General features: G+C 38.3%; 1 protein-coding gene across 4 annotated transcripts; it reads right to left on the reverse strand.

Annotated features, from left to right (window-relative positions):
- Positions 1–3,123: 3,123 nt before the first annotated feature.
- ABCA6 (ATP binding cassette subfamily A member 6) lies at positions 3,124–58,056 on the reverse strand. 4 transcript variants are annotated; one of them, XM_037127949.2, is made up of 40 exons: positions 57,868–58,056; positions 57,448–57,508; positions 56,707–56,807; positions 54,198–54,393; positions 52,800–52,961; positions 51,790–51,893; positions 51,209–51,435; positions 46,854–46,995; positions 45,774–45,959; positions 42,434–42,581; positions 41,272–41,437; positions 36,952–37,010; positions 35,812–35,922; positions 35,229–35,404; positions 34,881–35,000; positions 34,483–34,621; positions 33,824–33,914; positions 32,853–32,992; positions 31,560–31,676; positions 30,130–30,298; positions 29,572–29,738; positions 27,312–27,445; positions 25,927–26,064; positions 23,472–23,579; positions 22,368–22,541; positions 22,019–22,132; positions 17,435–17,554; positions 15,875–15,949; positions 14,306–14,397; positions 13,502–13,622; positions 12,782–12,899; positions 11,433–11,524; positions 11,007–11,185; positions 10,543–10,618; positions 10,369–10,463; positions 9,305–9,424; positions 8,970–9,110; positions 6,806–6,885; positions 4,964–5,019; positions 3,124–4,870 (listed from the first exon to the last, which is right to left on the reverse strand). In XM_037127949.2, exons 3-40 carry the CDS (start codon positions 56,800–56,802, stop codon positions 4,769–4,771), a joined length of 4,851 nt encoding a protein of 1,616 aa, XP_036983844.2. In that variant the 5' UTR covers positions 56,803–56,807; positions 57,448–57,508; positions 57,868–58,056; the 3' UTR covers positions 3,124–4,768. The 4 variants fall into 4 exon arrangements, with proteins under 4 accessions (XP_036983844.2, XP_036983845.2, XP_053511951.1 ...); XM_037127950.2 differs by lacking the exon at positions 57,448–57,508; XM_053655976.1 differs by lacking the exons at positions 57,448–57,508; positions 57,868–58,056 and adding an exon at positions 57,356–57,440.
- Positions 58,057–58,756: the final 700 nt, after the last annotated feature.

Consider the following 58,756-nt stretch of genomic DNA (forward strand, 5'->3'; position numbering starts at 1 on the left):
AGTAAAATGTGGGTTTTCTCTTTTAGAAATAACTCTGAGAGAGTTATCCTTCAAGAACAAGGAAATTGAACCAAAAGACACTAGTCAGATGTCAGAAACTAAGGTAAACTTAATGGATATTGACCAGGCAAAATAATGATGACAATGACTAACTTGTGTATGGGGGGATGTTAAACATAATGTGGGAACTCAAGGATCAAACAGCAGTTATATGGGAGAATAAAGAGGCATGATCAGAGCTTCGTTCCCTAGAAATCTTCAGGTTCAGGGAACCTGAATGACTGGATGAGGACAGAAATATTGATGAACTGTAAAAGTTCACTGTCCATTATGGTAGCCACAAGTCCCAGGCGGGTATTTAAATTTAAATTTATTAGAAACCAACAATATTTACAACTCAGTTCCTTCCCCTCTGACATGTAAACAGCTTAGAAGTCATCCTTCCCTTCCTAACAACAAGAAAAAGGTAAACTCACTGAAAATCAGTGATGCTTCTTAGACCCCCCAGAGACTGAGATTTCAGGGTAAAGCACAGCCCAGAAACCTGGACTCATGAGGGTCCAAAGGCGTTGAGAGACCTAGTGGTTTTGTAATTCAAACATGGCCTGCTTTTGCTCAGGTCCTCACTCAATCTGTATTTCTTTCTTGTAGTCTTATATACACGAGCTAGCAATGTTCCCAGATGTGGAGCATGCATTCCCCAACATCAGAATAAACTAACCAAAGGCTGAGCTTCTTGTTTGGTCCTAGGGGTGGGTAGCAACAGAAGTTTGTATTTGGTGGCTTATGGAATATCCCAGGAGGCTTCTGCCCAGGTTTTTCCTAAGAATCTTACCATTGGGACAGGTCTTAAGGGCTTTGCTGGATTTATTGATCAGCTTCAGTTGGTTATGTGAGCCACCACTGCATTCAAATCAGTCCTAGTCTGCTCTTCAGTTTCCAGTGTTACCATAATGTCATCAATATGGTGTCTTATCATCACAGCAGAGACCCACATCAGATCCAGATCCCTTCTGACAGAACTATGACAGTTTGCTGTCACAGCGCAGCAAACACAAATTGGGATCTTTCCTAATTGCAAGTGAACTACGGTTGACCATGAACGGAGTAGACCGTGTTTGAAAAAACAATAACTGAATAGCGGTTTACTTCAGCCTGTGGGGGTTTTTGGTAGTGGGCGGTTAGGCGGAGGGATACAGTTAAAGCCACGTCCAGGACTGCTGAGGCTATGGGTGGTCCAACTTTATTTAAGACTAACAGTCTATTGTTAGTCTCCATAAGCTATAAGTCTTCTTCTTTGGCCGCAAATGGTCACTGTACAGAGAATTCATTGGTATCGACACTCAGCATGCCAGCTTTTGATGTGTCCTTAAAGTGGTAATCTTTTTGCCTGCTAGGTACAATAAGTCCTCGATATAGTAAGTTGTCAATAGGTTCTGAGACTTTAAGTGAAATGACCATGATGACACCTATCTTACATAGGCTAATTGATATAAACAAGAGTTGAGTTCCTACAGCGTTTGATCAACTTTATAAGAAAAAACGATATTGCACAAAACTATGTTAATTGAGGACCTGCTATATTCTATGTGGTTTTAAATTAACTGCTTGCATGCCCCTGGGCAGTTCTGTTGGTTCCCATTTAGCAGGACAAATTAAGACCGGCTCAAAGGAAGATGTTATACCTCCTGCTTCCAATATTAGGTAGGGGAAGCAATCTCTAGTTGGACATAATATCCATCCCAAATAGACATGCAGGTAAAGGAGAGCTGACCACCTCATATAAAGTGCGTTCAAAAATCCCATTTTTCATCTAAACCACCACCTTAATCCCATCAACCTTTGTGTATCTGTGTCCTCCCAGTCTGGACCCAGCTGCCACCAAGACTTTGCCAACAGGGTTCACATACAGTGCACTGGGCTCCTGAGTCAAGCAGACCTGGCAAATCCTCACCCCCTGGCACTGAACTGGCCACTTTACAATATGGCCTTAGTTTATTATATAATAAAGGATATGATAAAGAGTTCAGAGGAATAATTAGATGAAGAGATACATAGGATGGGTTCCAAACACAAGAGCTTTTAGAGGGTTCAAACACAAGAGCTTTTGTCCCTGCTGAGTTAGGGGCAACCAACCTCCCAGCAGGTGAATGTGTTCACCAGCCCAGAAGTTCTCTCAACCTAGTACCCTGGGATAATAAAACCCTGGGATTTTTATGGAGGCTGCATCAGGTGGGCATGATGGGTTATTAACCCCACTTTCAAACCCTCTCCCACCTCCAGAGAATGGGAGGTCAGGGTAAAGTACCAAGTTTCTAATCATGGCTTGGTTCTCTGATGACCAGCCCTGACTCAGGAGCCCACCATAGTTTTCTCATTAGAGCAAAAGATGTCCCTATCACCCAGGAAATTCCAAGAGATTTAGGAGCTCTATGGTCAGAAGCTTCTATTGCTCAGAGAATTACAAGGGTTTTAGGAGCAGTGTGTAAGGAACTGGGGATAGATAGATAGATAATACTTGTATATTCTTTTTCATGAAATTCTTTTACATAAGTGAGCACAGAGAACCAAAGCCAAGAGCAGCTTCCCTGCAAGCAGAAGTCAACAGAACCATTAATTGGTAGGAACAAACACTCAAATGCAATTTTGATAAATTGCTGGAGGCTGAGTGTGGACACTCAGTATTAAGGGGCCAGGAGCAGGTGGGTATACCTGGAGAAGGGTAAAGACTATAGGCTGGGAAGGTTACACCAGCCAATAGAGATCAGGTACCAAAAGAGGGGACAAGGGAAGAACTATTCTGACCTCTCTCTTCTTCTACCCTTACATTTCTTGTTGCTACTTCCTGTTGGACTGGGCGGTCCCAACTGGAAGCCATCCATCAAAGCAGAAATTGGTGATGCAGTTCCCAGTGGTCAGCCTTGTATAGAGGACTATTAAGAAAAATAGAGAACAAAACTAGCACAGTATCTGTTGTCTACAGTCGAGTTAGAGGTGGTATAACTCTTTCTTCTTTTTGTTTTTAAATTCCTTTCTTTTGTTGTATTCTGACCTCTTCTTGTATCCACTCATCTCCTCTTAGGATGTAATCCTAATAAAAACCCAAGTTAATAGCTTCAAAAACAACCATATAGTATAGTTTTAGCAAACTATTCCAAGTTTAATATTTCAAAACAGTCATACTATATCTGGCATTGGTTATCCAGTACTTTGTAAGTTATTTCTATAACAGTTAATAAAATTTATAATTTATAAAGCATACAAGCAAAAATTTTACTGTATTGTCATGTGAAATGGTTATATACATTGTGATCTTATACATTTGAGCAAGACAGGTTAATTTATTGAGTTTTAGAAATAATTTAAATAAATTCAACTCTCACTATAATATAAATTTACTTTTATAGGACACTCAAGGCTCCTAAATAAACAATAAACTATAGCTCATTTATCATAGATTTAGGAATATAATGCTCCAGACATTATATGATACATGTAGAAATATACAAATGAAACAATTATATTAAAAGCTTGTAAAATAGATAAGAAAAAGATTAAAGCACAAAAAATTAAAAAATACAAGTAATTAACACAAAATAAAATGCAAACATATGAAGCTTCCACCTCGCCATAAGTTAAAAAGTTGAGACAATTTCAATGTTATATTAGCAAATATGCATATGTTCCTAATTAGGAAATATACACTATAATGATTCCAACAGATAAAGAATGCACTAAAGAAAGGAGAAAATCATTGGGTTTTTTGGTATGAAGAAATTGTAGTGATCCTCTTATCCAACTTTCTATGGTTTTCCCCATTATACAGATTTTCTTCAGTGGGCATAACAATTTTTTTTTAAGTTATGTAACATATCACCAGAAAAAGCAGCAGAAATACCGCTTCATTAAAAAAATTTTTTTCTAGTGGTATTCAAAATGAACATGCTATTGTTGAAGGAAAAAATAATATGTAAACCTGACATGATTTTTTCTTAAAAATTGAGTAATACAAAAGATATGCATATGTGGGTATACACACAAGTGCGTGTATTTATATAGGATAAGGTTATTTTAAAATAGCAGTAAATACACAGAAAACTACTGATGAGGTAAAGAAGGAAATCAGCCCTCCCCAAATCATAAGAATTTAATATATTATTCCAAAAATGTTAAATCTGAATAAATGCTGCTGCAATTCTCATTATTTTTGAAGAGTATAGTTGAACAGCTTTTCCACTACTTTTTTGTTCATTTAGGAGCTAAGGGTCTCCTGACCCTGTGAGCTTCAAAGCAAAAAGTTTTTTGCTTTATTTTTCTGGAAAGGTTTCAGGAGAAGGCTCTTGGGTCATATCTGGGTATTAAAACAAACTCAGAAACTTGATATCATCACAATCTGGCATGTAGCAATTTCAGCACCTCTGGCTACTGACTACATCCCTCACATATTTCAACAAGAGAAGTTTCAGTAAATGTCATTATTTCAAGAGTCATGCTTCAAAAAATTCCAAGTTTGTGGTTTTCTTTCCTTCACACCCAGCGCCTGGCTCTTCAGAGAACCTCATTCACACTTTGTGTGGCTTTTATCACAGATTTTCTACCATCCCTAAGTTTGAGAGGAAGAATAATTTTTAAATGTATTCCTTTATTAACTAAATATACAAAACACATCTAGTATCGATGTTAACAACTTCTAAAATTATACAACTAGCAAATTTTTACATAACATAAGATTATAGGGCATGGACCAGGAATGAGCCGGCCTCAGGTTTTATGGATCATCTGAATGAGAGAGGAGTTTCCACTGCATGGTCATGCCCGCCTCTTCATTACATTGGCCCAAATCCTGCTCCTCAAAAAGCTCTAAAATTGCCTAAAGAAGAAAGAAACAAGGAGGGAAAAGAATGATCAAGCTGTCGAATGAACAAACAGGAACAGCGATACAGAACCGCCAGCGCTGACTCACCTTTTCCAGCGTGCACTGAGAGAGGCTGTACTCCTCCAGGTCAAAATTATGTTTCACTGGGGGAAAAAAGAAACTGGGAGTAGATGCTTATAGTTTATTTCTGATCATTTTATTACAGTCATGTAAGATAAAAATACAAATCGTTCATATAAATGGAATATAAAGCCGAATAAAGCAATGCTTGGTGAAAGAATGGAATAAGGAGAACTCGGAGAGGATATAAATACACAATGAATTGATCTTGATATTAAAATTTTCTCACATTGCTTTCGATAATATGTGTTTTGTTACTTAGTCTGTGTGTCTTGGGGATATATATAAGTTCCTCGGGGAACTGCATAATTGACTGATATATTCTCACATATGAGGAAGATTTCAACCCCCTTCTATATTGCCTTTAAAAGGATCTAATACTTCTGTGGAATTTTTCTTCAACCAGTTCATATGCTGTACCAGCTCTGTGATGGGTGTCCCCACCAGCAACTCTGTATGAGAGGGGTCACCAGATTTACATACTCATGTGTTCACCATGCACCATTTGTACATTGAGAATCTTGTGTGTGTGGGAGCCACCCTTAGGTGCCTGGGACAGAGGTGTAAATAAAACAGGCAAAAACAAAAACTCCTGCGTTTGTGTAGCTTGCATGCTAGTAAGAGGACTATGGGCACTAAATAAATAAGCAGCATACAATAAATATATTAATTTCTACATATAATAAGGTAAATAATTGCTACTGTGGAGAAAAAAGTAAATCAAGTAAGGGAAATGGGAAGTGGTGTTCACTCTTTTTGACAGGATGGTTAGGAAAGGCTCCAGCAATAATTGGGCAGAAACCTGAAAGAAGTGAAGAAGCAGCCTGGATATTTAGGAAGTAGAACTCCAGAAAGGATTAGCAGTGAAGGACCAGGTGGGTCTCGTAGCCTTTAGGAAGAACTAGGAACTCAGGGTATCTAGAGTGGGAGGAGCAAACCAGAGATTAATATTATGTCAAGCACTGCCTATGAGCTGGGCACTGTTCTAGGCCCTTTACCAATAAGCTCATTTAATCCTCTTGACACCCCTGCCAAGAGGGCAGCCATGTTCTCTCTCATTTTAGAGATGGGCCATCCAGACGTGCGGACACTATGCATCTTTGTTCTGTGGCTCCTAGTGAGTAAGCAGCAGAGCTGGGATGGGAACCCAGAGATCGCGGCGCCAGAGATGGAGCTCTTCGCCACTATGCTGTGCTCAGAAATTCCACCACGATGGTTTGCTTTCAGGAATGATCCAGCAGAAAGTGGAAAAACAATGATGAAGAGAGAAAACACACAATTTCAAGTGGCAAGAGAAGTTCTGCACCTTGCAGGGGATGGCCTAAGCTGGAGACAGACCATTCATCTCCAGTGGGAGACAGAACAGGTAGCACAGACACAGGGAACTTTTCTGTTGCCTTTATTTTATTGACGAACTATAAAGTGAGCACATCAACTTAGGGAGCAAAGCAGGAGGGATGAAGCAGTAACTCCGGACATTTGGTGTGAATGGATTTGCACACGGAAGCAAAGCAGCCTGGACTAAAGGGCTTTCTGAGGTTAATGCCAGGAAGTCACATTAAAACCAATCGAGCACGACTGTGTGTCTTCCGCAGCTTCCATCTGTGCTGGAAATAAACCTCTTTCCAGAGAGACTTGGATTAACCAAAATCGGGGTAAATCTCACCATCATGTACTATTAGCATTCTTAAAATCATGCCCTACAAAACCTATTTTTAAAAGTGCATGACATAATCGTCTCCTATTAAAGTATTATCTAGGTTTGAATGAATTTTTCAAAAGTTTTATTTTAAAAATGGTCATTCTTACCTGCTTCTAATTTGTGAAAGGCCTGAGACAGAGGGTGAACGTCCGCCACGGGCAGTTTATAGGTCAAGAGGGAGGAATACCTGGGAATGGGAAAATGTCATATTTGACCTTGAGTTTCAAGAAGGCATTTGAAATGACCATTCAAATAAATCTTGATATTTTCAGCAATTTCCTTTTTGAAATAAAAATAATGCAAGTTAATGAAGCTCACATATGAAATAGATAGAATAATTTACCAATGGCTGTTTCTTAAAATGGGTTTGGTAGCTGGCCCTTGGAGATAGTTCTCCCAGAAAAGATCCCGCATAATTATACTCATGCTCAGTTTACAAAAACCTTTTTCTTACTGAACACAGATATTCTGAACTAATTCAGAATTAGTTACTTCAAATTAGGCTGGAATTCGTCTCAACTGAGTACTTTATCCTTATCACCAGAAAGCTGAAGAAAGAGAGGTATGAGGCTGGGAAAGAGGGACAGAAGAGGGAGGGAGTCCAAAGGCTTTAACAATGTCCTTGACCTCTGAGGAGAGAAGAGCCAGGACTGATTTCGGGCACCACGGGTCTACCTGTGACTTCCAGCTGTGAGCCCCAAGCCCCACTCTGAGTTCCCTCTGAAACAGAAGTCCACTGCTCTCCAGTAGCCTGACAGCTGCCCAGACTTCCAGGACTGAGCTTCTTCCTCCCAGGCGCTGCTCTTCCAGCCTTACTACTCGTGATCTTCCCAACTATATCAAAACCGTTTCTCAGATTTGTGAAACCAGAGGTCTAAGAATAGGACTGTTATGTGCCCTGGCATGTGCCTCAGATAATATATTTACTGTGCTCAAATGGCAATAGCAGTTATGTTCTGCCTCTTTGGAGTGCTTATCTCTGCAAGGACTTTCAAATTCAGTTTCTGCTCCACCCGCTTGTCCCCTCATTAATAACACACACACACTCACACTCACACATACCCTTTTCTAGTCTCCACTTTGAGGCATGGAAAGTCCATTGTGGGGGCAACTTTGCCCACAAAGTCCCTTGTCCACCATGGATGAAAGTGAAACTACCAAGACATAATCTGCTCGGGGAGGAAAGGTGGCCGATCCCTCAAAGGAGAAGGGCCAAGAGCCCCTTCCTCAAGGGGCTTTTATTGGGTTCATTTGCACAAGAATACAGGTAAGGATCGAACAATAGATAGCATTCAAAGAACTATGAGGGCTTATTCTCAGTCGGGGTCAGATAGCTAAAGAGCCATAAAACTTTGAGGAACCAACTTCTAACTTGGACCCTTATCATTTAAATGAGAGCATTCTAAACAAAGCAGGTTTCACAGGATTTTTACATATTCTTTCTTAGGCCTGATCACCTGGGGAACCCACCCTTTCCAGCACAGGGTTGCACCGCCTTCCCCATCATAGGTTTTTAGGCTTAAGTGGATTAGAGCCAGGGAGCCCTACTCCCAGATGGAAATGGGGACTCAGGCTATGTCAAAATAGCCAGGGGGTGAGGGTCCATCACTCCCTCTTTGTTGCAGCACCCCCCCAGTCCTTCCATCACGGCCTCCCGAGTGATCGTGTCTGGCTTAGGTTGCCCCTCCTCTGAGGGGTCATACTCATCATAGACTCACTGACCAAGCACTGGGGGCAGGGGACAAGCTTTGTCTCCTTAGTGGCTTGCATTCTGGAGGTCACTCACTCAGCCTTAGCCATGGGGCATAGTTACAACTCCTGAAACCAGGCAGAGAGTTTCCCAACATTCCTTGATTCTCTCAGTTGCTATTTGTTCTCTGTGAAGGGGATTCTCCCCAAATAGTCATGTCTTTTAAATTATAAGTATTTACAGGGAGGCCTGAGAAGGGCACCACGGGCCTGACAGCAGTCCTGTGTGGGTTTGAGCCCTCAGGAATTTCTTTCCCCCAACTTTTCCAAGCCCCCTCCAGAGAAGGGGTTCACCCTTAGATGGCAGAGAAGACCCAGAAAGCTGTGTTCCCAGCCTTCCTTGGGGGACACAGCTTCCTAAGTAACTCCCGAATCTCACAATCTGAAAGACTCGACAAGTCAGTTTTTGATTGAGGTCTCTAACTTTCACTATGAAATAAAATCACCCAGAGTTCCACCAAACAAAACAGGAACCATCAAGTGGGTAAAGCCAACAGCTTTCTCCCAAATCAAAGTTCTCACCTTTCCTGCCGTGCCGCCTGTGGGAAAAGCTTCAGAATCTCGGTGTGGACCAAAGTCTCCTGAGAAGTGTCCTTCAATTTTAGTTCTAGAATGTAATCCTTGCAAAGTTTGCTTTTCAGGTGTTGGATGGAGCCAACGCATCTAAGGGCCAAAAGGAAAATACGCTGGAATAAATACTGCCCCTGAATTTTTTGCATTAGTCTTAAATTTCAAAGGTCAGCGGAAGGGCACCACTGAGGGAGCTGAAAAGAACTTTGTCTTCTCATGGGGAATGTGCCCTTTCCACAGAAAATATCATTTTGGGGGTCAAGTGAAAGCTATGAGAAGACACCCACCTCAGCCTTCCGGACACCAGGATAGCAATGCGGTCACAGATGGCCTCGACCTCAGCCAGGTAATGAGTGGTCAGGAGGGCCCCCTTCTCTGTGTTTTTAACGGCTGCCTGGATCATCTGCCTGAAGTAACCCCCAAAATCAACACCATTAACACAAAGAGCATGGGGGGAAGAAGAGATGAGGGGGAAATTTTATAGGCAAAATACAGTTTATGAATTACATGTAGATCTGAATTTAAAAAAACAAACAGGGAAATGGGACTACTGACTACGGTTTTTATAACATAAAGAAAAGTTTTAAATATTTTTAGGGGTGATAATGGTATTCTGGTTAAGTTTAAAAAACTCTGTATCTTCTGTAGAAACTAACTGAAATATTTATGAATAAAGGACATGCCACCTAGTATTTGCTTCAAAATAATTGGTCAGTTTATTTAGAATAAACTGACCTTAGAAAAAGTGGAAGGAGGTAAAAATGAAGAAACATTGACCTTCTGTGGGTAACTGTTGAAACTGGGTGATGGATACAAGGGGCTCATAAATGATTCTCTTTGCATGTGTATAAACTTTCCGTGATGAAGTTCTTTTTAAAAGTCGAGCAGTCACAAATATGAAACTGGACTGGAAAATTTTATTAGTCCAAATTGAAAATCTTAGATAGGAAACTAAAAAGAATTTAAAAGTTAAGAAAAGTTAAATACATTTGACAGATTAGATAAAAGGAGGAAAGAGAAATGGGGACATTATGTCACTAACAATAATTTCTAAGGAAACAGTTACAGACATCTCAATAATTAAAAGACAAGATTAAAATACACTGCAAATTGCAATACCTAAAACTCCAATAAAATCCTTAGAGTTTTTGTTTTGATTTTTTAAAAATGTAAATACCACATGAATATGATACAACACTAGAGAATCTGTTTGTTAAATATTTGTTATCCTCATAATGTGGATTATCTTCACCAAATTGGGAACCAGTGGATTTGATTTTCTAAGGTCAGTTTAAAAATGCATCCTTTACATAAGATTTATTCTTCTGGCCCTGAGGGGGATAATTCTCACCACATTTGCTGCTGTCCTATAGGATCCATGCCTGTACATGGTTCATCCAGAAGCAGGATAGGAGAATTTCCCAGGATGCTCAGCACAAAACCCAACTGAAATGCAGAGAAACACCCCTAGTTGCTGCTGCTACCACCATGTCCTGCCCTTAGAACATCATCACACCTTACATACCTTTCTAGTGGCTCCTGCCGTTAATTTCTGCACTGGGACATTCAGCAGTTTGTACAGTTTGAATGTACCCACCAATCTGATGGTAAACAGGAAGAGAATGTCAGATAGAGAGAGGATTCAAGGAAAATGCCATCATGCAGAGGAAGAAAGCTAGGTGCTACTATTCTCAAAACACTAACTCCAAGGACCAAGGGAAAAATCACAGTTTATTGTGGGACATGGAAGATTTTTCATCTCATGAAAAGTTTTAAAGAGTAGTTGAATTCTGTGTTTGGAACTGAAATGGGTGATGATGCATTCACTTGTCAAACACAGCTCTTGCCCTTCTTCCCTGCTTTACCACTGATGCTCTCTGAAAAAGTGGAGGTGTCAGTTCTACTCTGCATTCTTTACTAGTGAATCCATCATCAATTCATAGATTCCCTGCCTCTCAATACAAAGAAACCACAGGACTCTCTCTGTACCTTGTGATGGCAACTGCGGCGTCCACCTTTCTGAGCCCTTTCACCCCAGCAAACACCTCCAGGTGTTGCCTCACGGTCAGGTTGGGCCACAGCACATTCTCCTGAGGGCAGTACCCCAGGAACTTGACTGTGCTGTCTCCCTGATGTCTCCCAACTGAACTGAATCCTCTCAGTTCCACCTAAGAAACAAAACTGGTTTTAGAAACATGTGTAGCCTTTTCTCTGATCGTGTAATAACTCAAGAAACTGGCATATAGCTAAAATATATCTACATTTCTTTGAGCATCAGAGAAATATAGAAATTACTTCGTGTACTTATTATTAAAACTTTTTAAATGACTAAAAGCATGGCCATACAAAAATATAATGTATATTTATCATAAAATTTCTCTTCGGGGATTGGGAACTGTTCTTCATTTTTAATACCTTGCCAGCTGTTGGGTCCATGACCCCAGACACCATTCTAACAGTCGAGCTTTTGCCAGCGCCATTGGGTCCTAGCAACCCCAATATTTCACCTGAAAGAGAATCACTAATGATCAGTACCGGAAGTGAGATACTGATTAACATAAAACTGTTTTTTCTTTAATCACCTTATTTTTTATTTTACTGTATTTTTCCCCATTACCATTTTGTCTCCTTATACCCCTACCCTCTGCAAGGGGGTGGAGGTATTGAGCAAAAAGGAAAGAGGACTCATGGACATGGACTTCAATAACCTTATTTAATAACCCCTCAGTATCATTTTGAAATTATAACACATATGCAACCCATCAAAACATTTCCTTTTACTCCTATAATTATAGAAAGTATTGGTGAAAAGCTTGTAAATTTGATTTTTCTTTCTTTCTCTCTCTTCCCCTTCCTTCCTTCCTTCCTTCCTTCCTTCCTTCCTTCCTTCCTTCCTTCCTTCCTTCCTTCCTTCCTTCCTTCCTTCCTTTATTTTTTTATTGAAAAATGGGCCCCAATTGTTTTTGTAGCAGATGGCTGATGGGTAAGTGACCCCTAAACTTGGGAAGTCAGGGGCATCGTCTCCATCCCCAATTCCACTACCTGCATTCAAGCTATCTTTCATCTGAACTCATATAAAAGTCTCTTGACTTGTCCACAACCCAAATTTATAAACAAGCAATAGCCAGTGTGTGTTTTTTTTCTTCAAAACATAAATTAAATTGTGCCAAAACACTGTCTTAAAACCCTCTGGCAGCATTCCAGTAACTTCATACAATATTTGAACTCAGCCATATTTCACAAACCTGCAACCCCCCCCCCCCCCATGCAGCCTCTGGCCTCTCTGGGTGTGCCTCAACACCTCCCAAGGCATCCCCGGGTCTGAGTCACCCCCCTGCTGTTTCCTCCACCCGGGGCAATCTTATCTCTTCAAGTTCCATAGCAGACACCTTCTCGGGCGGCTTAAACTTTACTGGTGAAGGAAGGTCTTCCCTGACCCTAAGTGAAGGCAGCCCAAGGTCACACATATGGTTTCGCACATTTGAATGCTCTATATAGAACTTTCCTATGTAATCTTTGAGACTTTTCTTGATAAGTTATCTGTTTATTGACCCCTCTTAGGGTGTAAAATCCATGCAGACAGGAACTTGCTTATTTAGTTCATAATTATATTTTCAGAACCCAAAACAGTCCCCGGGACACTCAAAAAATGTGTGTTAAATGAATGAATGAGTGCTTCAGCAGGAATAGTGGAGCCTATGACACAGGTGTTCAGTGTGCATTTCTAAAAAGAATAATGAATAAAAAAAGTGGCTCTTCCAAACCTTTTTTAACACAGAAGGAGATATTTCTTACTGCTACTTTCTTCTTCCTCTTAGAAAAGCAATTTTTCTTCTGGCCTGCATATTTTTTGTGTAGACAGCTAGCAATTATGACGGGTTTCTGGAATAGATGACAATTGATTTTCCTCTTAAACTTCAGAGACTTTATGTTCCTAGGTTCTCCCTATTGGAATCCTTCATGCCCTATATCATGAACCAGATTGTCTTTTGAGTTGAGGGTAATCCTGTTGCTCACTTCAAGTGTAACATACACTTACTAATGTTTCTTGCTCCTAAACAAGTGGAGCAAAACAGCTCACTTTTAGGGAACCTGGCTCATTGCCCTCCCAGAACAGAAGTGTCTCACTCATGGGAATATTACAACATGTAAGTCAAAGAAAAGAATAACCCTTAAAATTTTAATCGCTGTTTAGGATTATGTAACAGATTTCACTCACATAAATTCCACAACTCATGAAATTTCTGGTTTTGAAATTATAGCTCTAATGATCAAAGTCCATTTTTTTTTCTCAAACGGGGAAGAGAGATATTATGCCTTGTGTCCTTCTTAGAGTTTCCAGGACACCCCAAAGAAGTGCCTGCATATTAAAGAATTATGGAAATGCACCAAAGGCTAAATTTTCAAAATGCAAATCACCACATCAACTATTGATAGTGCTTGGGTAGTTCCACTAACATGCACTTTGCCCCTTGCTTTCCTACCTCCTCCAAGTCTGAAGTGGTCATGGCGGTCGCTGTGCTTCTTCTTTCTGCTTGAACATCTTCATCTTCATCAACAGGTTCCTCTGCAGATGGTTGGGCCTCTCTTCTCTGGGGGGAAATTCTGTGGAGGACATGGAAATGTATACCATGGGATCTTTCCCTTGTCAAAGGCAGATCAAAAATCAGCCCCCTGGTGATTTTACCATTGCCCCTTTTAGTCAGCTGCTGCTGCTGGTGGCCCCATCAACACTGCTTCTGTGTCTGCCCCAAATTCCCACCCTGGTAGCCAGAATCCCGTTTGCAGCATGGTTCCGACGCTTTTAGTTAGTATCCTTGACATTTCCCAATCTGCTGGCAAGTGCCACCACTTCTTTAAAAATCAGGTCACCTACATGTCCTCTGTTTACTCTGAGCCCATCTAATTGACCCAAGGACTGTCTTAGTATCTCTTATCTTTCACCCTTTCTGGAGTCTTCCCGCTGGTGAAGCTCTCGCAACTAGGTTGATCAACCAATTCCGCCCCATCTCTTCTGTTCATGGATGTAACCATCCTGGATTGCAGAATGGCACACTGGAGCACTCATCGAATCTTTGAGGCACTGAAAGTTTCCCTCTGCTGGTTAGTGTCAGAACTCTGCCTGGGAGCCCTGTCCCTGGGCAGGAAGCCAGCAACCCACTGACTGTCATGAAAATCAGCGTGCTGTTCACATGGCAAAGGAAAATCTGCATCATCAGGCTGATAGTACAGCCACTACTAGGAATACTCAAATGTGATATTAAGTAGGAAATGAAGCTTTACCCGACCTGAAAACAGGATCCGTTTGCATTGTTTTCTGCCCATACTTTTTTTCCAGGCTTCTTAGAACAAAAATGAATAGCAAAGCCTGAAGGTAAGGCTAGGAGCAAAGAGAAAGAGTTCTATTTAGGTATTTCACTCACAAATATTATTTAAACATTTGACTTAAATTGGTGGCCTTTTGTGTTCAGGTAAAATAAACGTGGGTCATCTTACAAATCAGGGGAGATGGCCAGCTACACAGCAACAATCTGGCTCAGTGGGGCCTGACCCCTTTCTTCTCCCAACCTGCATTCAGTCTGCCAGCAAATTCTGTTTTGCCTTCAGAGTTACCCAGAACCCAACTACTTCTCGCCCGTATTTGTGCTGCCCCACCCAGGCCCAGGTCATTGTCATTTCTCATTATTACAAAAAGAAGAAATATAATGCTATCACAACACCTTTCTCCCTGGTCTCCCTCTGCTCCCCTTGCTCCATCTATTCTCAACATAGCCACTAGAGCTCCTCTTAACACATGTCCTGACACAGCATTTTGCTGAAAACTCACCAATGACTCCTTGGTTACTCAAAGCCAAGTCAAAAATCCTCAGAGTGACCAGGAATACTCTGTGTCACCCCTGCTATCTACCTGCATGTCACCCTATTACTTCTGACCTTCTCCGGGACCACTTTCCTCTTTGGTCACTCTGCCACAACCAGACAGGTCTCCTGCTTGACCCTGGAACAAGCAGGGGTGACTCTTGTCCCCTCTTATTGGAATGTTCTTCCCCAAGCCATCTCTACAGCTTGCTTCCTGCCTTCCCCTGATCTTTATTTCTCAGCCATCTGACATGGTATACAGTATCTATTTAGTTTATTATTTGTCTTCTTTTACCAAAAAATACACTCCAGGAGGGGAGGGACTTCTCTCCGTATTTGCTCCTGTGCCTAAAGAAGTATTATGGATGCATTGTATTCAAAGACAGCAGCTTCCTTCAGTCTAAATACATCAACATTGTCATTTTTTCCCTTTCATTTTAATTATTTACCTTTTGCTTTGTTACCTCTAATTCAAAGAATTTAAGTTATGCTTCATCTGTATGTGTTTAAATCTCTACCTGAGGATATGTTTTTATTGATTTTAGAGAGAGAGGAAGGGAGAGAGAAACATTGATCATTTGCCTCCCATATATGTTACAACTAAGGATTGAGCCCTCAACCTAGGGATGTGTCCTGACTGGGAACTGAACCCACAGCCTTTTGCTGTACAGGATGTTGCTCCTGCCAGCTGAACCACCCAGGTGGGGCATATTTGATCTTTATTTTTGACAAGCTCTCTCAAATTTGGAGGGGACTGTATACAGAATAAATAAACATGAAATATAATTTCACATTGAATTCTGGATTTATACCATCCATTCATGCATATAAAAAGTAACTCTAGGGTTGAGAATCATGTTGGAACATAATTGCTTATTCTAAGACTAAAACACCTTTAAAGGTGGCACACTTCTGGCAAGACCAAATAGTTGTTACACTAAATGATAACTCCCCCCCTGCCTCAAAAAATAGATGGTGAGTTAGAAAAAGCTTCTTACTATTAGGCATACTAGTAAATCAACTCCGCTCAGAATGTAATGTTGGTCTTCACTTCTTTCATGATCGAAGATTCTCTGCAAAGGCAAAAAATAAATGGCTAAATAAAAAGTCATCAGCTTTACGATCTCTATTTAAATAATATGGAATTCCACATATTGAATATTTTCCTTAAGCTTCCCGAGTCCCCTATGTGTACTGGTGACAAGCAATTCCCTTCTAAGACATGAGGGGACCCCCTACTCAACTCTGAATGTCTCTCTATGTTTATCTTTTCCAATCCCTCTTTTTTCTTTAATATTTTAGTTTAATGTTTGCTGAAAAGCAACTGAAAGCACAAGAGAGAGAGGACTTCACCATGATAAATTGTAGGCATCAGCAGTGTTTTTCCTACAGAGCGATCGCCAGCCTTTTCAGGGTCCTTCCCTGCCCCAGTGATGACCATTTCCACCACAATAATTAGTCCCATTGCGTGATTCTTTCTTCATCAATTAATGCATTCAACAAGTAACTCACTACTCCTAAATAATGTGTAACAGGTCTAGGGTAATGTATTTCACTTTGTAGGTATACTTCTATTTTAGGAGAACCATGCTTTACAAAGGAATAAATTTTCAATTCAGAATTTCAGACATTGCTCAGTCAACAGAAGTGTGTTTTTACAGATAGAAGGCTTTTCCAGACTCCCAAGAACACAAACTTGGGGAAGCCCTCTCTCCTCTGTTTAAAAAGCTGCTTCATGCAACATGATGCAGGACCCACAAAAGTATGTTCTTGACTTCGCCCTTCTGCTCATTTCATTGTACATTTCTTTCCATTTGAATCACATTCAGTGTATTTAACACTTCCTGGTCTTTCCTTCTTCAATGCCTTTGCTTCCCTCTACAGAACGTTCTCACCTACTGCCCCACTCTCCTACCGATTCTTATTCTTCAGGACTGTGTTCAAACATTGCTTCTCATTACACTCTCCAGAGCATATCAGCTGCATCTGAAACTCTGCCCTTCTCCTTCACAACCTTTTAGTGCTTTGCACTGACTACTTTGAGGTTGATCTTCGTCTCCACTAAGCTCCTTGAAAGGCAGGTCTGTGCTATCTTGTCCGTCAGATGTTCCCAATTACTAGCACAGTGTCTAACACAGAATAGGGTTTAACATATATTTTGAATGAATGAATCATATTGTACCTGAGTGTATTCCTCACAATGGATCATGAATAGCCATTAAACGAGGCAACATTTTTCCATCTGCCCTTAGTTTTGAATAAGCTAATTAAGTTGTACAGGGTACACATGGCAAAGCTCTTTTTAGTAGCTTTATCGAGGCTAAATTTTTACACCATAAAATTCACTTATTTTAAGTGTGCAATTGAAAGATTACTTGTGAGAGCAACACCACAATTTCATGTAAGAACATTTTCAACATATGCATTTCCTATTACTCCCCATTCCCACCCCAGCTCCAGAAAACCGGTGGCCTACTTTCTGTCTTTGTAGATTTGGGCAAAGCATTTTAATAGGTTGCATATTCAAAATTAGTGACACAGTTGATAACATTTCTTACCTCTGTTACAAAGACTAAAAATCCATCCAGCACGAATTGGGGAATAAATATCATACCCCAGACTGTAGCAGGTAAGTATAAGTCTCTGAACATAAGGCTTTCTACCAAGACAACTGAGCTCTGCAAGGCAAGTTGAAATATATTGCATGTCAAACATATTGAGTCCATTGATATTTGAGAAAACATCTAGGATGTAGGTGTTCTTGTCCCATGTAACAGAATTTTCCTGCATGCAGATAAACCCCTTTCAGAAGGAAAAGGGAAAGGAAAAGCTTTGGATAATGAGAATACTGGGATCAGTACAAATAATGCCCCTTTTTATTACAAAATTATTTATTAAAAATCATAATCATGTCATTCTGTAACATAACAATATCACACTCAAGCACACCATATGACATTTTAGGTGAAATGTTCAAATTAAAACTACAAATTTTTACACCCATATTATTACCCTACCAACCACACTCAAGCAGGTGTTACTTCTGCTGGACCCTGAATATATTTGACCTTATAAAAAAATCCATACTGCCTCTCACCTAGACTGAAGTTTTCTAATTGCCACACCTGCTCCATTAAGTGTCTGTTCCAAATAAATGATTTTTCTGAGATTGTGCATTTTGATTGTAATGAACTGATTTTCTTTTAGATTAACAGTAAATATTGGGGTAGAGTTGAAAATAATTTAATTTCCGGTTTTAAGGATCAGTTTATCCATCAATAAGTATGTTTTGAGCACTTTATTAAACCATTGCTGGCTCTTATTCATATATTAATGACACTAAAACTAGTAAATTTTAAAACTAGTAAGTTACTCAGTTCATCGATTATTACACAAATGCCAGGCATTAAGAATTTAACATGCACTGTGCACTTTAATCCTCACAACTCTGTCACATAACTGTGCACAGTATTCCTCACTTTATATATGGGAAATCTAGGGTCCAGAGGCATTAAATAACAGCCTCAGGACAACACAGTTAGTGAGTGACAGAGCTGGAATTCAGAACTCTGGGCGAGTGTGATTGCTAAGTCTGTATGGTAGAAAACTATACTATTTTGAGGAATTGTTACATAAAAGGGAATGTTGCCTCTAGAGGAATTTAAAGTTTTGGGGGGATGTGACATATGAAAGACAACTGGGAAAAAAGCAAATAACTTATCATCAAGTATTCAGTAAGAGCACAATAGGCATTTTAGATGGCAAGTACAAAAGACTTTTCTCCTTTCACCACCTCCACAATCTCTCTGAAAAGATATCACACACCTGTCCATGCTAACATATTTCTCTTCTCTTAGTTTCCATGACATCAGACTTTTATATTTTTTTCCTGGCTCCTCGTGTTTGATAACTGAGTCCTTTAGTCCACCCGGCTGACTCACTTATTCTACTAGGCGTCCAAGTTTATACTTTTTTGACCCTTTCTCCTCTTCCTTCTTACCCACTGGAACAAGAGAAGATGCTGAAACACATCACAGGAAACACTCCATGGACCAGCGTGCTAAGATGTGTTCCTACACCTCTACCACTAGGCTGAAATACAACTGGCAGGATGCTTCCTTATTAGACAAGGGCCTAAAATGCCCATGAAGTGCCACACCCTTGGGGGTGCAGGAATCCACTGGACTTTAGAAACAAATGAACTGCTGACTGTGGCTTCACTCAATGATGGGGAAGCATTGCCTATACTGTCCTTCCAGTTATACCTAAGATCACAAAATGACAACTTCACTGACCATCAGCAAGTGATGCATTTTTACATATGATCTTGTGAGTGATAAAAAATCACCTCAGTTCTTAGATTGGCATGATTAAAATTTACACTAACTGCATGATGAAAGATCAATGATCATGGTACCTACCTATCCTCAATACATATTTTGAATGGAATTACAAATTCTTTTTAGCAGGCTTAAAGATGTTGCAGACTGCTTGAGTCTCCGTGAGGATGTATAATTTACCCTACTAAAGTCCAGAGGTGGATCAACACAACTTTACATCACATTGTGGACCATGCTACAATCTTCTATTTTTTGAGGTGAGGAATGACATAAGGTCTGAGGCCTGTTTAGTTCCTGAGTCTGTCACTAGTTTCTGTGTGGCCTTAAATAAGTTACTTAATTATTTTCACTCTAAAAAATGAGGGGAATTATCATAGGTAATCTTGAATTTTTTTCAAATCTGACATCCTAGTATTCCATAAAAATGCAGTTTCTTTTCAATGGTGTAAACATGACAAGTACACTAAAATAGATAAGTATCAAAAAGTAAAAATCAGAAATTATAAACATGTATTATACTGTCTATAACACTGATGCAATTTTTAAATTTTTGAACAAAAAACCTTATTTTAAAAAATTTACTTTGCCCCCGCGATACCACCTTACTTTAATACATAATTCAAAAATAGTGGCAGCAAAGGAAAAATGCTATTCAATCACAGATGGTATCTATATCTGTGATTCAATTGGAAAAACACTGCTTTTGATTTGAAAAACACAGTGTCTCAGAGTTGCATGTTTGATTATCTGATGTGGTCCTTTATTTGCTATGTTTTTTTCCACCACAGTGAGAACATCCTAATTATCCTATTTGTCCACAAACCTAATGGGAAATATGTTCTGCTTTATCATGACTTTCCCAGAAATAACAAAGTCCTATTTCTTCATTTGCTCATGTATGCTCTTACAACTGAGGAACTGTGCAAGAGGAACTCATTATATAATAATACAGGTTCCATTCTGCCGTCTACCATATACTGAGGTAAATTTGCCCTTGTTAGACTTCCACCCTTTATTATATATATAAAGTATTAGGGGAAATGAATGGTCTCTACTCTTTAAGCCAAGAGATGAAAGCTATTGTTCTTGAAGACTGTGGTGTTTCAAGTTCTGGAAGGTAAGTCATGTTCTGTAGAACTGATGCACTCTGAATCCCTAGAACCTCGGCATTTTTTCCAAATCCCAAACCTCACTCCAGAGCCTGCATCCATAAGAAGAGCTCCGTCCCTCAATGGCTTTCCCACTGAAGGTTGAAGGAGAAGGGGCTGATAGGGTGTGGTTCTACCTTTGGGGCCAAACACTCCCCTATCTGAGATATTGTCAAATCTATACCAGTCAGGAAGAATTGTGAGTATAAGGTGAACCAGGGGCTGATTTTTCACTTGACACAAAGCAAAAATGCATTCAAGTAGACTTCTATTTGTCCCATTCTGGAATGGCTTCTATGTAAGGAGAACCAATGCAAGAATGGGAGAGATGAAGTAAAAGAGGGCCATGACCTTAGGCTGCTGATTATTTAGGAATGAAGGAAAAGAAGCTCAACGAATGTTGATGAGGGAACTCACAGGAATACTTCTAGTCTCCATTAGGCTGGCAGTAATGGACCCGTCAACACTCATATTGGCAAATAACCCTGACATTGCTTGAACATCAGGTCTGATAAAGACTTCATTCAGAATTGGAACTACTAGAAAACACAAAGTATGGCCACAAATTCTTTGTCAACCTTTCGCTGGACACATAACAAGAGTGCTGACTGAAATCGACTATTAGTCAGGCTCTCTTATACTGATATCTGTACTGCCAAACCCAACACCTGGGTTTACATTGGACACAGGCAATAAGAAGTTGACTGAATGAAAGTTCCCATGCAAAGAATGAATGGAAGACTTTTGGTGCACCAGATGGTCACACCAGCCTCAAAGCCAGTCTTCCAAGTTGGATATCTCTATAAGTCTTTCTATATATTCTGAACTTGAATTGGGTTGTCCTGATGGTGGTAAGTGGGGTAGTAATAGATATGACCTGCCGAATACCAGGAAACACCATCTGGAGAAGCCAAATCAGAAGGGATAAGTCAACAGCTACCTGCTGGCCAGGGCAATCTAAGGCTAACTTCTTACAGAAGTGAGTGGGCACTGGCAGATGCATTTTCTTAGCAGATGACCTCTGGTTGGCTTCCTCTGGTGGTTTCAGGACTTCAACTCCAAGAGCTGGGAGCTGTGTTTGCAAGCCAGATGTTCAACCACCAGGCGAAAGTACCAGCTAAAATGCACCTGAACTTCTGGGATTAGACACTCTGGGTAGCCAGAGTCTTGGTAAATATCTCCATCCCAGTTTTCAGTAGTCTTGGAATTTCAGTCATCTTTTATTCATACTTATGAACAAGTGTACTGCCGTAGGTATAGAAACATCTCCAATCTCTAAAATTACTAGCATCTGAGGTTAAAAGACACTTTCTTAAAGATTGTAGAAATAAATTGTACTGTTGAATGTTATAAGCTCAATATTTGTTCTAGTGTTGTGAAGAAGCCCTGCATGCTGAAGGATTCATAAACTCAACAGTAGCACTCGGATTGCCCGTAAGGTACTCCGTGAACTCTAGTCAAAGGGTTGTATGTGAATTCTTCAGGAACATTATTGAATCAGCAACATGTTACATTCTTTCTTCTTTCTATGGTGTAATTTTAAGGTATTAATTTTCCCATTGCTCAGGGTAAAAGTGAATATATTTACTGTTACATTGAAAGTTTAAAATAGAACTCTATTTCTCTCTATTTGTAAGTTTGTATGTATACTTACAACATAGAAGAAAAATGACCAAAAGCCACTGTTTTTTCTTCGCTTGCCAAAAACAAATGATATCACATACGTCAGAAAGACGAGAGAAGTTGCATAACCAAATGCAATTACAACCTAAAGATAAGAGAAATAATACCAAAGTCAAAAAAGAAAATATTGAGGGAAAATTGAAATTATAAATATTTTAAAACATTTTATTGACCATGCACTTCACATGTTTTTTTTTTTTTGGTTTGTTTTAGTTTAGGGCAAAATGAAAATGAAAATGTCTTGATTATATCAAATATCAAATGTTAATATTTATCATGGATTAACTTTTAAGACAATCTCTGTGTAGGATGTTACTTACCAAAGCGAACATAATTCGAGTTGTGATATAAATTTGTGCTATGTATATTAGGTAGAAAATTAAATACATGACAAGAAGGATAAAAACAAAGAGGCTGATATCCACCAGGGCCTGTCCGCACCAGTAGGCAGAAGGATAGAGACCTGAAACCCACAACTGGGCCTTCGCTCTTTTCTGATGGAAAAACACAGAGTGCACATAGATTCGGTTAAAGTCCAGATCCAAAAACAAACACGTTAGAAGACACATTAAATATAATCCAATCAAATACTTTTTAATTTTCTAATCATTTTAATTATGCATATACTCTTTCATGGAAATTTGCTAATTTAATTAAGATAACCATTTTGAAAATAGATATTAATTCATTGTATAGGTTTGATTCACAATACCACTTTAACTTACGCAGAATAAATAGAAAAGCAGATTCAGTAAGGATCAAAGAATGAATCTCTTTCGAAAGAGATATCATTTGTGGCCTGAAGGACAATCAGTTCTCCATTATATAACTGTGCTTTGGGAGAGTTGCTGGCTCCCTTGTGAAGGGTGACTCCCCTAAGTCTCACTGAGCTGTTTGACTGGGATAATGGGTGTGACCAAGTACCAATGTGAGAAAAAGCTGTATTCCCCACAATACAAAAGGGATTCAAGTCTTAAATCTGGTCTTTTTCAGCATCTATGATTTCTTCCTTGTAGTTAAGAAATAATATAGTTGAAAGTTTTATAATATTCCACTTGTAATGTTTAACTTGAATCCCTGTAAAATTATTGTACTTCTTCTGTTAACTTCGAAATAAAAAGTGTTTTGTGGTTTCATTTTTTATCATATTTTTCTACTACCATTTATCCTTCTTATACTCTCTTCCACCTCCACCCACCCCTCCCCCAATAATCACCACCCTGCTGTTTGTGTACAGGAGTATTTTGTGTTTTTAGAAGTAAATTTCTGACTTGCTAAAAATAATGCTTAATTACATTATCTAAATTAAACATATGCTTAAATGCTTTTCTCACAGGACAACATTTTGAACAAATAGCATTTAAAACACAAGTATTAAGCTCCCCGAAGTTTCTTTTTTTTTCCTTTCCTTCCTTGTCTCTTACTTTGTAATCACCGACGCTGCTCATGGCAAAGTACGGAGAAATACAGCTCGCGATGCAAAATAAGAACAAGGAGGCTTCTGGCAGCCCAGTCCAGGTCAATATGAAACTCTGCAAATATAAGACACATGTTCAACTAGTGAATATTTCTTAAAAAAATTAAACAAATACTAATAACCACAATGAATATGCTGTTCAAAATATGGAAAAATCAAATTAAAAGTGTGTCTAGTTCATCAACATCTATGCATGGTAGTGGGGGTGGGTAATTTCTGATTATGAAGCATGTAGTTTTAACTCTTAGAACAAAAGGGGGGAATAAAAAAATAACCCAGGACCCACTTCAGGGCGTATATATGAAAAAGAATTGAAAGGAGGACCTAAAAGGTATCTCTGCCCATACATTTCATAGCAGCACCATTCACGGCACCCAAGAGGGGGAAGGGACCCGTGGCCAGGGACATCTATACACGGATAAACAAAATGTACTGTATACATACAATGGGATACTATTCAGCCTTTAAAAAAAGAAAAGAAAATCTTGACCTATGCTACCACATGAATGAAGTTTGAGGACATTATCCCAGGGGAAAGCCAGTTATAAAAAGACAAATACTATACAGTTGTCCTCGTATGAGGTATCAAAAGTAGTCGAATTTCATAAAAACAGAAAGTAAAACGGTGATTGCCAGGATCCAGAAAAAGGAGTAATGAAAAGTTTTTATTGAATGGGTATAGCATGCTAGTGGTATACTAAAAAATTCTGGAGGCCTGTTTTCACAACAGGGTGAATATACTCAACACCAGTGAGCTGTACGCTTAAAAATGGTTAAGATGGTAAATTTCATGTTATGTGCCTTTTTACCACAATACAAAAAAAATAGTTAAGGAATTCTGGTCCTAGGGAAATAGAGTGTTTAAGCTTGAGCGGCAGGTGTTTCTCAGTAAACCTAGTGATGGATGCGTGGGAACTACGGCAGCCAGCTGGATGTGCTCTGAAGCACAGACCTAAAAAGAGAACTCGATGCCACTGAGCCCATCTTCCAGGAGGTGCCCCTGGATCAGTGTCTGTCTGAAGCTGGGCTTATGCTCAGGCAGGGCACGGGACAGCCTCTCGGGCAGTAGCCTACCTCGAAATCATCACACAATTCTCAAGTTTTCCGTAAGGCTTTGGGGGCTGTACCTAGAAATTTTCCAGTGGATGGGAAAATGCATTGCTGTCTTCATAAGACAGCATGGCTGAAAGAACAAAGGTGTCTGCCATTGGGGAGGCTAGGAGTATAGCCATGGAGCCATTCATTTTAATCTTGACCCAACAGGAGGACAAAGAGGGGGTAACATCTCTCTCTTTGTACTATCAGCTGGTTCCACCTTCTGGAGACTTCCCTTCAGACACCACCACTCTTGAACCTTCCCTGCTTTCAGGGACAGTGGTGGCTTTGGCTCACAGAGGATTATGTCACCTGCTGACCTCTCAAGTATAGCCGGTCCACGTGCTTCTCTGTGTACCCCCAGAACCACGGGTGCAGTGAATCCAAAACTGAATTTGACCCCTTGGTTATAAAATGGGCTTCCCTTTTTGAAGGCTCCATTTCTAGTCTTGTTTACTTCTCTTCCAACCTTCTGGTTGGAAACAGTTGAAGTCAGCTTTGAGAGGTCCCTCTCGGGTACCCATTGGTCTCTAACCAGAAAGCCATAACCACCTCAAGGACTTCAAATAGAATGAAATTAATCCCGCAGTGGTTACATGGGAGGAAAGAGCAGAGAAGCCAAGGATGATGACATGAGAAGCCACTGTCACATCCGGGGTGGAGGGACAAAGGAAGGAAGTGATGTCACTGAAGGCCAGGGTAACAGATCCTTCTGCTGTCCTGGCTAGAAGCACGGCTTCCAGTTGTCAAGTCACGCTAGAGCCAGCTGATTAAAAAAAACCCTGAAAATGCAACCTGTGTGTGGCAGACACCCCTGCAATGTAGAGGGACTGGGTTGGTGAAGGGATTATCAGAAAGCATATAGCCCAAGAACTGGTAGAATGTGCTTCAAATCAGTCAGTCTACTAATTTAGTCAATGAAGAATCCACCAACAAATTATATAAGATTTATGAGATTCTAAAACAGGGTTACATGTGTTCCTGATTTCCAATTCAGTATATAAACACATACACACACACAGAGTCTCATTCCCTCTCCAATATACTCCTGCAATCAAGTACGTATCTTCTCAGAAGATTTTCTGGGAGACTATGATACAGTGTGGAAAGAATTCCCCCATTAGAATTCTATGATCATAGTAAAGGAAGAAATCATACTCTGTTAGACATAATCTGCTTAAAATATAAGGACAAAATTAATTTTGGGGGGATGGAAATAAATTATAAATATTTAAAAGCTGAAGAGGGAACATACAGGTGGCTTGTCAAATTCCTAGTTGTTCAGAAGGAGTGAAGCCAGTACTTACAAAAGGATAGGAGCCTCTCGCAGTTCGAATCTGTTGCGTATGGTTCAACATTCGAAGCAGCCCATTGCTGATAATACTCATAAGAATAGGAAAACAGTGCCGTCTCTTGGTATTGCATAAAGCAGAAAATCTATAATCCTTCAAATAAACACAAATAAGATGATGTTAATTCTAAATGAGGAACAAAGAAAAAGGTTTTATACCTAAACTCATAACAGTGCCATATTCTAGCTGTGTGGCCATCTTCAAAGTCCCCTGCCTTTTCTGAGTGGCATGTCCTCATCGGTGAAAAGGTGTGCATGATAAATGGGTTGTTATACAGGTTAAATGGGATAACGGATATCAGGCCCTAGCACTGTCAGCAATATGAATTTGTAAGAGTATTACTAATTTTAGAGCCTTTTGTCCTCATTTTGCTCATAATGAATTTCAGCTGATGGAATTTAAAAGTGGTCCCGATGAGGAAACCCTACCAGTTTGCAGTGAACAAGCAAAGAAACCCTGTTTTCTGGGTATGAGATAAGCATGGGGTTCATAAAACATTCATAGCTACACTGCTGATGAAGTGTTTCTACACTTCCAAGGACAATGTTTATGTTCTTCATGTTTATGAAAAAGAGGCTCGATATTGTTTAACCATTACCAAGAGTTCCTGTAATCAACATGTTGAATAAGTAACTAGTAAAGCATCTGCCAAGCAATGTTATTGCCCACATTGAGATCACTTTTTTAAAAATAATGCACTTAGTTTAGGTAGAATCGAAGTCAATGATACACCTTCAAAGGCTGTTGTTTTTTTCTCCTTGTGGCAAGAAATAAAGAGGTAGCTTCACTGAATTGAATCCCCTGTTTCCATTGCAATGCAGGTAGGACTCAGAGTTTACTCATGATTAGGATGGATTTTCAATAGTCTTGTTCCTGCAAAGATTATTGCTTATAGTCTTCACCCAAAATGGAACACGCTAAGAGAGTGGGCTGACAAAAAATTTCTCAGACTTCAGCGGCTATGATGGTATTGAATGTATCTTTTCAAATACAGAAAGCCATTTTCGGTAGTTACCCATTGAATGGGATCCCTTTAAGTCATAATTATCTCAGACGGTAAGTTTTACGTCCTGATATTTTATAGGGTTTGAAGGATGCAATTATATCCAGCTACTTTTATTGTAAAAAATCATCTAATTCAAAAGTTACGATGGAAAATGTGTTGCACAAATGTAATTAAGCTTTCCAGATTATTGAATAATGACCTCAAATGAGTTTGAGTCATGTCGCTGCGCACTAGCTGGGTTGACTTTCCGCAGTTTTTAAGACAGTTAAAATGTAGCACCTCGTTCATTTTTTTTTTCATAAAAGCAAAAACAAGAGGTGAGAGGCAAACATACCTTTTGTTTCCCAGAAACTACAATAGCCCCATTGTAGGACAGCTCCTCGGGGCTATTTCTGTTTTTAAAGTCATCAATTTCCAAAAGTATATTCTGATGCTTCAGTGACTGTATAAAATCTTCAATATTTGATTCTGATATTAAATCAGTAACAGAAGGCCATGTAAAACAAAACATGTGTCAATTTTAAACAAGTAAAACACATACACAATTTATATTTTTATCATGGGAAGGCATATCCCTCTGGGTGTCACAGTAATAACAACACTGGCCCATGAAAGAGAACACATTGTGCCATCTTCTACTTGTTGAACTTTACTCTGTAATAAGTGAGCTCTATAATTCTACTTCATGTAAGTTAGCATGTGGCCATTAAGACAATATAATTTGATTTCATGACTCTGTTAAAAAATACATTTGAACTCAATAATCTGGGGGAATACGATAATTGTATGGGGAGTGCTTAGACTGGCCAGCCTAAAATGGCCAATAATAGCACCCCTTTCACTTCTGTGTTCTCTAAATAACAGAAAAGTAAATATAGGTAGGTGTACCTATGCATGTATTTTAACACGAGTGTATTTTCCATATTTACATACACATTACATACATATATATTTCATAAGTATTTTTTTTTGTTAGGGAGTGGTAAACAAAAAGAGTGCCACTATCAGACCAAAGTTTCTGAGATGCTTCTAAGAAGAAAACAGAGAAATAAGAGGTAAGAAGAACCCACAGCCCAGCACACACAGGGGCCAACAAATACAAAGGCAAAACCAACTTTCCTAATATCTTAACTCGGCAGATGAATTCAAGGGGCAAAGTAGACCCTGAAGCCGCTGTCAAGCTGGTTACCTGTTTAGCCACACCTGGAACAAGGTGACCATAGGCCCCTCCCTCTGCCCCACACAGAGCAGGTGGCAGCCGCACTTGCCCTCAGAATACAAGTCCCCAGATTCACTTTCTAAGAGACATTACCTGGGAAAAACTGCAGGGCCAGACCTACAGGAACTCCAGACAATTAAAAGACAGACTGTAATGGGAAAAGGAAGAAGAAGGATTCTCATTCTTGGCTCATTTGGACTTTCAAGTGGAAGCTGAGGCCAGAATTGGGTTCTGGCATCAGAAAAATAGGGCCAAGTGCCAGATGAATTAGGATTCCTCCCACCAGGTGGAAAAGGGGTGTTCACATAGAAACTAAGCTTTCCTTGCAGCGTAGGACAGTTAGCCACACAGCCTGCTCTGTCTCCATAGACACTTGAGGTAGGGTAGGTAACTTAATGGTGACCCACGTTCACCTAGGCAAACAGGGATTCTCCAATTTAAAGATGAACGTCTTATCAACAATCGTGAGGTTTCTGAGAAAAAGGGGAATGAGATGGCATAGAAGCTCCAAACCTAAATGACAAAATACCTAACAAGTGAGTATAGAGAAAAGAAAAAAATAAACAAGGGAATACCACGTATTGTGCTCAGAGTAACTGGGGAGGAAAACATGCATGGGGCAACTGAGAGGTAGAGAAACAATTCTAGATTTTGAGATCAAACAATTAGCAAGGTTTTCAGTTTTAAGGTAGGAGATGAATAAACTTCACTTTCTAAAACTTGCATGGAAAAAAAACAGGACTGAGAAACAAACAAGAAGAGCACTTTTGTTTAAAGAGGAGACATCTAGAATTCTGAGTCACAAATGTATGTGAAAATTGGAGTGGGCAGGGGGACTCTTCAAGAGAGAATTCCTATTCTGAATATATTTTGTTAATATTTTAGGCAAAGACACAAAATCTTCAAAGTTACTTAAAGAGGAGGATGAAGCAGTTAGATGAAACCAATTACCTATCATTTAGGATAACGGGAGCATGGGGACCAAATCGTGTTAAGCCACCCTCCTAGAGCTTATTGGATCTCCAAATGTCAACATGTGCGTATAACATTGAAGGTAGAAATTAAGCTGCTGTAACAAAGGGGTCCCAAAATTGAGTGGTTCAACCAGCACAGAAGTTTCTCTTCCACACAGTAGCTTAAGGTAATCAGGCAGAGAAGCAGCTCTGCTCCACCAGGTGAAGTAGTGACCCAGGACCCTTCCACCCTGTCTCCTCAACCCCATCACCCCGACACTCAGAGGAAATATGCACAGCTCCTCAGAAACTGGTTTCTATTCATAAAGCCTAAATACTTATTTTCTACTCTTATGACTCACTTTTCCCCCTCTACATAAAAACAACTTATTTCTAGATTTGAATTTTGTCCTTCTGTTCACCTGTGTTATTGATGATCAATAGGCTGGTAAGAGGTTCTTGGGGAAGTTGTCCAGGAGAAAGGAAATACAATCCAGGTTTAAATTCCCAATCACTCTTTTGAACTAATATGGCATCAAATATCACTTCCACAAGTACAGGGAACAGTGCAATTCCAAGTAGCAATAGTCTGTAATGAAGAAAAATGACCATATGAATCTATAGCAGTTATATATTTATTCAGTCAGACATTTCACAAATATTTGTAGAATATCAACTTTGTGCCAGCCATAATCATAAGTGCTAAAATCTTGAAAGTCACACCTTAGCATGCTACATGGTACAAAAACACATCGCTGTATTAACAGCAGGCAATCGAACTATGAAAACCAAACAGACCAGTATAAAAGGCTCATCACGTGCTAACTTACAGGTACCCTCACTGACGGTAAAATCAAATGCTGCATTTGTACATGCTCTGGAAGGAATGTTGGGTATTATGTTCTCATTATAAATTTTTTTCTGGTTTTTAACCCTTTCTTGAAACTCACTACCCAAGAAAACAGTACTTTGATACTTACAGATTCAAAAGTGCTTTCCTTCCATGTTTTAGCTTCCAGAAACGGAGCCGCGCCATTGCACAGACCTGCCTTCTCCAGAGTTCCAGGTCACTCACAGTCTTCTGAATTTCAGGATGAGAAGAGTAAGCTGGCTCCATTTCATATAGGCTTTCTGCGTCTCTGCTCATCTCTGCGAGTCAGAATAAGCACATATGTACATATATACACATGTTATCACTGTCACTCTTGAGTCATCACAGTTTTCTCCTTTTAGAGAAAAACTCTCTTAGGATGTTTGTTACAAAACAAACAATGTAAGCAACAAATTAAGTTTATCATGTCCACATTCAATAAATTTAGTTATCAAATATTCATACCAAAAGAAGTCAGTAAAGGGTGATCTCTTTTTGTGTCTAGTCTTTAAAAAGGCATAGAAAGTCTTACAGGTAACAATATTCTGAGGGGCTTCAGGAAATCTTTTCCATGGAAATAGAGAATCACTAATGCCTAAAAGTCTACTATTAAGCTATCAATAATGTAGAATTCTAGGTGAAAGACTACCAGCTCTGAAACCACACGACCTGTACCCGATTTCCAAATATACAACTTACACATGGTATTACTTGGGGCAAGTCACTTAACTGCTCTTAAATTGAGAATGTGAGGTATGATTTTCTCATGTGTGAAACGGTGCCAATGACACTGGTTAGAATGGTTATTGTAGAAAAGTGATGGGATGTAGCTACACAGTAATCAAATCATAAACCCTCTATAGATAACAGCTCTTCCACCCATTAAAATACAGAGATGACCCACCCACTAAAATAAAGAGATGACCCTAAGCCTTTCCCTCATTTAGACCTTAGTGGAATTTTGTATATGAGCAAGTTAAGAGCAATTTTTATACAAAATATCTGTTCAGCGTTCATGACACTGATTGGGAAGCTTTTGCATATCCTCAGCTATCCAAGAAGCAGTGAATATCTGGGGATAGAAGAAAGCTGCTGAACAGGAAGCAGTTTCCGAAGAGGAATTTGGTGCACTCCAGGAGCAGTCCATGCTGAGTCCTAGTGATGACGTTAGAAAGTGATGGCAGCCCTTCCTCGAGTGGAAGTCAAATTTGGGATTAGTCATGTTCTTTTTTATTCTCAATTTTTTTAGGTTTTATTTTTATAGAGAATAAACATCAAAGTGTGAGAGATACACCTATTGGTTGCCTGTTGCATGCCCACAAAAGGGGACCTGGCCTGCAACCCAGGTATGTTCAATTCCCAGACTGAGAATTGAATCTGCAACCTTTTGGTTCACAGGCTGGCGCTCAATCCACTGAGCCACACCAGCCAGGACTAGTCATGTTCTTTAGTGTAATCAAGTATAAGACGTTACACATACTAAATGGATACATGATCGTTTGGAAACTGATTTTATATGAATTGTACAAATGAATTTACCTTGTTCAATAGTTGATATTCCTTCCATTTTCATGAAGAGTTCATTTAGAGTTGATAGGGAAATGTCATAACTCATCACACCTTGGCCAGAACCCTCATCAAGGTCACTGAAAAGATCTAAGGCATCAGGCAGGAATAGATACATCTGAAATACCACTGATAACTAAACCTGCTAAATTTACATATTTAAAAGATGATGCAGAATATCGTCAATAAAATTTACATCTTTTTAATATCATAGTAAGCAAAAGCAAAATTTCACTGGAATGCTCTCCCTGTCTGAAATGAGTATGTCAGACCTCTTGCTCTGTCCTCAAACTGCCTGCACTCTATCTTCTGTTCTCAGCTCATGAACTTCCTGCAAACGTCTTTGAGGAACTATAAGCAATCAGAGAGAGCATCATCTTCTCACCTCTACACCACAAGTCAGCATGTACTTCTACCCATGTTCTGGGTCTTCCCTTCGTACAGGTAGAAGATGCATAGCTGCTCCCACCAAAGGCTGCCTCTTGACTTCTGTTCTGAATTCCATGCCCTCTGGTCATCTCAAAGACTTCCCAAAATAATCTCTCTCTCTCTGTCTTTCTCTCTCTCTTCCCCCACCCCCTGCCTTTTTCTCTCCCTTCCTCCGTCCCTCTCCTGAATTGTCAATTTCTCCTACATGTACTGGGTCATCCAAATAGCATGTAATGTTGGCCATCAAACAAAGAAAAGATACGCACCCAATTAATTTAAAATACAAAATGGAACCTGTAGCAGACACCTTGTTGCCCCACCCTCATCTCTTCTGCACGCACCTTTCATGGCAAATCTGCTCCTTAAGAGCACCTGCCTGAAGGCATTGTTTTCTGGGCTCTGTAGAGTGCTAAAGCTCATGCTGAGCACAAGCCAGATGGGGCAAAAATTCATGCTCTGGAAACATCTCTTAACCAATGATGGCTAGGGAGTGGCAAACAAATACCCCAGCTTTCTCACCCCTCTGGTGACATAATTCTGAGGCCCTTGCTTATTCATTTATTTTTCCCAGAGGTATTACACCTCGATTGCTTATTGCCCTAACCTGCTCGATAAGGCAAACTTCCCTGGGTTCCTTCCCTTCCCTCTCTCGTGTCCCCATTTCCTGGAGCTTCTAGGCATCAATTACCAAACAAATGACACTAAAACCCTCATCTCACATTCTACTTAAGAAATTCAACCTAAAACAAAACCCAAATTCATTAAACAATGAAAGTTGTAATAATGATGTAAACACCTGTTCCCAAGTTTCATTCCATTATAATCATATCAAGTTACCTGGAAATTTATTTGTCTTTTCCATAGGCAAAGTATACACAAGAGTTTCTTTGCTTTCTGTTTTTAATTTAGCATCAGGGATGTGATGATTAATGATGGATGTTATTTTTTCTGGATCACATATTTCATTTCTGTACAAACTAATGTTTGAAAGAGAAGAAAAATCATTTGTATTTTCCCCTGTCTCTGTCACAGAAGAAGAGCTTGTTATTGAATATCTAGCCTTTGAGCACTACTTTACTTAGCTTTAACAAACAAAATGATTTAAATAATAATAATAATAATAAATACATAATGCTATCAGTCTGAAAAATCTTCTGATCTCTACAGAAGAGGTGTATAAACTCAGAATGACTACAAATATACAAACAAATACATACTAGAATTGAAACTTGATATATATTAAGAAGGAAGATAAACAAAAGGAGGTGAGAATATTAGAAGAGATTTCTTAGGGAAAATAATTATTACACTAGACTGTGTAGATATCAGAAATGAGTGGCTAATAGGGAAACCTGGCCAACATGCATTTGTCCAGAGAGTTTTTGTTTTCATTCCTTTTGCCTGGACACACATTCTCATTACACACAGTCCTCTTCATTCTCTGCTACCAGATTTACTCCCACTTTTACCACTAGCTTCGGAAATTATTTGATTTCGTACCCTATGGAAAAAGGAAATGATGTCACAGGATTGCATGGGTCAGCTGAGGAAAATGGAGCATGGGAAGAAGATAGATTTTTAGGCTGCACAGAGCAGCTGCCTGGAACGTGGTCCAGCTTATAATTTTGAAATTTTTCTTATCACAATGGAATGCAGAAAAAACATTTGGAAAACATTAATCGCTTCAGCTTGGTAGAGCTAAGCATAAGGCCAAATCTCTCTCATAATTGTCTACCTTTTTGATATGGCAGATTGAAATTTTATATATATATATATATATATATCCAATTTATTCCCAAATTCTTTACCTTAAGTGATATCCAAGACCCCATCTTTTCTTCAAAAAGATAGAAGAGCCTGCAGACTTCAGTCTCCCATTGGACATGATCACTTTTCTATCTGAGTAAAAAGAAGCAAGAGAAAAGGGACGACGGGAATCAGTTCTTCCCTCTCTGGAAAATACAAATGAGGAGCCGAAGCTCAGATTCCCAGAGGAGAAGTGTTCTATGGGGCATTGCTCTATCTAATGTCTATTTGCAAGTTTGAAATACACATTAAAATTGATGCATTTAAAATGAATGTATGAGCTCCAGCTCATTTTAGTGTCCTCCAAAACTTAAAAAAAAAAAGAAAGAAAAACCAGAAATTACATGGGTGCATTTTTTTACTCCTAATGGGATGTGAAAGAATGAGTGGATACTTTTCAACCAAGTGTATATTAAATCCTATTTGAATGTTTACATTAATCAAAAGCTGATCTGAAAAAAAATTCACAGGTTTTTATAAGTAGTCAAAATTGAGCAACTGTACAGTTGGCAAAGAATTCTACCCTGAGACTAGACTCCTGATATCCTGCAGACTGGGACATAATATAAGCATATACAGGCAATGACAGCAGGGCTCTTGCACTGAGAATAAATATTCCCCAAATTCCATATTGTGATATTGAGATAGAATCAACAATTACCAGCCAGGATGTCAGCCTCATCTACAAGGTTGGTACTCAAGAGGATCACACGGCCTGCTTTGTGTTCCTTGAGGAAGCTCCACACGCGATACCTCCCAGTGGGATCCAAGCCAGTGGTTGGTTCATCCAATAGCAAAACCTACAAAGGATGATGATATATAACATATGCCTTGCTCCAGTGTCCGCTGTTTCCTGATGATAGCATGGATAACAACAAAACCCCCAAAACAGTAACTATCCAACCATTTACGTCCAATATGCTTATTTTCATAGTTACACATAGCAGGTTCTCTTTCGATTCATGACAACAAAAGCTCTGCTACTGTAAGTGACAGAAAGCAGCCTGAGTTTGTATTGATATTCCATCCACACTCCTCCACATGCCTTATGGCACTTACTTGAGGATCTCCTAAAATGGCAATTCCAAAGGTCAGCTTTCTTTTCTGTCCTTCGCTTAAATGTTTAGCAAGGTGATCCTGAATGTTTTGTATGTCCAGCTCCAATAAAATTCTTTGTACCTATAAAACATATATGAAGCTTAACATCCAAGATGACTCGTATTTTATAATTTTAACAGGTCAGTACATCAGGAGGTATTTTCAGTAGGACCTCAATGGCTGAATTTTACGCACAACAGGACAGGTAAATACTGTCCTGTTAAGCATAACAGGATTCCCTGAGGGGAATTCTGTGGCCATGACTTCACTTGACAAAAGGTCAGCAGTTTAATTAATCCAAGCATCTACCTCTTGATCCACTTCCTGTGGGTGAATCCCTTTAATCTTAGCAAACAGTCTGAGGTTTTCCTTCACAGTAAGTGTGTCAAAATGAACATTGAATTGAGGACAAACGCCAATTATCTTTCTGGTTTCCTCCAAGTCTTGCATTTCAGAGAGATTTTTGTTGTAGATGGTAACTGATCCTAAAAATAGAAGTGAAAAATAATTTAACATTGGCAACATAATACATTTTATTGATGCTTGGAGATCTTATTTGTGGACATAACTGCATATATACACAAACATCTAAAATGATGACTTGATAATTTGTTAACAAGTACTAAGTATTTTTAACACAAATTTATGCTTGGAGTAGTGTGTATTCCCACTGAAATGTACCATATCAGTGGAATAAAGATAATAATTTTCAAAACAATTTGGGAAATAGATTTAAAATCATATAGTTCTGATAAATAACATTAGATAAACAAAAATTATTTTCTCTTAAGCAGTTAAGTAAATATCCAAAAATGAGAAAGGCTATATATGATCTCATTCTATTATCAGACATCTTGCCTTTGAGAATTTTTCTTTGTTTTTTTTTGCTCACCTTCTGTCGGAACAGATGACCCATTAAGGATGTTTAGTAATGAAGACTTGCCAGCTCCGCTATGACCCAGAATTGCTGTGATTTGACCTTCATATATATCAAAGAACAAGCCTATTTTAAAAATAAAAAGTATCAACATCTAAGAGAGCATTCGACAGGCCCAGTTCTAAAGACAGAATAAGAGATGGATACACTTTCATATTCGTATATGCACATGAATGTACACCGGAAGTAAGTGTGGTGTGAATATTTGGAATTATCATTAATTTTATCTTCTTCTCACTCCAAACGAGAAGAAGTCCTTGCAGAAGTCGAAGATGTTTAGACATAAAAGCCCCTGGTTATTGATGAGCTAGAAAGTAGCTCATTATGTGCTCCAGAAATACATTTAAAAATACTTCAATATATCCTTGACTAAAATTAAAGAAAGAAACCACAGATCTACATGCTGCTTGAGAAAAACCTGGAGTGAAAATAAACTTGCTGATACAACTACATTAAATGCTCAAAGTAAGATCTAATCTTAAAGGAATAAGTAAGATGAGTTAAGAGATGCAACATTTGCTAGAAAATAAACATAACACAAATGACAGAGAACTCTCAACCTTTGGGAGGATATATAGCTCACTTAAATATTATTATAGAAAGCTATACTTATTAGAATATTTAGTATCAGATATGTTGGTTCATTCAAAACTATAAACTATGTTTGTTATGAATATTGGCTTATGAAATGCAATTCACGCACAATGGGGTTATTCATCTCGTTTTAGTGAATCTCACCAGTACATGTAAACTGTGGGATTTTCTGGCTAGTACAAAAATATTTATCAATTCTAAGTCTAAATGCTCTTTTCTCATAGTGCAAGTAAAATATTTGTTGGAGCAAATTCATTTTTAAAACCAAAGTGAAATTGCATTTTTCACTGTATGATCTTGTTTTTGTACATTAACAGATCCATGAAGTATCCAAAAGGATTTTACATCCAGTTTTTAATCATCACTAATTTCTACATGATGGAGTTAGAGTGTACATTTTTTTCCTTTCTGTTTTGCTTATCTATATTTTCTGATTTTTCATATTAAATTTTCCCCATTTTTTGAAACAAAGAAATCAGTAAAACAAATGTTTTTCTTTACCTTTCAATACTTCCACTTTTCCAGACTTTTCTTTATATTCTTTTCTAACATTTATGATTCTGAAATGACAAAAGGGGATGCTTACTTAGACAACACAGAAATAAAAGTGGTACAGGTCATGAACAGCCCTGGAGAGAGGCAGTCGACCACTCAATGTGAAGTAAGGGATGGCCATCACCTGTGTCCTCAGGGAGATGAAGACTTATTTTTGATAAATTACTTCTCCTGAAATAGACAATAGCATTCTCTTTAGAAAGTTATGATCTGTAATCATCCTCACTTTCTTTCTCGAGTCTTAGCACATCAGGTGTTTTCCCCTCCTCAAGATTAGTGCCTTTATCTGCATTCTGCAACCATCATCTATCTCCCAAGCCCTCTGTCCCTTGAATTTTCCTCTCTGATAACTTTTGTTTGGCTAGTAAATCTGCTTTAGATATGGTCAAATTTCTCTCTTTCCTAATCTTTTAAGAAAGATTCTCGAAAAAAAAGTGTGCTGCAGAGAGAAAGAAGGAGCTACTACCTTTTGCAACAACATGGATGGAACTGGAAAGCATTATGCTGAGTGAAATAAGCCAGGTGCTGAAAGACAAATACCATATGATCTCACCTTTAACAGGAAGCTAAACAACAAAACAAACAAGCAAGCAGAAAGAAAAAAAAAAAAAACAAAGACACTGAAATAGAGAACAAGGGGATAGTGACCAGAGGGGAGAAGGAAGGGAGGTTAAGGGGAAACAGGGGGAGGGATTTGGAGGAACAAATAGGAAGGACACAGGGACGAGAACTAAGGGGGGGTGGAAATGGGAGGGAGGTAGGGAGCAAGGGGCGGGGGAGGCTGGGATGGGAAAAATAGACAAAAAACTGTACTTGAAAAATAACTAAATAAAATTAATTTTAAAAAAAGTGTGAATTTGACATCTCCCCTTCCTTACTTCCTCATCAATTAGCTACACTTTGGCTCATGAACCCACAACCCTAGTGATTCTCTTCACACTGAAATCATTAGTGGCCTCCCAATCACTAAATGCAACAAATACTTTTCCATCCTTATTTACTGGGTTATGGGTTACCACTGGTGACTTTCTCCTTGTTAAAAGTGTCTATTTTGAAGGTATTGAAAATTCCACTTTACTGGTCTTCTTACTATTTTTGGAAATGTTCCTTCTCTGTGTCTCTGTAAGGTTCTCTTCTTTCATCTGACATATCATCTTGGTGTTCCACAGTGTTCTCTTTGTACATTATGGTTCATCGCACTCTAGACTCTGTCGATGGGTTATCTCATTGATTCTCATAGTTTCAACAGCAACCTAATGTTGACCCCATCCTTGGCTCTGAGATTTGGTTCACATATTCAAAGATCTGCTGGATTTGTTCTTACAAATTCCACACACACACACACACACACACACACACACACACACACACCCCTCTAGATCAGTGCTTATTGAACTTAAATACACCTTGGAATTCAAAAGGGAACTGCTGCAGAACAAGGCAGGAACCAGGCTCAGAGAGATTAGAGATATCAAGGCTACATAAGACCACGTACAGTGCATCTTCTTCTCCTTCTCCTTCTCCTTCTCCTTCTCCTTCTCCTTCTCCTTCTCCTTCTCCTTCTCCTTCTCCTTCTCCTTCTCCTTCTTCTTCTTCTTCTTCTTCTTCTTCTTCTTCTTCTTCTTCTTCTTCTTTTTAAATTAATGTATGGTTGCTTCTTATGTGTCCCCTGCTGGGAACTGGCCCCTGCTAGGAACTGGCCTGCAACCCAGGCATGTGCCCTGACTGGGAATCAAACCGCGATCCTTTGGTTCGCAGGCCCGTGCTCAATCCACTGAGCTACACCAGCCAGGGCTTAAAGATTTTATTTATTTATCTTTAGAGGGAAAGGGAAGAAGAGGAAGAGAGAAATATCAATGTATGGTTGCCTTTCATGGGTCCTCTGCTGGAAACCAGCCCACAACCCAGGCATGTGCCCTGACTGGGAATTGAACCGTGATCCTTTGGTTGGCAGGCCCATGCTCAAGCCGCTGAGCCACACCAGCCAGACAATGCATCTTCAAGTTCAAAAGGAAAGAAAATTTAGTCACCCTCTTTGCTGAGCATGAATGAGAATAACAGTAAGGACACTTATTCAATCAGGATGCTGGTGGTAGATGGGGTTATACCAAAGAGACTGGAAACCTAAAAGAAAAAGGTTTAAAAGGTGCTGAATCTGACAGGGTATTTTATTTCTACTGTTGTGTATGTATCATGGCATCCATTGAAGTGGGTCTTCAGTGTTTTATTTTTAAAATAAATTTCCATTTAGGAGCAGCTGGTTGTTTTCATAGATAAAGGTAGCCATTTATGTTTGGGGCAGAAGTTCTACCTGTGCACTGGGAATGTTACATGAATGGTCTAAAGTTATAGGAATGGGAAGATGTGTATACAAATGTCCCAGAGAAGAAGGAAAATTGAGGGATGGAAGATTATGGGTAAGAGGGAGCAAGTGGTGAATACAAAGCAGATATTTTTATGCAACAAAGATCTTGATTCTGGTTAGAACTCTGGAAGATTTACTCCCTACTTCCAGATACATATAGCTAAGGGCTGCTAAGGAAAAAGGAAGAGTTCATTAGTATTTAAAATAGAGACTGTCTGGGAAAAGGGGAATTAATCTCTTAGTACCTTCCATACCCACATAAAATCAAGTTCAAATGTTGAGACTGGGATAAATTTCACTGTTGTCTAGTGGTGGGGAAGAATGACCATGTTTCTAAGAAAAGGTTAAAATGGAGAGAGAGATAAGATTTATGGACTGGTATCAAATAGCATCTAATGTTGGGAGGTGAAGGGCAATTTTAGGCTGCCTTGTAGCTCCAGAACCTGTTTCAAAAAAAACCGAGTGTGTAGGCACTCTCACGGAAGAGCTATAAACTGGGCACCCAAGCCTACATACATTGCTACTTCAGTATGGATCCGGGGTGATGCACCCCAAAATGGAGCCAAAAACTATAATGAATAAGCCTTGGATCAGATGGCTCCCCTGGTTTTTCAGTGACCTCAGACCTCAACTTTCATGTAGAATCCAGAGAAAGAGACAAAGATGTCCTAAGACTCTTTTATAAGACTGGACCTGAAAAGTATTATAGTTTGAACAGTAATATAACTTGTGTGTGTGTGAGTGTGTTGTCAACTGAGGAAGAGGGACTGATGACATTGAAACAGAGTTTGGGGTAATTACTCCTCACTTAGCCTTTTTCTACTGGACAGATGTTTTCCATGGATTGGGGAGGGGATACTCCCCAGAAAGTATAACAAAAAATAGGGCCAGAATTAGAAGGAAGAAGCTGAGGTACATGAATTCTCCTTCTGCTCTTTGTTGTGGAGAGAAAAATTTCACTTCCTAGCTATAGTTCCATTTTATTCATCTTCCTTTGCCTCCTTATATCTCTGCTGTAGCCAGAGGCTGAGAGCCTAGATTCAGGAGCCAGACTGGATGCCAATCCTAGACTACCATTTATGAGTGGGTAACACTGGGCAAGAGACTTCATTTTTCAGTATGTCACTCTCTCATTTTTCAATGGGCAACATAAAGGTGCCTGTCTCATGAGCTTTCTGTGAAAATTAACTGTGCATCTCGCACACGGCAAGCACTATAATGAATAAAAGGTTGTTCACTAATGAATAAAAGGTTGATGTTTGAAACTCTAATTCTTTAAGTTTAGTGCATATTAGAAAAGTCTATAGGGCTCTTTAAAATTGACAGGTACTTGACTTCAAGCCCACACCTCCTGAGTTAGAATCACTGGAGGTGGGGGCCTGAGAGCACAGATATTTTAGGAGCTGCTCATACGAATCTGTAACAAACAACTCTACAAAGTAGACATTACTCTTCTTTTCTAGAGGACACTGAGAGTCAAAGAAACTTACTTGTTTTTTCAAGATTGCACATCAAATAAGAGAGACATGTGGTATTAAGATATAAAATTGTGACTCCAAATTCCTTACTTCTTCTATCATACCCTATAAGCCAGACAAAACTATGGAAGAAGAAACTCAGAGAAAGAAAAGAGCAAGTATAAAAGAGAGGTGGGGGACAAGGGACAGAAACAAAGAGGGAAACAAAATGGAGGGTGACGTGCTAACAGTATGTGGAGCTAAGCAAAGAGAATTTTCTTGTCAGGTAACAGCTAGGAGACATTGGTGATGATGGCAGCAGGAGAGATAAAAGCGATGGTCACAAAGACAAATTTCCTTTGTATTTTGCCTCAGGCTCACTCTCTTGCTAATGGTTAATAATTCATTAGCCTCGTACCTATATATTACTGTAAGTGTGATTACCTGATGGCCTCTTTTCCATGGAATCCTGGAGCTATTGGTTCAAAATAATCATCAGAGGGATACTCAGGATCAATTTCTTTCTCAATGATGTTATCAGTCCTTTGGTGTCGGAAGCAAGAGGATGAGCTCAGGAAAAATAATGGAGAATGACGGCGGTCATTTCCATCTAATTAATCAAGAGACAATAAAATATTGGATCAGTAATAATGTGCAAAGAATTCTTGTTCAAAATATTGCAGAATGAATTTTAAACATCATAGAGAGAGTCTTTTCTAACTTCCTATTACTTAGAGTAGTCTCAAGAAAGCTTAATAACTAAATAAGAAATGAAATCCAAAGGAGATAACATGTTATCACAAAAGTTAAACAATAGAACTTTGAACAAAGCATAAATCCCAGGTTTGAATACAATCTGGTCTAAAAGGTATTCAGGACAAAAAAAATATGTGAAGGGAAAACTTTCATATGGCATAAAATTAACTGTAAACATATTGGTTGCCTTAATCAATTGACCACGGCAATATTATTGAACATAATACTGGAGTACATATGGCAGATGAATTAAAAGTACATGGAGTAACTTTATTTGTTCAGGATGAATGTGTGGTTATTTTCTAGATTAAAAAAAATGAAGTAGTATTTGTTATTAAGGGCCTTCAGATATAAACCAAAAGTGATAGAAAGACAGGTATACATAGAAACAACCTCAGCTACAGTCAAAGTGGAAGGAACATAAAAAATAGAAAGACGAGAAGATTGTACAAGGAAAAAGGCATTTGGATTCTAAGTGTATGTGAGGGATTCTGAGCTTATGTCAAATTTTTGGTTGTTTGCAAGATAAAGGGAATCTATCAGGGTATACTTTTGTGAACGCGAACAATATACGAAAACTTTTCAGAATAATGCTGAAAATGTTCTCGCTAATCTTCATTTTGTGATTCATTATGTGTATCATTACATTAAAGTGAGAAGAATGATTGTTTTTATATAAACATTTTCAGACTATTAAAACTACAAAATGGAAATAAAGAACTCATTCAGTCTGTGATGGGAAATACTTGTTAGTCATCATTTTTAAAAATACATTTATATAACCTTAAGGAAAAAATCTTTAATGTGGTCAATATTTGTAGAGATCAGAGAAAAATCCACTTTTACTTACATGGGAAGATTTTGTCAAAGTATAATGCCAATATAAAGTACAAAAAAGCATCAAAGGCCAATATGAAAAAAGTTGCTATCATTATATATGAGTCTCCTGATGGGTCAGGAAAAGTTACACCATTCATATTATAATCCAGGTGGATAATCTAAGATTCAAACAAAAATAATAATAAATACTTAAGTTAAATAAATAAAAATGCACTATAGCAACAAGGATTATCACTTTATTAAGTAGCTTTTTTAAGAAGCCTTTTATGAAGTTATTAAGAAACTACTCCTATTTTATAGCAATCAAAGAAATATTAGGAGAAAATACTGATTTTCAAAACATGCAATGTTTTAAGAATGGAAATTTAAGTTATAATTCATTTGCTCGTTTTCATTGTGATATTACAAAATATTTATCCTATGCAACAAAGAAATACAAATTTTAGAAAAAAAATAGAGATTTCTTTGAACTATCTTATTAGAATACTGATGAGAGAACTTACCTCTTTTTCTAGTCATTACTGCAAATAAAGATTTGTATTTATAATTATTGATGTAATACTAGCCACTATGTTCTAGGCACCATTCTAAGTACTTTTTCTATTATCCCATTCAATCTTCATCATAACCCTATGAGGTAGGCCTTATTATTTTCATCCGCATTTTACATAAGATAAAAAAGAAGTTGAGTGACTTAACCAGATGAAGTAAAAAATCATGTATTGTGGCATGGCAAAGCTAAATCATATAGAAAGTCCAGCTTCTGAATTTAGCACCTTAACTAGACACTGCACAACTCCTCAATTTATGTTAAAATATTAATTAACACTTAATGAAAAAGTTGACTTTATTCTAAAAATGCAAGATTGATTTGACATTTAAAGCTCAATCAATGTAATTCAACATAAAACAGATTAGAGTAGAATATAATGTCAACCTAATAGACTGAAAAAAAGCATTTGATAAAATTCAACATCTGCTTATAATAAAGAAAGTCTCCTTATAAACTGAGATGAGAGATTTTCCTTAACCTGCTGAGTTACCAGACTAAGGAAAACCAACACCAAAAATGATGCTCAATTGAGAAATGTCGAAAGCTTTTCCTTTGTCTGCATTTCTATTCAACACCACACTAGAGGTCCTGATCTGTGCATTAAGGCAAGAAAAATAAATGACTGCAAAAGTAAAAAACAAACAAACAAACAAAAAACTGTGATTATTTATAGACAACATGATTATACATAAGAAAGTTCCAGATAAAACCATGAAAAATATTCATTTTAGTAAAAAAATATAGCAAGAATACTGGACACAGTGCCACTGTGCCCAAAAATCAGTTGCGTCTCTCTGCATTAATAGCACACATTTAGCAATAAGAATTTAAACGTAGATGCATTTCTAATGGCATCAAACATATCAAATATTTTGATATAAATCAAACAAAAATGTGCAAAACTATACTGAAAGGAAAACAATTACTATAGGAAAATTCATATGAAGATATGTTTGAAAAGTGTGAATTTTCTCCAAATTAAAAAATTCACCTGTATCAAAATTGCAACACCTTTGTACATACATAGTGTTTGTGTATAACTTGATAAGTCAATGATGTAGCAATAAGTTACATTGCACAGGACCTAGAATAGAAAAAACTCTCTTGAAGAAGGAAATAAAGTGGTTGAATTGTTGCTACCAAATATCAAGACATATAAAGCAAAGCTATTAAGAAAATGTGACAACAGTGCAAAGATAAATGTACAGACCAATACATGATTGGTTGAGTTGTAAATGGGCCAATATATGATTGGTTGAGCTGCAACAAAAGAAACACTGCAATTCATTTGGGGAAAGAATGGTCTCTTTAATAAATGAAGCTAAAGCAATTGGATTTTCAGGTAGAAAAATTAATGTTGCCCCTACCTAGAGATTCACAAAAGTTATTTTGAAAACGTTTTTATATCTGTATATAAAAGCAGAATCAATCAAGCTTCAAGAATAAAAGGATAGGAGAAGACTATCTTTGTAATCTTGGGCAGGCAATGATTTCTTAAACAGACACAAAATTACTCTGTATAAGGGAAAAACTTGACACAATGGACTTCATCATAATGATGAACTTCTGTTCATCACACAAAAGCACCACTAAGAAGAGAGTAAAAATGTCAGCAAAAAATAATCGCAAAATGTCTCATATTTAGCATGTATAAGGAATTCATACATAGCATAAGGAAAGATAGAAACTTAGCAAAATATGGTGAAAAGGCTTGAGTCAGCAATTTATAAAACAGAAAATCCAACAATATATCAATAAGCAGAGGAATACAAATTAATTCCATGATGATATATCATGACATTTCCATCAGAATGGCTAAAATTTGCAAGACTGACAATACCAAATGTTGGTGAAGATTTGGAGCAACTGAAACTCTGAAACACTGTTGGTGCAAAAGTAAACTGATGCCACCACTTTGAACAAACATTTGACAATAGCTATAAAGATCAATACATACAAACTCTAGTTCCCACTATTCAGCTCCTAGAGATACACAAAACAGAAATGAATGCCCATATTTACTAGGTATATGCATAAAATTTTTTTGCAGTTATTAATAATAGTGAAAAACTGGAAAATATTCTTGTCCATCAATATAAAAATCAATAGTATATTCACACAATAGAATACTACATAATACTATATTACTGTAACTACACACAAACTGTGGATGACCTTTCAAAATAATGTTGAGTGAAACAAAGCCAGATTTTCAAAAATATACTTTGTACAATATCAAAGTGGAAAACAGGCAAAACCAAAAGAATTACATTTCTGAACACATACCTAGGTGATAATAAAAAGCAAGAAAATAATGATCATAAAACTGAACTCTAAGAAAAAGGAGTGTTTAGAGGAGCCCTTGGGTTGTGGCAACATTTTGTTTCTTCACCTACTTCATGGATCTTTTGGTTTATTTTATAATTTTTGGTTAAGCTCCATGTTTATGTCTCAAAAGCTTTTCATATTTTCTCAAAAAAGATTTACCAAGAAACCTTACTCATCTAACTTTACATGGAAAGAGAGAAATTGTGTGTGCAGAAATAAAACTAGAAGAAAATACTTCAGAATAAAAAATTACATCTGAGATGTGAAAATTTGAAACATTTTCTTATTTAAGTTTCCTTGTGAGGTGTCCATTTTCTACGACGTAATAGTAACATTTTCATATTTAGCTTTAGAGCAGAATTGTTTAGAACAAAAGCTCTTAATCTGAAAGGTTGATTATGAAGAGTCGTGAAGTATCCATCAAGTTCTTTAGAAAATTCAATACTAAATCAATTAACTATTCTCTCACCTGGGCCATTCCAGCAGTGAAGGCAAGAGGGCTAAAAATACTCAAAATCCACTCCAAAGATGAAGGAAGTTGTTTATAAAGCGCAGAGAGCCCCACACCGCCCCAAAAGAGAGTGAAGAGAAACACAACCAGATTTGTGAGGACGGTTTTGTTGAGGAGCACGCTTATCAGGAATGCTAGAGCAATCTGAAAGAGAGACAAGACAGGTTACACAGACTCGGTTCATCGAGAATCACTGGTAGCAGAACTGCATAGGGATCCTGACATCTTTATGAGTGAGTCAGTGATGAAAATATTAGGGTATAATTATGCTCAGTCCTTCTCTCAACCCCTGTATAAACAGCATCCCTATTCACCCTTCTCAAATGTTGGGCATCTGTTGCCAAGTAAAGGGTTGGGGAAGGCTGGATGGGTGAAAATGCAGACTTGAAAAGATGGAAATCCACGAACCAGAGGATCGTGGTTCGATTCCCAGTCAGGGCACATGCCTGGGTTGCAGGCCAGTTTCCATCAGGGAACACACTAGAGGCAACCATACCTTGATGTTTCTCTCCCTCTCTCCTTCCCCTCTAAAAGATAAATAAATAACATCTTAAAAAAAAAAAGATGGAAAGAAATTAAAGTATTAAAGAGCATTTACATAACCTTCTACAGAAAACACCCTGAAATGTGGGAGAAAAATAGAGGCTCTTTGTTCAGAGAAGGGAGGGGAGTGACGTGAAAAGTCAGGTCAAGGTGGGATACTAGAGGGAGAAGACTTGTGTAGGGGGAAGTTTGGGGAAAAAAGATAGGTTCGCTCCTCAAGGCATCCTCATTAACCATCTACAAAGGTCTTGGATAATTTAGAGTCAAGATAATTCTTTTCTTTTTGATGCATCACTTCATGAATTCAGATTTTATCTAAAAGAGAGGCCCAGCTTTCCTTAGATTACATCATTTTCTCACACTCAGAGACTTTCTCAAACGTGCACACCCAGAATGGACATGAAAGAAACGACTGCGGTAGCCTGCTGATACCCTTTGTGCTGCAGATGGCTGAGACCTAATGCACAGAAAGTGGTCACCATTGCAGGAACTTACCAAGGACAAGCCATATAAAAAAAAGAGTGTAAATATGACCATGAAGCCTGTCATGACTATAATTTTGGTAGATGTTATGATAACTGCAATGATTATGGAAATAATGAAGATGAAGCCAGCATAGATTAAACTCCAGGAGAACCTAAAAACAAAAAGTTATTGCAGTTATTTTCATTTTACTATGAAATACTGAAAACACAAAATATCTAAAAGATAATGTAATGATTGCCCCTGTATCTGCCATCTAGATTAATAATTAAAATATCAGTAATACATTGGCATGCTTGTGCCTACTGGCTTGGTGCCAGCTCTGTATTCACATACTGTATAAAAAATGCAAACATTGTGTAAATAGTATCATCTCATATGAATTCTTCCACAACTTGCCTTTATCAATCAACATGTACAATAGCATACACTGCTATATAATATTTCACTGTATGACTATATCCCAAAGTGCTCCTCATACACATTTTGGTTGTTTCTTTTTCTAACACAGTGTTTTTAAGAGCATTCTTATACTTGTCTTTTTGTGGGGGAACGCACAATGTCTCTTGGTAAAATTGCTGAATTAAAGGAATAAGCATTTTGTATCTTCAGCTTTATTGATTACCAAAGTGTTCTAACCATAGAATTGGATGGAAACTTAACCATGCTAATCAAGCAGGTCGCCATGGAAGTGTGGCGGGCAGAGGACAACTTGGCCACTCTTGAGGGTCTCAGCCAGCAGCACCTCCACCCTCCCTCCCAGGAGAAAATTGAAATTCCAGCTCCACTGAGCCCATTGCATTCTTGCCACTCCCATTCATAATTTCTTTATTTAAACTGATATAAATTACGGTATGCCTTAAGAGTCCACACTGTTTTGCTTTAGATATGCTGGTGGTCACATTTTTATGAGGTATTTATTGAGAAATAATATTCAACCTTAGATCTAACAAGACCTATAGGGTGTTTTAGTCCAAACTTCTCATTGTACAGATGAGTAAACATCAGTCCCTATTATTAGCTAATGGGTCTATTCAGGTCAACAGAATAAAACCATTTAATAAAGCTAAGATGAAGCCATAGGCCTTTGCTCAGTCCAGAGCTCTTCCCTCTACATAAAATTGCCTAAGTAAGAATTCAACAGCTGAACACAATAGCAAAAGTACTAAAACTGGCATAAATATGGCATAAATATGTCCCAGTAGACCATGTTTATTGCTTATGTGACTTTTTGAGAATTTCAAGATCTATTTTTTAATTGGATTTATTGTGATGACATTGGTTAATAAAACTACATAGGTTTCAGGTGTACAATTCTATAACACATCATCTGTATATTATATTGCGTCAAGTCAAGTCTCCTTCCATCACCATTTATTCCCCCCTTTACCCTCTTCTCCCTCTTCCCAGGCCCCTTTCCCTCTGGTAATCACCATCTTGTTGTCTGAGTCTATGAGGGTTTTTTCTTCTTCTTAATCCCTTAAACTTTTTTACCCAGCCCCTTAAACTCTCTTCCCTGGGACAGTTGTCAGTCTGTTCTCTGTATCTATGAGTATATTTCCATTTTGTTTGTTAGTTTATTTTGTTTGTTAGATTTTCATATAAGTGAAATCATACGGTACTTGTCTTTCTCTGACTGCCCTATTTCACTTAGCATAATATTCTCCAGGTACATCCATGCTGTCACAAAAGGTAAGATTTTCTTCTTTTTTATGGCTGAGTAGTACTCCACTTTGTACACGTACCACAGCTTCTTTCTCCAATCATCTACTGATGGGCACTTGGGCTGCTTCTAAATCTTGGCTATTCTAAATAATACTGCAATGAATACAGAGGTGCATATATCCTTTTGAATCAGTGTTTCAGGTTTCCTTGGATATATTCCCAGAAGCAGCAACACTGGGTTATAAGGTAGTTCCATTTTGAGTTTTTTGAGGAAATTCCTTACTGTTTTCCATAGTGGTTGCATCAATCTGCATTTTCACCAACCGTACACAAGAGTTCCCTTTTCTTCACATCCTTTCCAACATTTGTTGTTTGTTGATTTATTGATGATAGCCATTCTCATAGGTGGGAGGTGATATCTCATTGTAATTTCAATTTGCATTTCTCTGATGATTAGTGATGTCGAGCATCTTTTCACGTGTCTATTGGCCAACTGTATGTCCTCTTTGGAGAAATGTCTATTCAGGTCTTTTGCTAATTTTTTAATTGGCAAAAAACCAATTTTATAGTGTAGTCTCATTTGTTTATATTTTCTGTTTGTGTCCCTTACCCAAGTAGATATACTAAAAAAGTATGACTCTGAGACTTCTTTTTAAATCTCGTGGCCTTACAGTGATACATTAGAAACAGCATTTTTGAAAAGGCATAATGCATCTGCAAAAGCCACTTCCTTAGAACATAGGGAACTATAATAGATAGTAATTGAAAAACCACAGGGTAGGGGATTACAAACACAGGAAATTAAAACATTACCTAGAAAAAGGAACTCACTGAAGAGCTGGGATGAGGCAAGGGAAGATGTTACTAAACTCAAGAAAACCTTCTTATAACAACAAAGCAATTCAGATGTCACACTTAAAGAATAAATCCTGATTACATTTCACATTTATTACAAAAGTTAAGAAGTCAAGATTTATTGGTAATAGTCATTCTGTATTTAATTTTAAAAGTTTCAGAATCTTTTTCTTTGCTAGTTTTAAGGATATATATACATATCTTTAAATATATATTATATATCTATATATTATATCTATTATATATTTACTATATATTAAATATATGTTGTAAATATACAAATACGTATATGTGTATTTGTATATTTATGTTCATTGGCTAAATCCTTGTATACACAATTTGTGACTTTACAAACTGCAGTTAATGGTGCTATTGTAGAAGTAAGAAAAGTTCTAATAAATACTGTAAGCTCATTCCAGAAGCATCAAGATTTTGATGAAAGGTGGTATACACTTGGGTTTTCACATGGTTACATATATATTCATCTTGCTAAGTTTTAGGTTTCATGCATATTAGGAGCATTTCTCCTGAGATGGGTCCCCATGTAAATATCCGATGCCTTTTCAATTTGCGTCTAGAGCTGACTTGGCCCCGCCCTTTTCAGGCCACTGCAGAGACGCAGTCCCACAAGACAGGCCCTGGGCCGAAGGAGGGTCTTTTTCACACAGACCTCCTCTCTCTCCTCTCCTAACAGACTCTCATACTTCCCAAAGTTCCACTACAAAACATGTTTCTCCTTTTTCTCTTTTATTGCAAGACGCAGTTTCTTTTTTGTCTATTTCACATTTCATATATGTCAGAATCAACTCTGTTAGTAAAACATAATTTATAGAAAATTTAAAATCTCCTGGACCACACTTTTATTTCAGGGAACCTGTATCTGACAAAAGATTGTTCAGTAAATAGATCCTCATCTGTTCCAGAGAGCTGCACATTCCTACACATTACTTTCCTGATATGAAGATTGTACAGAAGAATACCTCTTAGGTTTCAATATTGAAAAATAGTAGGTTTCTTTGGGAATAAAAGTAATTGATTATTTTTCTTTTTTCCTTTCTTTTCTTTTACTAGACAGTATGGACTTTGTAATGAACTGTATTGTAGAATGCTCGGTTTTGGTGTCTTGGCAGCTTCAAGCTACCAATCTTACCTATTTATTATTTTGCTAGGTCTTTGGCTTCTACTATTTAATTATTTGTTTTTATTTTAATACAAACACACAGATACATACACACATGTATTTCAAAATTTCATACTCACTGTAAACTATTCATGGAATAGGACAAAAATATAAATATATCAATATATAAAGGAAGTGCCCTTCCTGTATGCGTGTGCTGGGAACATTACATAAGCTCTCTCTTTTAAACCCCAACATGTAATATTTAGTTGCTCAAAAAAAAAGAAAAATCCCTGGTGACCAAATCCCTGAACACAGACTAGCCATCAGAAGATTGTACTTTCTGCAACACAAGGGACTCTCCAGAAATCAAAGGGTAACTGTGGGCGGACCCAGACGGGGAGCTGAAATCAGGGCTCCTGGGTTGCAGCCTGGCTCTGGCACTCAGCATCCATCTGACTAGGGGCAACTCCTGTACTCCCCTCCGTGTGAACAGCAGTTTTGTAACAGTGTTAGCTTTCTGTACTCTGGCACAGAAAAAGTGCTCAGCAAAGTATAATAACTATTTTGCCTGGCAAAATTTAAGAAAGGCTAAATCAAAAAGTCAGAACAGAAGAAAAAGTAGCCAGTGCATTAAGTTTCAATCGTCATGTTCTGGAACAGTAACAGCTTTTCACTGCTTCTTCATTTCTCTTATTCATCACTACTATTTGAATCAGTCACTCACCAGAACGCTGAATCTTGGAGACCCATCATTGTCATCCAATGCTTACTCTTTTTTCTCTCTTTTGTAACACTGAGTGATGCAAAATATATAAATGAGGAGAAGTAAAGCAAGCAGTAGAAAATAAACATCTCATTTTGAAGGACGTCTTTAGCAATAAAAGGTAATGTCTTCATATTTGTAACAGTAACTGACATCAACTCTTCCATCACAGAGTGATTTGTCATGATCTAAAAGTGTTTAAACAAACAAAATCATTATTCAAAGTAGAGAAACTGGTGAAATCAATAAGCTGTGGGGATTGTACCCAAGTCAATTTCCTGGTTTTGAAAGTGCCCAGTGGAAATGTAAGTTATTTCCATTTAGAGAAACCGGGTGAAGGGCACACAGACCACCCTGAACCTTGTTTTTGCAACTTCCTCTCATTCCATAACTCCTGGAAAATTGAGTTTAAAAAAAGCCATGTGTTCCTTTGCCTACATCCCTGCTTCGTTATATAACCATGGGAAAACCTGAGTATATTATCACCTCGCATCAAAATCTTGATGCTTCTGGAATGAAGTATTTATTAGAACTTTTCTTACTTCTATAATAGCAGCGTTAATTGCAGTTTGTAAAGCCACAAATCCGGTATACACGTATCTGGCCAAGGTACATGTTGAGCGGTAACTGGACTCCCAGCAATGAGCTGTAAAGCACAAAGAAGAACAGAATCAACATTATGGGGTGAGGGCCCTTGGAGAATAAGGAACAGGAATCCACAAATACCATATGATCTCACCTTTAACAGGAAGCTAAACAACAAAACAAACAAGCAAGCAGAATAAAAACAAAGACACTGAAATAGAGAACAAGTGGGCAGTGACCAGAGGGGAGAGGGAAGGGAATTTAAGGGGGAAAAAAGGGGGAGGGATTTTGAGGAACAAGTATGAAGGACACAGGGATGAGGACTAGGAGGGGAGGAAATGGGAGGGAGGTGGGGAGCACAGGGTGGGGGGGGGGGCTGGGATGGGAGAAATAGACAAAAAAATGTACTGGAAAAATAACTAAATAAAAAAAAATAAATAAACAGGAATCCCAGAGAAAACACTCTAGAGTCAGAACAGTCAGAACCTTTAACCACACAGAAAAAAGAAGCAAAGGAAAGTTCTTAATGAGGTAACTCTGTTCATGGAGACCATAGCATGCACAGGGAGGCTTAGGGAGAGAGAGAGAGAGAAAGCAAGCTTCCTTGGACTCCTCGCTATGCCTGAAAATGCTAACTGCACTCCAGTGCTAGAACTTCTTTTGTGCTCCAATGCTCTCCCTCCAGAGGAATTCATGGCTCACTCCTTTCCGCCATCCTGATCTCTTCTCAAAAGTAAACTCACTTTAGAGGTGTTTCCAGGCCACCATAAATAAAAATATCTAGAACAGCTCTTTCAGTCTCTGTCTTATGCTGGATATCATGGTCGACCTTGAAAAAAGTCGATCCATAAAACGTGCTTTTAAGTTTCTCAAGTGCCATTGAGAGGCGCTCTGTGGACCACCCCCACCCGCTCTTCCTGTTCAAAGCATGAAAAACCCCATGATGATATTTTAGATGGAGAATCACCTGAGAAATGTTCTTCCTTCATAAATGGAATGCCATGTCCCTGAAAAAACTTCAGCTTATAAAATAAAGTATCACTAAAGACGATTCCCACTGAATCTAGGATGTTTTCTAGAAGTATTTTATCCATAGAACTTTCATTGGATACCCCAATGATTGTAGCTCCTGTGGATTGCAAAATAAAAATAGGCATAAGAGATTGTTAGAATTTCACCAAAACAGAACGCGACAGTCAACTATGTCATCATACATTTTTCATTAGAACTACAATACAATCTTTTTTCCTTAAATAAAACTTATCCCAAAAGGCCAAGGGGAAATTTTTATTTTAATGTTTTAGGTTCTAGAGTCAGGAGACATGCTTGAGAATTAAGGGCTTCCTTTTAATACTGTCTTAGGGCAGGTTTCAGTACATAAAAAGGTTATGCCAGAATAGGTATGCATAAGAAATCAGAGTTACTGGGTAGGATGGGGGAGAGTAATGGGGAGAAAATGGGGACAGGCGTAATTGCAGAACAATTAAATAAATAAATAAATAAAATGAAAACTTTAAAAAATAAAGAAATCAAAGTTACTATAGTAAAAACATCTCATGATCTTTGCCTTACACAGGAACCAAGAGCACAAAGCGACTTTCTACCTAACAACCAGCAATTTCATTCATTAAAAATGGAGGGTTCAAAAGCAGGCAGCTGGACTGCACCCGGCTCACCCATGAATGAAAGACACACTTTGGTTATCTCAGGTATATGGTGACCTCATTGGGAATGAAGCCTTTTAAAAATGTTTACAAATTGCACCAAGCGTGGATTATCTTTATGGTTTTATTTTTATTGTTTTATTGTTATTCAATTACAGTTGTCCCCATCCCCTCACCCCCCTGCATTACTGTCCCCTGCCCTAGCCAACCCCCTGCTTCCACTTTCAGTCCTCCTCCCAGTTGTCTTAGTCCATGGGTCCTTCATACATGTTCCTTGACTTAGATCATCCATCCTTACTTTTCAGTTTCAAAAGTATTGTTTAACATAACATGACTAAATTTCCTTTATTTAGATTTCCCCCCTGAGTTATAAATCTTAACCATTGTGTTTCTGTGCTAAAAACGCCCACATTCATGAATGGCATATTCTTCCTAGACACCATTCTGCAAATCTGGAACTACAAATTTATTGTTTTAGTTAATAGAAATATAGGTCTCCCTAAATTGGAATCCCATCAAGCCGAAAAGGGGTTTAATAGGCTAATCATTGTGAGAGAAAGAAAAAAACTAACCAAATGTCTGTTATTTTAACACCTAAATAATTAGCATAATGGCTGGCTGTAACTTTAAATTAAACATATACACATCTTACAAGAAATATAAAATGATATCAGTAATTTTTTTGTCATTAGTACACTTACCTTTAAATATAGAGGCCATTTTATTCATTATCTGCTCGGTTCTATTAGAGATCGGCATATACACAAGCACATGAGTGTCATTAAATTTATCTATCCTTCCCAGCTCCTCAGGAGGCTTTTCAGGAAACTGGGTACTTTCTTTAAAATATGAAAATAAGCACATATACAGTCCTAGAAGTATTGGGAACCCCCATTCCTATAACACAGAGAGAAAAAAAAGAAATTTAGATTACGTTCCTTTAAAGAGCTCCAAAGAATTAAAGACAAATTCCAATTTCACCGTAGTGTTGGTTTCCCTTTGCTCTCCTTCAGAACGAAAGGAACCCAATGAAAGACATCCACTGAGACAGTTGCCACATATATCATTCTCCAATATTAGAACCACGCCATTCCGTTAGATCATGAACTCATGTAGAAGCCATCCAATAAACTAATAGGATGACAATCTCTGTATGCATGAGCCTCTGATTCTAAAGTCTGTGAGACACAGATTATCCCAGTTAGAGTTCATGGTGACAAGGATACTCTAGTCATATCCTTTTGTGTTGGAAATCAAAGAAAGTGGAAAGGAGCTGAATGGCACAGACTGTCTAGTGTTTCACCGATATCAGTAATCTCTTCCTGCTTGGCACAATGCTAGACTGTATCCCCAGCCTCTGGAAATTAAGTGGCACTAAGCAATGGAGTTCTGGCCAGTGGAATGTGGGCAGAAGTTGATATAGGCCACTTTCAGGCCTAGCTCATGAAGCATAACCTTCTAGCAGGAATGCCCAAACTTTTGGCATCTCTGGCTACACTGGAAGAAGAGTTGTCTTGGAGCACGCATTAAATATGTAAGCACTAATGAAAACTGATGAGCAACAACAAAAAAAAGTTTTAAAGTAAATTTACAATTTTGTGTTGGGTTGCATTCATAGCCATCTTAGGCCACACATGGCCACCGAGCTGCAGGCCGCAGGTTGGACACCTCTCTTAGTCTCCCTGTCTAGGTCCCTCTACCTCCTGATCTTATGACTGGAGGCAGAGGATCTGGAGAAGGTCTCCAAGGCCCGATGAAAGGGCAGAATCCCTAGAGGAAGAAGTCTGGGTCTCTGAATGACTGCATGGAGAAGACCCCTTCTATTGTAGACTGCTCTGCCTAGTTTTAGGAATTGTATCTCTACCCCTTGTGGCTAAGGGCGAGAGACGACCTTTGGAATGCCAGCCACAGGAGACAAAGCTTGTCTCTGGTAGCAAACGCTGCTTCAATTCCTCTCCCTGCCCCCAAAGCTTGGCCGGAAGTCCATGATGGGTAAGACCCCTCACAGCAGGGGGCAACCTAAGCCAGACTCAATCACTTGGGAGGCCTTCATGGAAGGACTCAGGGGGCTGCAACAAAGAGCGATGAACTCTCGCCCCCTGGCTTTGACAAAGCCCGAGTCCCCATGTTCTCTGGGAGAAGTGCTTCCTGGCTCTAATCCTCTTAAGCCTGAATACCTGATGGGGAGAGGTACAGCTCCTCGCCTTGCAAGAGTGTGTCCTGAGGGAAAATCTGGCATCACAAAGACTTCCTGATAAACCTGTGAAATCTGCTCTGCTAAGAGTGCTTTCATTCATATGATAAGGGTCTGAGAGGAAATGAGTATGTCTCCCAAAGTTTCTGCAACTCTCTTCCTGACAGACACTGACTCATAGTAAGCCCTCAGATTTCTTTGTAATGTTATCTAGTGTTTGATCCTTGCTACCCTGTAATCCTGTGTATGACAACCCAATAAAAGGCTATGGAAAAAGGCACTTGAGGCCTTTTTTTCCTCGGAGAAACTGGCCGCTGCTGGCCTTTGTCTACCCCGAGAAACTGGCCACAGCCCACTCCTCCATCCCCAAACAGATCTCGTCTTGTCTCGGCCATATTTACTCACTCACAGGTGTCTGTGGCACCGGGGGGACTCATGGAGTAGTCGCCCCCACACCCTTCACCTACCCAACCTACTTCATTTTTACTGACAATCTTAGGCTGTGAAAAAAGTGAAAAATAAAAATAGACCTCTGTTCTGTGGAGCCACTGAGATTTGGGGCTGTTACCTGTACACAGCCTACCTACCTAGTTCAAACTGAAAACCAACGGTGTTATTTGGTCATAATTCTTGGAAATAGTCCCTGTGTAGATCATTCATGGCCTTGAAAATAAGTCCCTAAGCTTAAAATTCTTTGACTTTCTGCTAGACACTACTTTTATTATTTCTTGACTCTAAATTTATTACATGCAAATTAGAGCAGCTTTAATAGTTATAATTTATCATATAAATTTTTACTTAATCTGATTTTTTAAAAAAATGGGTAAATGCTTATATCTTTACAATTTTACACTGTTTTCAGAACTGCTGTGAGTCTCTCTATTCAAGAAGCACAGCTAGAAACAACCTCAAAATCAATAAATCCAGTCTGTTGCTTTAAGTGTAAAATAAGAGAATCGTTAGGAAATGAAATGTAATAATGCTAACTGCAGAAAGAGAAAAACTTTCAAACATACCAATAAGCTGTCGCCTTTCCTCCTCCATTTCTTGAGAAGGTTTTTGTATAGAAGGGCTTGAGTTTGTTGACACACGCTTTTTTGTTTCCTATGCATTTAGCCTGTTCGGGAAATGAACAAGGAGGAAGTAAACACGGTGGAGCATAAACCAGGAAAAAAGGTGAAATGAGAAGAGCTTAATCATATTTGGGGGGGAAAGATTTCCTATCTTTAAGAAGTGAAAAGAAAATGGATTTAAAGTATTTCAATAACTCATGATTGTAAAAGTTTACATGAAATCTACAGATTGTAAGCTATTTGGTAGGTAATGCTGGGGAGGGAAAGTGACTATTATCATGTTTTATACTAACAAAGTACCAAATGGAAAGGATATCATTAGATATCAGGCCTTGTAAGATACTTCACGTTTCTACCTTTCATAACAGAAATTCAACAATAGGAATAGAGTCTCTATATGGTATCTCATCTGATTAATAGCTTCTTATTCTTTGCATAGAAATCCCAGAATTTATATCAAGTTAACATCGAACTTCATGTACTAAATTATTAAATTACTTAAGTTCATCTCAATAATCATGTCCACTAACTGTAACCCTAGCTCGATATTTTCTTGTGGTATTTACCTTCTAAATTGACTTGAACTACTTACTTTTATGAAAAGAGTTGAACTGTGGGATAATAACCCAAAGTCAAACTACTTGAAACTTTATTTTGATACACATGAACAATAAAACAATTTACCTCAATTTTCTGAATTCAGAAGTCCTTTAATAACCGAGGAAACAAACTACAAAGTAAGTTTCTAAAAAAAAAAGAAAGAAAAAAATCACACGGGAAAGTAATTTTTGGTCAAATGTTTGCAAGTACACCAACAGAGATCATTTTTTTCAGCTTTTGAAACCTCAAAATTAAATCATTTTAGATTTACACATTAAAAAATTCAGAGAATTCTCCCTCAATGAGCACAGAAACAAATTTTACTATTTTCCTATATACTCTTGTATCTGTACAGTAAATTTGGTTGGGAAAAAGGGAAAAATTTCACCATTAGGTTTTCAGTATAAAACACACAAGTACTTGGAAACATCTGAAAAATAGATTGACTTCAGCATTGTCCACCCACATATCTGGCATAGCACACCAAAGCAGAGCTGTACTTACTGTCAGAAAAATCAGAAAAAGTACTCTGGAAACACTTTCAAAGCACTGTTCTTTTTTTGGGTCTAAGGCAGAGATGAAAATTTCTCTACTGCCTCTTCTTCCTTTATTCCTTAAATGGGTGTCTACTTCCAACAGCTCCTAACCCAGGCTGGTTGCTAAAGAGGGGCGTAGTCAGACTAAGCTGCATGTGATGAACTTGTTTTGTTTTCTGCCTTTTCTTCCCTAAGCCAATTATTCTGCAGGGAAATAACTGTTCTGTGGTTGGTTGGGAATAGAACAAACCCTGTGTTTGTGCACTTGGCCTTTCAACTCCAGGGATAAGGGGGACAATGGTAAACAAGGAAAATGCAGCTAGTCCTACAGACAGGAGGCGTAGAGATGGAGGGAAGAACAATAAATAAAAACAGTAAGTAAGCAAAGTAGTTAAATCGGCATGAGGAATCATTAGCTATTTTTTTTATTCCTGATGCCTAAACAAAATTGCCAATGATATATTTGACTAATTTAGATGAAACAGGCAGAATGTGCTGGAGCTGAACTTTCTGTTGCCTAATAAAGTAAAGCAATCTATAGTCTGGCTTGGTGAAACACTTAAGTCGGACAAATGAAGAACAATAAAGAAATTCCTTTTCCCCATTCTGTACATAGTGGATGCAGAAGTTCTTAAGGCAACTGAAGAGAATAAAAAATAGATTGCTAAAGACTAAAAAGCATATTAAAAGAAAGAGATTCAGGTCAATTTTTATGCGTGACAGCCAGGCAAACAACCTGAAATTTATTCAGCTGCTCTTGCATAGTTTATCTCTCCCTGCAAAGAGTTGCAAACTTTTCTTGACCCACCAAAGTAAAGGGCAAAACAGGAAGCCAAAGTCCATGAATTGTGAAATCT

This window comes from Artibeus jamaicensis, unplaced genomic scaffold (assembly GCF_021234435.1).
Source record: "Artibeus jamaicensis isolate MK-2021 breed Jamaican fruit bat unplaced genomic scaffold, CSHL_Jam_final contig_1998, whole genome shotgun sequence".
NCBI classification, from domain to species: Eukaryota; Metazoa; Chordata; class Mammalia; order Chiroptera; family Phyllostomidae; genus Artibeus; species Artibeus jamaicensis.

Bases quoted from the DNA above. Each gene is read 5' to 3' on its own strand.
- ABCA6 (XM_037127950.2), bottom strand. From the start codon at position 56,802: ATGCATAGGAAACAAAAAAGCGTGTGTCAACAAACTCAAGCCCTTCTA. The intron at 22,133-22,367 runs GTAAGTAACATC...TCTTATCTTTAG, and splicing joins CTCGAATTATGTTCGCTTTG to GTTGTAATTGCATTTGGTTA. The intron at 17,555-22,018 runs GTAAGTATACAT...CTTGCCTTGCAG, and splicing joins GGTCATTTTTCTTCTATGTT to AGCTCAGTTGTCTTGGTAGA.